At 34.1% G+C, this 72089-nt stretch overlaps 1 long non-coding RNA gene and 2 pseudogenes across 1 annotated transcript; all 3 read left to right on the top strand.

Moving 5' to 3' along the window:
- Positions 1 to 15508: 15508 nt before the first annotated feature.
- On the top strand, positions 15509 to 15584 carry LOC120146289 (annotated as a pseudogene).
- Positions 15585 to 44936: 29352 nt separating this feature from the next.
- LOC120146262 lies at positions 44937 to 58864 on the top strand (annotated as a pseudogene).
- A 116-nt stretch (positions 58865 to 58980) lies between these two features.
- LOC120146281 lies at positions 58981 to 70418 on the top strand. The gene is made up of 4 exons (XR_005518201.1): positions 58981 to 59009; positions 59129 to 59257; positions 67040 to 67044; positions 70407 to 70418. It is a non-coding gene; the product is annotated as an uncharacterized LOC120146281 (long non-coding RNA).
- The last annotated feature ends 1671 nt before the right edge of the window (positions 70419 to 72089 follow it).

Below are 72089 nucleotides of genomic sequence, written 5' to 3'. Positions count from 1 at the left end.
TTTAATTTTCTGAGAATCCACTCGAATCCCCTCTACAGAAACCACATGTCCAAGAATCACCTGCAGATAGGCGTCATGCTCCTCATTTGTCTTTGAATAAACCAAAATATCATAATTGAAAATGACCACAAACTGATCGAGATAGGGTTGAAACACTCTGTTCATGAGATCCATAAATACAGTTGATGCATTGGTTAAACCAAATGGCACAACTATAAATTCATAATGGCTATACTGAGTGTAACACCCATTTCCCGTATACGTTCCCGTACACAAGTGTCACATGGCTTTTAAAAACATTTTCTTTTTTATAACCCCATAAATTTTGTTTCGAAATTTAAAACAAAACATTTTTAATATAAGGTAAAACATTCGTTGTAAACTATTACAAAGTTATAACTTAAATACATTACAGAGCATCATTCTTAGTTTCATATACATGTCATCTAATTATCAAAAGAAGACATGATTGTCCTATAGTTAATGATTAGTTAACCTTGGATTGATGTTCCTTGTTGCACTCCATACTCTGCTAACTCTTTGCTTTTACCTACGCGTGAAATCAACACACGTTAAATATTTACTTAGTGAGGCATAATAATGTAAATGAACTGAAAATTCATACACAATAATTATAGTTATTGAAATAAAAACTAAATCTTATACTTCATAAAAATTAGTTAATCATCTCAATTAAACCCAAGTTTCTTTCATATAGTCATCAAAATCATTTTTAGTATGCCCAACTTACTTATTTTTCTGTATTTTGTTCCCAGTTATACTTTATTCTTCCCAATATATGTCAACTAATAATTTAAGGTACATACATTGCACCGAAGTGCCGAAATGGTCATTCACCTTTTATGAATACCATGAGTGGCACCTTTTTGCCAATAATGTACCGTTATGCATTTTCATTTATGTCACCTTTCTGCTAATAAAGCACCGTTATGCATTTTAATTTATTTTACAGCAGTTCATACTCTAAAACTTATTCATAATATCATTTCCATACATATTTATGAAAATATGATAAATACTGTAAAACTTACATTAAATCAAAACATTATAAGTTGACTCATTATGAATCTTCCTCATTTCATATAAATACAATAAATGTACTCATATAATAAGCCTCACTAATAAGCTGTAATGATGTCCAACTAAATTATTACTTATACTTTACCATTTATTCAATTTATTTCCCCAAATTTTCAAATTCTTTCAATATAGTACCTTCTGAGCATCAACACATGAAAGACATTATGGATCTTATCCATATCCGGAGGCAAAGCTAATTGATAAGCTACTGGTCTAACCCTTTTCAAAATCTCATAAGGTCCAATGAATCTCAGACTCAGCTTTTCTTTGCGTCCAAACTGTAATACTTTCTTCTAGGGCCACACTTTTAGAAATACCTTATCAACCACTTGAAATTAATTTTATTTTCTTTTCAAATCTGCATAAGACTTTTGTCAATTTGAGGCTATCTTTAGATTATCCTGGATAACTTTCACTTTCTCCTCTATTTCTTTCATCAAATCTGAGCCAACTAGGTCTCGATCTTTTAGTTCAAACCAATTTAATGGTGTTCTACACTTCCTTCCATAGAAAGCTTCATATGAGGCCATTTTAATACTCGATTGGTAACTATTATTATAAGCAAATTCCGCTAAAGGAAAATACATTTCCCATGATCCTTTAAACTCAATCACACATGCCCTTAGCATATCCTCTAATATCTGAATATTTTGTTCTGACTGCTCATCTATCTGCAGATGAAAAGCTGTGTTGAAATTGAATCGGGTACCCAATGCCTCATGCAAGGACTTCTAAAATCTTGAAGTAAACCTTGGGTCTCAATATGAAACTATCGATATAGGCACTCCATACAGCCAAACTATCTCCTTGGCATACAATTCTACATATTTATTCATCGAGTAATTTACCCAAACTGGGATAAAGTGAGTTGTCTTTGTCATTCTATCTATAATTATCCATATCAAGTCCTTTTTACTTGGTGACAAAGTAGCCCCGAAACAAAATCCATTGTAACTCATTCCCACTTCCACTCAGGAATAAATATCGATTGTAACAATCCAAATGGAACTTTTTTGTTCAGCTTTCACTTGTTGACATGTCAAGCATCTCGCAACAAACTCTGATACAACTCTTTTCATGCCAGGCCACCAATAACAACGCTTTAAATCCTGATACATTTTATTCTCTCCTAGATGAATCGTCAAAGGACTATAGTGTGCCTCAAAAAAAATATATTTCTTCAATTTATCATTATCGGGAATGTAAAGTCTTCCACGATAATATAAAACGTCCATTAACACTTATTTCGAAGCCTTTGATCTCTTCTTTTTCTACTTGCACTATTCTTGCCAAGCATTTCTCATATTGATCTTGCAGCTCTTTTACCTAATCCAAAAGCATCGACTTTAACTTAAGTTTAGAAATCAAGGCACCATCTTTCTTTAAATACATACGCGCATTTAAGGCCCGTAGAGTGGCAAAAATCTTTCGGCTAAGTGCATCCTCTACTACATTGGCCTTTCCGGGATAATAGTAAATGGTCAAATCATAATCTTTTAAAAGATCAATCCATCTTTTCTGTCTTAAGTTCAGTTCTTTTTGAGTCAGCAAGTACTTTAGGCTCTTGTGATCCGTATAAATATGGCAACGCTCACCGTATAGATAATGATGTTAAATTTTCAAAGCAAATACGACCGTTTCCAATTCCAAGTCATATATAGGGTAGTTTTGCTCATAATTCTTTAACTGTCTTGAGGCATAAGCCACAACTTTTCCATCTTATATAAGCACACATCCCAACCCATTGTGAGTTGCATCACTAAAGACTACAGAGTGTTTATCCGACTCAGGTTGTATAAGCTCTAGGGTCTCTGTTACGAATCTCTTTAACATTTCAAAACTTTCTTGGCATTTCTCCGACCAAACAAAAGGCATATCTTTCCGTAACAACTTAGTTAGCGGTGAAGCTAACATTGAGAAGTTCCTCACGAACTGTCTATAATAACCAGCAAGCCCTCAAGAAACTCCAAACATCTAGGACATTCTTTGGGGGTTCGCCAATCCACTATAGCTTGAATATTTTTGGGATCTACTCTTATGCCTTCTATGGAGACTATATGACCAAGGAAAATAATCTCAGCTAACCAATATTCATACTTGGACAATTTTACATACAACTTCTTTTCTTGAAGTGTCTGAAGAATTACTCGAAGATGAGCATCATGTTCCTCTCTTGACTTGGAATACACCAAAATATCATCTATAAATACCACCACGAATTGATCCAAGGTTGGAATATTCGGTTCATCAAGTCCATAAATGCTACAAGAGCATTAGTCAATCCAAATGACATCACCACAAACTCGTAGTGTCCATACCAAGTCTGAAAAGCTGCCTTTGAAATATCATCCTCTTTTATCTTTAATTGGTGGTATCCTGACCTCATATCTATCTTAGAGAACACTGTTACACCTTTTAATTGATCGAATAGATCATTAATCCTAGGAAGAGGATACTTATTCTTTATCGTTACTTTATTTAACTGACGGTAGTCGATGTATAATCGCATAGACCCATCATTCTTTTTCACAAACAACACAGGTGCTCCCCAAGGAGAAACACTATATCTCACAAATCCCTTAGCGAGTAACTCTTTCAATTGGGATTTTAATTCTCTTAACCCCATTGGAGCCATTCAATATGGAGCCATAGAAATAGGTTTGATACTCGGGTAAACTCAATCTTGAATTCTACCTCACGATCTGGAGGTAATCCCGGTAACTCCTAAGGAAAAACATCCGAAAACTCCCTAACCATGGGAATATAATCTACTCTTACTTCCAATACTCAAGTGTCTATCACATTAGCTAGGAAAGTTGTACACCCTTTTGACATCATTTTCCTTGTAGTCATGGACGATATCACATTGAATGGTGATTTCACTTTTTCACCGATCACTACGATTTCTGAGCCTTCCGAGTCCTTTAGAAATAATCGCTTCTTGCGAAAATCGACCCATCCATAATGTGGACACAACCAATCCATGCCCAAAATGATTTCAAACTCATCAAAAGGTAACTCTATTAGGGTTTTCAAAAATATAATCCCTTGAATCTTTATCGAGTATTTTCTACATACCCGAGTTACTCTCGTACTGTAACCCATAGGGTTTACCACTATATCTCAATAACAATTGGTTCAAAAGGAATTCCTCTAGCTCTAACCAAATTTGTACTAATGTACGAGTGTTTAGAACCATGGTCAACTAAAATAAGTACAGGCTCATCAAAAAGATGGAATGTACATGTTATGATCTTTAGGTCATCCCGATCCTCATTGGTCTTAATGTTATAAATTCTGGTGACTCCCTAAGTCTCTTGTCACTGCATTGATTAAGATTATCCCCTGGATCTACCCCTTCCTCTACTTCTATTAGAGGCTGCCACATATCATTCAAATTGTGTCGAATTGTCCCCAGATTTCGTAGGACAGTTTCGGGAAAAGTGACCAGTCTCGCCATATTAGAAACAAACTGCATTGAGAAGTCTGCATACTCGACGGTGCAATTTACCATATGTTTGACATGGAGTTCTTTCTCCAAATTCTCTGTTCGAGCTAACAACAAAAGACTAGGATTGTTTAGTTTTCTGCGAAGCTGCAACAGAACCATCTCTATCAGTATATCTGGAACTCGAGCCCTTACCTTTCTTAGTATGATGGGGAGTTGAAGGCATTCCAACTCTGTTCCCCATATGCATACTCTGTTCAGTTGCTAGAGTCTCCTCTTGAGCTCTTTCAATAGCCTTGGCTCAGTTTATGACTTCTTGCAAGCTAGGCAAGTTCAAAGCAACATCATCTCTTTCAACTTTGGCCTCAAACCTTCTATAAAACAATCACGTCGAGCCTTGTCATTGGGAACACTTTGGTAACAAAATAGCTCAACTTATTATACTCAACCTCAAACTCATGTACGACTCGATCACTTTTTTCAAACTAAGGAACGTTAGCAGCATCGCCCGTCTAAATTGCTCACCGATATACTTGTTCTTGAATTCCTCCAAGAAGAACTTCCAAGTCACTTATTCTGGTGGTGCATACATCATAGTATTTGACCACCATACTCGAGCTGATCCCCTAAGTAAAGATACAACTCCACTCAACTTTTTCAAATCCAAGCAGTAAAGACTTTCAAGCATTACCTTTACATCATTTAGCCATAAGTCAGCCTCCATAGGACCCTCATCCTCTTATCCCCGTAACTCAGGAGCTCCTAAACTCTTCAGCTCTTTTGGGATCAATATCCTCGGTGCTGGAGTGGTAGGGGGAGGTGGAGGAGGTTGAAATCGGGTCAATATGGCATTGAGAGCTTGCATAAAAGCTCTAAACTTTGGCACTGTCATCCCCTGATGTGCTGACACACTAGCATTTTCAGATGGAATTAACTTTCACTACCAGTTCATTCTCTAATTTCTTGTTCCTATACTCTTCGCGAGTTTGAAGATTCCAACATCTAATAGGACATATATAATAATAACATTAAAGTTAGTAAGGAGTTTCATCAATCACACTCTAATAACTCCATATCAGTAACCTTGACAATCTTAATGACACGTAATCCATTTTTCAAATTTCAAATAAAACTGGTTTTAGTCGAGAATCGGCTAAACCTGTAGCTCTGATACCAATAAATGTAACACCCATTTCCTGTATATGTTCCCGTACACAAGTCACAAGTGTCACATGACTTTTAAAAATATTTTATTTTTTATAACCCCGTAAAATTTTGTTTCGAAATTTAAAGCAAAATATTTTTAATATAAGGTAAAACATTCGTTGTAAACTATTACAAAGTTATAACTTAAATACATTATAAAGCATCTTTCTTAGTTTCATATACATGCCATCTAATTATCAAAAGAAGACTTGATTGTCCTATAGTTACTGATTTGTCAACCTTGGATTGATGTTCTTTTCTGCACATCTTACTATGCTAAGTCTTTTCTTTTACCTACGTGTGAAATCAACACACGTTAAGTATTTACTTAGTGAGGTATATAATTGTAAATGAACTGAAAATTCATACACAATTAAATTACAACTATTGAAATACGAAGTAAATTGTATAATTCATAAAAATCAGTTAATAATCTCAAATATACCCATGTTTATTTCATATAGTCATCAAAATCATTCTTATTATGCCCAACATACTTATTTTTCTGTATTTTGTTCCCAATTATACTTTATTATGCCCAATATATGTTAAATAAGAATTTAAGGTACATACATTACACCGAAGTGCCGAAATGGTCATTCACCTTTTATGAATATCATGAGTTGCACCTTTTTGCCACTAATGTACAATTATGCATTTTCATTTATGTCACCTTTCTGCCAATAATGCACCGTTATGCATTTTCATTTATGGCACCTTTCTGCCAATAATGCACCGTTATGCATTTTCATTTATGGCACATTTCTGCCAATAACACTTTTCATTTATGGCACATATTCTGTCAATAATGTACCGTTACGCATTTTCATTTATAGCATATTTCTGCCAATAATGCACAGTTATGTATTTTCATTTATTTTAGAGTAATTTATACTCTAAAACTTATTCATAATATCATTTTCATACACATTATGAAAGTATATTAAATACTATAAAACATACATTAAATCAAAATATTCTAAGTTGACTCATTGCGAGTCTTCCTCATCTCATATAAATATAATAAATGCACTCACCTGATAAGCCTTGCTAATAAGCTGTAATGATGTTCGACTATTTGGTAACTTTATATTTTCCCTTTTTTCTTGCTTGACTCAGGAACTTGGTTATAATCTACACAAGCATCCATTAAAGACACATACCATACCAATCTTAGTATATTCCATAACATTTATACTTTAATAATACTTAAAAGTACTATTATTTTCAATTTCTATTACAATTTCAACTTATCTTACAATTCCATGCTCAATAGTATTGGTACCCCTACCATGGTATCAATAATCCCTTTTAGTATCGATACCGTTTCTGTATTCTAGAATCCATTGTATTGATACCTTTCTCTTAGTATCGATACCCACATCAGTATCAATACTAATTGCATTAGTATCAATATTATTCATCGTAATTCTTGAAATTTAAACCTATAGTATCGATACTGTTCTTCCAGTATTGATATCATTACCTATATTTTCCATTTTTTCAGCCCGATTTTTGCCTAATTTTCGTCTAAATTTCTTACTTTTACCTCCAACATGGCCCTTAAACTTAATATCACTTAACCCAACTAACTTTCCTCCGTTTAGTTTCTTATAAAACCTAAATTCTTGAAAGAACACTCCAACCCAAGAATCATACCACTTTTTCTAACATGTTTTTAATCACCTCCAATTCTTTTAATCTCTTATTTACTTATTTGACAAGTCAAATATACTTGTAAACCGCAATAAAAACTCATATTTCAACATATCATTCAAAACCCATTTTCTTCATTCTCAAATAAATCATATATCTCTTAGTTAATCCTCTCTAACTCTTCCTTAAGCTTCCACATCACTTAAGGTTTCAAGACCAAACCAAAAACTAAAGGAAAAACTAGCTAAATGAAGTCTTACCTTTGGCTATGGGGAGAGCACGTTCACGGGGAAGAATGAGAAGAGAATAACTTAGTTTATTTCTCACCTTTCCCCTTTTCCTATTCTTAAATACCCTAATTAAAAATAAATTTTAAATTTATTTCCTTTTAAATGACCAAAATACCCCTTTCATTCTTCCAATCTTACTAATTTGTCTTACACAGAATTTTTAAATCATTACTTATACTTTACCATTTATTCAATTTATTTCCCCAAATTTTCAAATTCATTCAATATAGTCACTATATGATATTTGGGGTATTACAATGAGTTCTAAAAGTCGTGTTTGAAATCTCATTCTCTTAAGTCTTCAACTGGTGATAACTATAGCACAAATGAATCTTGAAAAATATCGAAGCTCCTTTAAGTTGATCAAATAAATCGTCGATTCTTGGGAGAGGATACTTATTCTTTATGGTCACCATATTAAGTTGCCGATAATCAATGTAGATACGTATCAAACCATCTTTCTTCTTTACAGATAATATTGGTGCATCCCACGGAGATAAACTAGTTCTGATAAATCATTTATCCAATAGCTCTTACAATTGAGTCTTTAGTTCACTCAGTTCTTTCGGGACCATTCAGTAAGGATCCATCGAAATTGGTGTTGTTCCCGGTATAATCTCAATTTGAAACTCAACCTCCTGTTTGGAGGTAATCCTGGTAATTCCTCAGAAAATACTTATGGGAACTCTCGGACAGTAAGAATGTCTTCCAATATTCTCTCCTTGGTTCGAGTATCGATCACATTGGCAATGAAAGTTTGACACACTTGTAACATTAGCTTTTTAGCTGACATTACCGATATCAGATTATCTAAAAGATTGAGTCTCTCGCTGACCACGCTTACTTCCGATCCATCAAAACTTTTCAACACTACTAGCTTTAATCGACAATCAACATTGTCATGGTAACGATACAACCAATCCATTCCCAAAATAACCTCAAACTCATCAAAGGGTAATTCCATTAGATTAGCAGGGAATTCAATTTCCTGAATCCTTATAGGACACCCTCGACAAATTTGATTTACCCGAGCACTATGCCTTAGTGGATTAGTCACAATTACCTCACTGCTAATAGATTCTAACAAAATTCTTAAATCTTTCACCAATTTGTTACTAACATAAGAATAAGTTGATCTCGGCTCAATTAAACCAAAATAGATTTATCAAATAACTGGAAAGTACCTACAATGATCTCTGGATCATCGCGATCTATATTTGTATTAAGGTTGTAGACTCGAGCAATTGAGCATACTTCAGGTTGAGTGGTTGACTCAGACTGATTCATTCCTCATCTTCATCCTCGTCCTCTACCTCTCCGAGGTATAGTAGCATATCTCTTTTTTGTGCAGGCTCTCTAGCCATCAATGGACAATCTTGGATAAGATGTCCTATCTCCCCACATTTAAAACATGCTCCGGAAACTCTTCGATATATGTCACTATGTTGTTTGCCACAATGCTGACATTGAGTTGACTTTTCCACTCCGGATTCAACTGATTGATTCTGCCTAGCTCTCACAGGATTGGATCCTCTACCTGAGGATGAAGCTGACTTTGATCTAGTATGAGGTCACAAATTCAAACCTCGACTTTTCTTCGATTGCATTACACTCGTCGAGGAACCCACTCTCTTGTTCCACTAGGTCTTCTGCTCCCCAAACCTTTCATTTTGAGCTTGATCTAAGGCTTTAGCTCAATTCACCACTTCTTGAAATATGGAAAGATTTAGTGCTAGCAATAACTCCTTCAATCTGGGGCATAAGTAAGGATGAGCATAAGACTTGAACCCGATCAGGTCAAGTTTTTCAAAAAAAAATTAGGTTAGGTCGGGTTTTTTTTTGAATGTGATGTTCGGGTCAGGTCGGGTTTGGGTTTATGGTGAAAAATACCCGACCTGACCCGACCCAAAAAATATAATTTTACCTTATATATTTAGGAATAATTACAATAATACTCCTCTATATATTTTTCAATTAAGTCACTGTTTTTAGGTCAGGTCAGGTCTCGGGTGTAGGACTCCTTGTTCTCGAGTTGGGTCGGGTGGACTAAAAACTTGACCCATGCTCATCCCTAGGCGTAAACCCTCTACGAACCAATCACAAGAATTCTTTTCTATAGGGACCAACTCCGCTACAAATATGCTCAGCTTGTTGAATTTTCACTTGTACTCATACACAGTGCGATTCCCTTGTTTTAAACTCATAAATTCTTGTTTAATTTGACGAATAAACTGGTCACCTATATACTTGTTCTTGAATTCTTCCAAAAATAACGTCTACGTCACTTGATCTCGAGATGATCTCATCTTTACATTGGTCCACCATATTCATGCTTATCCTCACAACAATGAGATTGTACCATCTAATATCTCTATTTTAGAACAATAAAGACCCTCAAGCATAATCTTAATGTCGTTTAACCATAAATTCGTATTAATGAAACCTTCCTCAGCTTCTCCTATAAATTCTGGTGCTTCTAAACTTCTTAGCTCCTTAGCCACATTCATATTAGGAGCTAAGGCACCAGATGGTTGGAAACGCGTCAGAATCGATTACAATTTCTGGAAAAAGGTTAATTGATCTTGTACAAGCATTCCCTGAAGCACTTGTTCTTCACCTTGCCTACTTGGGGCAGGTGAATATCTAGTACTCTCATTTCTATCTCCCGCTTCACTTCGGGAGCCCTCATAGTTCGGTATCTATTAAGATCAAATCATTATTCTATTAATAAGGACAACATACTAATTACCTTATCAGATCATAGAGATTTAACTTTTAGTTAGCATGTACACTTTTTAAACAAAAACTGCTTCATTTCGAACTTAAAATCAATTAAACCATAGCTCTGATACCAATAAATGTAATACCCCAACCTGTACTCGACCTGGATACGAATTTGAGGTGTCACATCAACTTTTCAAAACTTTTACTCTTGAGAAATACATATAAAATTTAAAGTCGAAATTATATTTTAGTGGTGAAACCCTTATAATAAAATTTCTATTGAAAATTCAAAATGAAAATAAGTCATTCGATATTTTACATAAATATAAAAGTGTATGATTACAAAACGGATCAGAACATTACAATTTAAAACTTAATAATACATGCCAACAAAATCACCAAATAAGGAACCTACATTTAAATTATTCTAATATGATCCTCTTCGGGAGTATGTTGTCCTCTCCTAGCTTTAACACTATGCTTTCTTCGAACCTAAATGTGAAACAATCACACGCTAAGTCTTTGACTTAGCGAGGGCAAGTACAAGTAAAATAAAACATTATAAAATATTTCCTTATTCATCTAAGATAAAACATTTCTTAAGGGATTCAATTTACATTTTATGACAAGAATGTATACCTTTACTCGTTGTTCTGTTTATATAACTTTCTTTTTAATAGACCAATTCATACTACTGAGAATTATAGGTATTTTAGTACATTGAGGTTGTGCACTAATGCAATCACCACTGCTGACATAATTTGCACCGATTTGTCATATATTTGTCCTGAAGGACTAGATAGGTTTGTCCCGAAGGACCACATAGGTTTGTCCCGAAGAACCACATAGGTTTGTTCCGAAGGACCACATACAACCCTCGACTCTTGGCATGCCAACTATACCTCTAATTCTCATACATATTCTATAGGCTTTAAATATATATTTATTTCTCACTTCACTATTTAAAATGTCTTATTCACATGAAGTACATTCACATAAAATACTCTCACATAGAAAATTTTTGTATAAGCATATTCACATATCACATGTTTACAATCATGTACATATAACAATCAAAACATAGCTTTAGAAACATAACTTTAGAAACATAACTTGAATAAAGAATTATAAAAATAGTGCATATAAGAAATAAAACATTTTTCGATCAAAAACTCTAAGGTTGGCTTATCGCAAGCCGCCCTCGAATCTAATATAAAACAAATGAGTTGCACTCACCTTTGCCTCACATAAGTCTTAAGTGAAAATCCTTTTTCTTTTGATTAATCTTATACTATATCAATTCTTTCGATAATCTTTCGATCCAAATATACATATCAATATGTCCAAGATCAATAAGGAATTTCCATTAATGATTAATCAATTAACAATTACGTAAATGGAATAACAACTCTTAGCTTAAATTTCAGACTGAATAGTATCAGTACCCCCTATAATACCGATACTTCTCTTCTATGGTATCGATACTCACTTCAGTATCAATGCCATTTAGGCATCCTGGAATTTCATTTCAATTACAGTATCGATACCTTCCTCTTGGCATCAATACCTCCACATCAGTGTCAATACTTCTTCAATCAGTATTGATATTGTTCATCAGATTCATACATTTTTCCTTCAATTTACCTTTATAGTATCGGTACTATTCTTCGAGTACCGATACCCTTACCCAAAGTTCTCTTATTTTACTTCGAATTTTACCCACATTTCACCTAAATCTCATGCTTTTAACTCTATTCATACTCTCAAACTCATTATCACTTATCCTAACTAATTTACCTTCATTAATCCCTTTATAACATCTAATTTCTCCATAGAACACATAAAACTAAAAATCATACCTATTTTTCAAACATGTTCTTAATCATATCTAATATTTCAAACACCTTAATTTGACCCTTGACAAGTCAAATATGCATTTAGAATCCAATTACTAACCATATTTCATAACTTCACTTAAAAACACATTTTACTATTTCACCATTAATTCCTCAATCACTTAGTTTCTTTTCAACTTTTAACTTCCTTAATCTTATATACTCCCCAATCTTCACAACTAACCCGAAAATTAAAGAAATATCCAACTAGAAGCATATCTCACCTTAGCAATAGAGGTTACAGCGGAAGAGAAAAAAAAGAGAGAAGATAACCCAAAAATTCCAGTTTTTTCCTTTCCTTCTCTCTTTCCCACATGTTAAATATCTCTTAAAAATGAATTTTAAATTCATTTCTAGCTAAAATACCTCTTTGCCCTTCCATTCTTCCATCTTTTCTAATACGTCATAAAAACACATTTCCAAAAATTATTCCTTGAACTTTTTAACTTATTCTAATTAAACCACTAAATTTTAAATTCTTACATTTTAGTCATTCGCCCGATGTTTGTGGTATTACATAGAGACTATCTTGGGTTACCTTTTTTGGTGGGAAAATCGAGGGTGAGAACGTTTAACTTTGTTAAAGACCGTACTTCCAAGAGAATCTAAGGCTGGACGAGATATCATTATCCTTTGGAGGTATAAAAGTTTTTATTAATGCCATTACGTAAGCTCTCCCAGCTTATGCCATGTTTTGTTATTTACTCCTTGATGGGGTTATTGATGAAATCATGTCACAAATTAGGGTATATTGGCGGTCGAGTAAAAAGGATGCATGAGGATGGCCGATGATTGCATGGGAGAAAGTGTGTCGGGCGAAGAATGATGAGGGTCTGGGATTCAAGGATTTGCACTTGTTTAATTTTGGTTTGCTTGGTTATCTGGTATAGAGGTTTATTAAATGATGAATCGTCCTTGGAGTTCCAAGTTTTGAAGACTAAGTAGTTTCCCCGATCATCTTTCCTCGAAGACAAATAGAGAGATAACTCCTCCTATGTAAGGAAGAACCTCTTTAAGACAAATGAAACTTTCAAACCTTGTGTCTTTTGGAGGGTGGGAATGAATAGTAGACGAGAATGTTTCGGGACCCATGGGGTGATTCTTCTCCTGTTCAATGGACGTCTATCTATGTCGAAAGCTATCATTGCCCTCTCATATGTGCTGAGTTTATGCTCCCAAGATGCCTTAGATGGTACTAGAGGAAGATCAGAGCTATGCTCCACCCGGATGACGGGGAGAAGGTCCTCAACAAACTTATTGCTCCTATGCCTAATTATTGACTCTTATGGTGTCATCATAACTCAGGCTCTTATTCAATACGATCATGGTATAACTAGTTGCTCTTCAGGGATTCTATTCCTCTTGATTCGAGCCCTATTTGGAGAATAGTAGAAAAACTCCCAGTCCTCCCTAAGATTAGAATTTTTGCATGGAGAGTATGTCATGATGCTTTACCCTATTTGGAACATATGAAGAAGACACGCATATCGGAAGGTATTGTAAGCTTTGTGGCATAGAGCTGGAGACAACCACCCACACACTTAAGGATTGTCCCTCGGTATGTACTATTCTTCAACAGTCTAACACCCCCCTCCACATCGTTGATTGGAAAGGTTCATGTTGCAAAGAGTGGATTGAATGGTGTGCCAAGAGGATGGAAAATGAGGGGTCCACTAAGTTGATAACCCTTCTTTGGAACATTTGGAATAGACGAAATTAGTGGATTCATGATAACGAGCTTCAACCTGAGCAGAGCATATCAAAGCAACTTGGACTTTCTTGTCAGATGATTCGACTGCCTAGAGACTGATAAAGATAGTCCCCCAGGGAGGCACCATTGCTTCGAGTGCAAAATGGATTAAGCCGCAACCTAATACGATCAAGATAAATGTCGATGGAGCCTTTATTTCCCAGTTCCGGAAGGTGACTATTGGAGTGGTTGCAAGAGAATGTCAGGGAATGGTGTTAGGGGGTTGTCCGCCCGCTTGATTCTCCCCAAACCCCTAAGTCGGCCAAAGCTTTTGCATTTACGCAAGGGTTAGAGCTAGCAGTGGAAAACAACTAGGATAATGTTGTTATTAAAGGCGACACCATCAATATTTTTAATAGGTTAACAAACATAAAGTATGAATTATCCACAATCAAATTGTAGCTCAACGAGGCTGCTTCGATTTTGAGTGACCATAGGAACTTCAAGGTGCATTATGTTAGTAGGGAAGCTAATAAGGTTGCTTATAATCTTGCCCTTTAGGCCTTGTCGAACAATAATCCAAGCTGGTTCTATTTGGATGAGCCTGGTTATATTAAGAACGATGTAACCTTGGGTGCAATTGGTTGAATTTTATTATCTTTCAAATAAATAAATAATAATAATGTGATAATCAACTACTACAAAATACTAGATGACTCTTCAATTCCACGCTTGACTCCTTTTTGTGAATTAGTCCCTTTCTTTGTCTTCCATAGTTGGTCGATAAGGTTTTATTGATTATAAAGAGAAATGATTTATTTTTATTTTTATATCAAAACAAGTGTATAAATTCTGCACATGAAAACAACAACGCAGAGAAGATACGCAATTGTTGGTGAGTCTGTACGATCACAAGACAGCAGAGACTAGGTCGTGCATGCAACAATTTTAAAACTTTTTCCTACATTGTTGGCTGATTGGGGAAAAAAATTAGTCTAAGCTAAAGGAAGGCAGCACGTCGAAGCTCTCACACCCTTCCACCACTTTATATTTGGCTCCTACACGGAATGACCACCGATTCTTGGCACGGTTGAGGATAGCTCGAAATCTATCTACGTATGGCTATGTATGCCTCGCTGTGCCAGCAATCTAGCTAATTATATCGACAGAATAGCTCAGTTTGGTGACTAGTAGTATAGTTTACCATTTATAATACTAGTAAGAAGTCCGCTAGGGTTTCTCTCAGTGCCTATAAATACTCTTTTAATTCATTTTCCTCCTTCATAAGCTATTCTGTCGATTTTATTTATACTGAAGAATAATTATTTTTCTCTTAGTTTCTGTAGGGTGACGAACATAATTTCGTCTACCGGAGGAATTATCTATGACGGTAACACAATCCCTATAAGAGGTTATGATTTCACCATTCTTCTTTGAAAACAAAAAAGCAAAAACAAAAATGGATTTCTTTTTCTTTTTGAAGAAAAGGGGGATAAAAGCCATGTGATAATAGAAATTCAACGGCCTGGTCTAAAAACTTGATGTACATTGAAGTTCCGACAGGTTCTGATCGCTTTTTATTATTCTTTTTTCCTGGTTTTCTTAAATATTTTTTATGTTTTGAACTTGTTTTACTGTAATTTTTCTGAGTGTCAGTATACCTGATGAATCTCAAATTGTTAGGATTTCTTTGATTCTACAGCTCCTAGGAGACTTGAAGCCTGCTCTTTCATTGCATTTGATAACATTCGTAGGAATTAATTTAAGATCTCAAGCTTAGCTTATAGGACTCTTTATCACTTAAGTTATAATGGTTATATATGTATTAACCATAGTATAGTTGTTGAGATTTTGATTTGATTTCGTTTCCAAAATAATGTATGATTAAATTGAATTGCATTAGCCATTGATAAAACTTTGTTCTCCTTTTGTATCATGTCATTATTTTTGGGCTGTTGGCTAATGTCCACACTTTATGGTTACTTAGCTTTTAATAATTTTGCAGTTGCTTGATGTTCCATTTGATAATTATATGCTTTGGGTTTTTTCCAGTTGAATTCCTTTTCAGATTGCTCATTAGGTTGTCTTCTTTAGTTCACATTCTGAATTTTCTTTTTAAGGTTAGTGATTAAATTTTAAGTTAACATTGTGGGTGTGTTATACTTTTTAAATTAGGAAGAATTAAAAATTTTATACCAAACTTTTGGTGAACTCTCTTTAGATGAACATAATGTAGCCTTTTTAAGTAGGAAAAACAAACATGATGTCGCAGAGGTAGATGTATACGGTGGACATTGCTTTAAATGTATTGTTTTGATTTACAGTTGGTTTAATAATTGGTTGTAAGCATTAATAGATGGTTATAAGTGTTTTGTTTAAAATTTAGCATGCTCAAAGTATATTAGGTTATGCTAAATTTTGAATGAAAGTCCTATCAATTAGTTATTATTAGTCTTATGCTATGTTCTAAATGATTTGAGCTTGTAACTCATAAACATGATGGTTACATCATTAACGAAAAGGATTACAATGTCTTTAAATCATTGAGGGCATGAAAATAACTATCTAATTAAAAAATTGTTCTTTATAGTTTATAAAATGCGTTGAATACAATAGGTTGGAGAGTTGGACCTGAAAGGCTCTGAATTAAGATTAGGAGAGTTTTACATTATTTAGTGAAGTAGCTCAAATTGACTGAAGAGTAATAATCATTTTTATCTTAAGGGAAAACATCATCTATGGTTGTATTTTTGGCCTCTTGTCAATTTGATTTGTTTGGTTAAGTAATTTACAAGTTATTTAGTAAAGTTATGCTATCATTACTTGATGCTTCTTAGCAACTTATCTCACTTGTTATGAGCACTACATCAATTTATTTTTTGCTTCTCTTTGTACCAATTTTATCATATAGTTTCATAAAAAAGTTGTTTACATAATATTTTTATCTTATCATGTATTGGAACAAGGAGGTAATTGCAAGCCTAATCTAATGGAAGAATTTAGTTAATGCCGAAAACCTAATGCGTTCAAGTTTATTTTAGCGTTCCTCATTTCTTTGTCGGGAGTTTCCCCCTTCCATTTCCTTATTATCATTCAGAAAATAATTAAAGGAAAATTTATGTCAACATTTTAATTAGGGTTGAGCAAAATTCGACTCAAAAAATTGAAATTTTTAACTCGATTTGACTTGAAAAAACTCAACTCGAATTGACTTCGAGTTGCAATTTCGTAAACTTGACTCTACTCGGAAAAATTTTCAAATTTAAATCTAGGTGAAAAACGCAACTTGAATAACTTGAATTTTTTTAGTAATTCGTGTATTTATTTTCAAGTTTGAGTTGATTTCTTGGATTTTATATGTATATCATGTATGAAAAAAATGTGAAGAAATATATTTGGATTGTATATATGTTCATAGAAAGTCACTTAAATTGAAATCAAATAATATTATAATATTATAAATATTTATAATTAAATTTAAATAGAAACTCTAAAAATTGACTCGACTCAAATTTTATAAATTCGACTCGATTAAAAAAATTTCAAATCAAGTTCGAATAGAACCAAAACTTAACATTAAGTGTGACTTTTATTAAAAAAATAGTTAAATGACTTAAATAAAGCTACATGAATATGTGGATGATTAAATAATAGTTAGATTCTCAACGGAAGCAAAATAAGAGAATTAGCACAAAAACAAGACAAGAGAACTTTGAGAGAATGCTTTATGATTTCTCAAAATGAAGAAGTGAGTACAAATGAGGAGAGACTTCTATTTATAGTTGAAGCTCCCCTCAATGGACGACTAAGATCTAAGTACATCAACGTCCTAGATTGAATACACTTTTCTAAATCCCATAAATCAAGGGATTATGTCTACAAAGTTAAATCCCACAAATCAAGGGATTATGTTTACAAAATTAAATCTCACAAACCAAGGGATTGTGATTATAAATTTTTCATAGGTCCAAAAAGGTCCAAAACACCACTTAAATAATATTGGGCTACTTCTTGTGTGCTGACCTCGGTTGTGGCTCGTGGTTCGTGACATTCTCCCCACTGGTTCTGGTGGCGCCCTTGTCACTCGTCTGGCATGGAAATGGTCTATCTTGGTCTTGAATTGCCAAAGTCCCTCGGCATGCTCCCAACTCCCTTCACACTCGGGTTTTTCCTTCTACAGAACAAAGTACTCATGCCTTGGACGGTGTACTGGTCGTCGAATAACTATTTCCGCTTGTATATTTTGAATTTCCTTGTCATAGGAGATCGCTATTCTGACTGGCGCTCGGTGTGACTTGTCTCGATCCAAATCTTCTACATTTACGGCTAAGCCTGCTAGGAAACAACCCAAGAAAATATGCTTAGATTCTCAACGGAAGCAAAATAAGAGAACTAGCATAAAAGCAAGACAAGAGAACTTTGAGAGAATGCTTTATGATTTCTCAAAATGAAGAAGTGAGTACAAATGAGGAGAATAGACCTTTATTTATAGTTAAAGCTCCCCTCAATGGACGACTAAGATCTAAGTACAACGACGACCTAGATTGAATACGCTTTCCTAAATCCCATAAATCAAATGATTGTGTCTTCAAAGTTAAATCCCATAAATCAAGGGATTATGTCTACAAAATTAAATCCCACAAATCAAGGGATTGAGATTATAAATTCTTCGTGGGTATAGGAATGTCAAAAATACCACTTAAGTAATTTTGGGCTATTTCTTGTGTGCTGACCTCGGTTGTGGCTCATGGTCTGTGACATTCTCCCCCACTGGTTCTGGCGACGCCCTCTTCACTCGTCTGGCATGGAACTGGTCTATTTTGGTCTTGAATTGCCAAATCCCTTGACATGCTCCCAACTCCCTTCACACTCGGGTTGTCCCTTCCACAGAACAAAGTACTCATGCCTCGGGCGGTTTCCTGGTCGTCGAATGACTCTCTCTGTCTGTATATCCTGAATATCCTTGTCATAGGAGATCGCTACTCTGACTAGCGCTCGGTGTGACTTGCCTCGATTCAAATATTTTACATCCTGATAGTACGGCTTGAGTAGACCAACATGGATCACGGGATGTGCTCAGATGGTTGGAGGCAACTCCAACTTGTAGACCATGGTGCCTACCTGATTCGCAACTCAGAACAGACCCTCGTACCTTCTTATAAACCCCTTGTGCACATTCGCATGGCGTAAAACATTTGCCAATTTTGGAAGGAAAAGATCGCCAACTTCAAAGTTGACTTTCCTACGTTTTGGTCGGCCCACTTGGTTCGCTTTCTTGCCTTATACGGCTGAGTCATGTTTCTCATGCCACTCATTCGCAACATTGTGTACTGATGGATTTGGTCCCTCATACTTGGTAACAAACATGTTGGGTGTCAACGGTTGCTGCCCGGTCACGATCTCGAACAGACTCTGCTTTGTTGCCTTGCTCCATTACAAGTTGTAGGAAAACTGGGCCATATCCAACAACTTCGGCCAGTCACGTTGGTTGACACTCATATAGTGCCTCAGATAAATTTCCAACAAAGCATTAACTCACTCAGTTTGCCCATCGATTTGTGGATGAATTGCAGTGGAAAAGTTCAAGCTCGATCCCATCAACTTGAACAACTTAGTCTAGAACCTTCCCGTGAACCGTGTGTCTCAGTCACTAATGATGGTTTTTGACATCCCCCAATACTTCACCACATGCTTGAGGAACAGTCAATTTGCCTCCACGGTTGGACACACCATGGACGCTTGAATGAATGTCCAGGAATGGGCAAACCAATGATAAAATCCATGGAAATACTCTCCCATGTGTGCTCAAGAATGGGCAAAGGTTGTCGTAGTTGTGCCAGTTTATTTTCCTCGATTTTGTCTTGTTGGCACAAAAGACAAGTCTTCACATAGACTTGCACATCTTCAGTCATGTGTGGCCAATAGTACTGTTCTAAAAGTAGTGTCAAAGTCTGATCAACTACAAGATATGACGTGCACTTGGAATCATGACATTCCTTCATGAGCTACTTGCGTAACTTTCCATATCGAGGCACAAAAAGATGATGTCCTCGATAATAAAGAACTCCCCCTCAAGCTAAATCTCCCTGGTTTAGACATCCTTAGCTCCATCAATGATTCTCTCGGTCACTCGGTCATGGGGTAACCCCTCTTTGATCCTCGCAAGAAAAGTACTTTCCACAGTCTCTATGGCATACCTCCAGCTTAAGCTATCTGCAACATAGTTCACATTCCCTGGCTTGTACTTCATGGAAAAATTAAACTCGGCAAGAAACTCTTACCAATGAGCTACTTGGGAGAAAGCTTCTTTTAGGTGAGAAAATAACTATTTGGAACGTGTTGGTAAAAACCATAAACCTAAAACCTAGCAAATAGTGACACTAAGTACGCAAACAGTGCAACACTGCAGTCATCTCCTTGTCATGAACAGAGTACCTCCTCTCGGTCTCATTGAGCTTCATACTCTCATATGCAACCGGATGTCCCTCTTGCATAAGGACTCCCCCAATGGCAATATCGAATGCATCGGTGAAAACAACAATTGGCTTGGTGTAATCTGGCAACACCAACCCGGGCTAACTCACCATGGCTTCCATGATCTTTTTAAAATCCTCTTGGAAGTTCTTGCTCCACTCCCACACTTTGTCCTTCTTGAGCAACTCGGTCAAAGGTGCACTAATCTTGGAATAGACCTTCACGAACCGTCGATAGTAGTTGGCTAATCCCAAGAATGCTTGTAACTCGATCACCTTAGTGGCTGGCTTCCATTCATTAATCGCTAGAATCTTGTCCCTATCTATCTGGAACTTACCTCTTCCAGCGACATGGCCTAGGAACGTCACCTCCTTCTATACAAACGAGAACTTTTTCTCTTTTACACAGACTTCGTTCTCCCGTAAGACTTAGAAAACCCTTCTCAAGTGCTTAACGTGTTCTTCCAAGTTCTTATTATACACCACAATGTCATTAAGGTAAACTACAATGAAATGATCAAGAAAGGGTTATAGTACCTTATTCATCAACGTGTAGAAGGTATCAGAGGCATTTGTGAGGCCAAATGGCATCACAAGAAACTCATACGAACTGTAGTGCGTCACACAAGTAGTTTTCGATTCATCTCCTTCAGCTATCCTGACTTGGTAATATCTGAACTACAAATCCAACTTGGCAAACCACCTCGCACCACCAAGTTGATCAAACAAGTCGGCAATCAGCGGGATTGGGTACTTGTTCTTCACAGTTAGATTGTTCAAAGTTCGATAGTCGATGCACATTCTAAGGGAGCCATCATGCTTATTCTGGAATAGTATCGATGCACCAAAGGGTGCCTTCAACGGTCGAATATATCCCACATCTAGGAGCTCTTTCAACTGTCTGCGAAGCTTTCTAACTCTGGTAGGGCCATACGGTATGGTACCCTGGCGGGTGGCTCTGTATTTGGCACGAGCTCGATCTTGTGGTCCATCTCTCTCTTTGGTGGTAAACACTTCAGCAACTCAGTTGACATTGTATCCCTAAACTCTACCAACACTTATCCCACTTCATTCGGGACTTTCTCGGTCATTGTGGGCTTACATCCACCAATGAAGCCACAAAGGTGGGTTTCTCCTTGCGCACCCCTTTGAGATCTAGATTGCAGATAACATCTTGAGATCGACTCCGGACTCGACTCATCGGAATAATGCATTGGTGTTTCGGATAACAAAATACTTGACAATCAGCAAATGGCAACGGAATGCATGAATCCGATGAAGGAAACTAATCCCAATAACAAAGTCAAAATCATCAAGTGGGATTACCTTTATGGTCTCTTTCCCGGTCCATCCTCTAATGCTGAGCTTGATTCTTATTACTTCTCCAATAATTGAAACCTCATTGGAATTGACGATTTTCATGAACCCGCTTGTCTTCTCCACACAAAGATCAAGTTACTTGACAGCTTGTTCGGACAAGAACTCTGAGGCACCTGTGTCCACTAGTGCACTTATCTTTTGGCCCTCCACGTTGATGTCTATATACATCAGTCCCTTCTTCTTGCGACCCTTATTGATTTCTATGGAACTAGTGATGGAACCAAGTTTCAAGGTCTCATTCTCTTCCCCATCGGTCTTCTTGATGGTCGAAACTTTCACGAGGTAAGGACAATATCTCTTCATGTGATTTCCTCCACAACTGAAACATGATAATTCACCCTTCTTTTCCCAAGGATTGGAGAGCTTTTTGGGTCGATTATTCTGCTTCCCATTACCCCTATTAGCTTATGGAAGCCTTCTTTTGACTTCTCTCCCCCACCATTATCTTTGGGTTTTGGCTTAGATTTGAAAGAGTCGGTCTTTTTCACTTCAAATGGAGCAATGGCCTCGACTACATCCAATGCCTTGGAGAGTTCAGTCACTCTCCTCCTCTAGATCTCCAAGTTGGTTCAACGTTGTAGTCCATCCATGAATGCAAAGAACCCTTCTAACTCACCCAAGTCGAGAATTTGCATCTTGATTTCAGTGAAATTTCTTGACATACTCCAAGATGATACGATCATGCTTCAACGATTCAATTTTGCTCGAGCCTCGAGCAGAGTATTCTTTGGATAGAAATGCTCTTTGAGTTCACCCATGTACTCCTCCCATATCCCGACTGGATCAACCCTCTTGAAACATCTACGTCGCCACCAAAACATAGCAACATCAGTAAGATAATTTGAAGCAACATTTACCTTGGTGGCATTATCCCCGATACCCACACCTCAAAAAAATTGATCCATGCCCCAGATGAAATTATCCACATTCTTAGCAATTCGACTCTTATTGAACTCCTTCGGCCCAGGGACGTCGATCCTGGGTCTAGGTGCTTGCGCTTCTTGAGCTCCTTTACCTCCCGTATCATTTCCCCTCATGTCCAAGTACATGCTCTCGAGGCCACTGGTACGCTCATCCACCTTCTCTGCCATCTCGTTGATGAGTGTTTGAGTTTTCTGGCCAAGTCCTTCCTCCATAGACTCTAGCTTCTTTAAGCGAGATTCAATTGAATCCCGAGTCTCATTGACTTCTTTATACCGTTCTTCAAGTTTACCAACCATTTGCTCAAATTATGCCATGACATCCTTCGAGCTTCCTCACTTCTTCGCCGCAACAGCACGAGTCTCGATCACTTCGCTAGCTGTTGGAACTTCGTCATAGTTTTATTGTGTCATTTCTCACAAAACTGGCTCTGATACCACTTCTCACGCCCTTGGAACTTGAATACCTCAAACGTGCTACCTTAGTCGCATTCTATGTGATTGCGACTAAGTCAGCTTGAAAACAACCCAAGAAATGATGCTCCAAACGGAAGCAAAAATAAGATAATTAGCTCAAAAGTAAGACAAGAGAACTTTTAGAGAATGCTTTATGATTTCTCAAAATGAAGAAGTGAGTACAAATGATGAGGATAAGCCTCTATTTATAGTTGAAGCTCCCCTCAATAGATGACTAAGATCTAAGTACATCGACAACCTAGATTGAATACACTTTCCTAAATCCCATAAATAAAGGGATCGTCTCTACAAAGTTAAATCCAACAAATCAAGGAATTATGTCTACAAAATTAAATCCCACAAATCAAGGGATTGTGATTATAAATTCTCCGTGGGTATAAGAAGGTCCAAAACACCACTTAAGTAATCTTGGGCTATTTCTTGTGTGCTGACCTCGAGACTTCCTCGATCATTATGGGCTAGAATATCATGAACCACGAGCCACAACCGAGGTCAGCACACAAGAAGTATCCCAAGATTACTTAAGTAGTTTTTGGACCTTTCTGGAGCCATGAAGAATTTATAATCATAATCTCTTAATTTGTAGGATTTAATTTTGTAGACATAATCCCTTGATTTGTGGGATTTAACTTTGTAGACACAATCCCTTCCTTTATGAGATTTAGGAAAGTGCATTCAATCTAGGTTGTCGATTTACTTAAATCTTAGTCGTCTATTGGGGGGAACTTTAACTATAAATAGAGGCATCTCCTCCTCATTTTGAGAAATCATAGAGCATTCTCTTAAAGTTCTCTTGTCTTGCTTTTGTGCTAGTTCTCTTATTTTTCTTCTGTTGGGAATCTAATCATCTTTTCTTGAATTGTTTTCAGGCTGACTTAGTCACACATTCGAGGTGTTCAAGTTCTAAGGGCGTGACAAGTGGTATCAGAGCAATTTTATGAGAAACGACATAATAAAACTATGACGAGGTCCCAACAGCTAGCGAAGTGATGGAAACTCGTGCTATTACAGCGAAGAAGCTCGAAGGATGCCGTGGCATCATTTGAGCAAAGAGTTAGTAAACTTGAAGATCAATATAATAAAGTCAAGGAGACTCAGGATTCAATTGAATCTTGCTTGGAGAAGCTAGTCTGTGGAGAAAAGACTTGGTCAGAAAACTCAAACACTCATTGATGAGATGGAAGAGAAGGTGGATGAGCGTACCAAAGGCATCGAGAGCATGTATTTGGCCATTAGGGGAAATGATACGAGAGGTAAAGGAGCTCAAGAGGCTCAAGCACCTAGACCCAGGATCGACGTCCATGGGCCGAAGGAATTCAATAGGAGTCGAACTGCCCAGGATGTGGAGAATTTTATTTGGGGCATGATGTAATTCTTTTGAGGCGTGGGTATCGGGTATTATGCCACCAAGCTAAATGTTGCTTCCAATTATTTTACTGATGTTGCGATGTTTTAGTGGCGACATAGGTATTCTGAGAGGGTAAATCCAGTCGGGACATGGGAGGAGTTCGTGGGTGAACTCAAAGAGCATTTTTATCCAAGGAATGCTCCGCTCGAGGCTCGAGCAAAACGGAAGCATGACCGTACCATCTTGGAGTATGTCAAGAACTTTACTGAAATCAAGATGCAAATTCCCGACTTGGGTGAGTCAGAAGGGTTCTTTGCATTCATGAATGAACTACAATGTTGGGCCAACTTGGAGATCCAGAGGAGAGTGACTGAACTCTCTAAGGCATTTGATACAGTTGAGGCCATTGCCCCCGTTTGAAGTGAAAAAGACTGACTCTCTCAAATCTAAGCCAAAACCCAAAGGTAATAATGGGGGAGAAAAGGCCAAAGAAGATTTCCACAAGCTAATAGGGGTAATGGAAAGCATAATAATAGACCCAAAAAGCTCTCCAATCCTTGGGAGAAGAAGGGTGAATTATCATGTTTCAGTTGTGGAGGAAATCACTTGAAGAGAGATTGTCCTCAGCTCGTGAATGTTTCGGCCATCAAGGAGACTGATGGAGAATGATACCTTGAAACTTGGTTCCATCACTAGTTCCATGGAATCAATTAGGGTCGCAAGAAGAAGGGACTCATGTATATAGACATCAACGTGGAGGGCCAAAAGATGAGTGCACTAGTGGACACAGGTGCCTCTGAGTTCTTATCTGATCAAGCTCTCAAGTAACTTGATCTTCGTGTGGAGAAGATAAGAGGGATCATTAAAATAGTCAATTCCAAGGAGGTTCCGATTGTTAGAGAATCAAGCTCATCATTAGAGGATGGACCCGGGAAAGAGACCATAAAGGTAATCCTACTCGATGATTTCGACTTTGTTATTGGGATTAGTTTCCTTGATCGGATTAATGCGTTCCGTTATCATTTGCTGATTACCTAGTAATTTGTTATTCGAAACACTAATGCATTATTTCGAAGAGCCTAGAGTCCGGAGTCGATGCCAAGATGTTATCCGCTATCTAGCTCTCAAAGGGGGTGCGTAAGGAGGAACCCACCTTTGTGGCTTCATTGGTGGAAGCTAAGCCCACAATGATCGAGGAAGTCCCGAATGAAGTGGGATAAATGTTGGCATAGTTTAGGGATGTAATGTCAACTGAGTTGTTAAAGTGTTTGCAATCGAAGAGAGAGGTAGACCATAAAATCGAGCTCGTGCCAAATACGGAGCCACCCGTCAGGGTACCATATCGTATGGCCCTACCATAGTTAGAGGAGCTTCGTGTACAGTTGAAAGAGCTCCTAGATGTGGGATATATCCGACCGTCGAAGGCAACCTTTGGTGCACTGGTGCTTTCCAGAAGAAGCATGATGGCTCCATTCAAATGTGCATCGACTATATAGCTTTGAACAAGCTCACTGTGAAGAAAAAGTACTTAATCCCGCTGATTGCCTACTTATTTGATCAAGTTGGTAGTGTGAGGTGGTTCACCAAGTTAAATTTGCAGTCTAGATATTACTAAGTCAAGATAACCGAATGAGATGAACAGAAGACTACTTGTGTGACGCACTATGGTTCGTATGAGTTTCTTGGGATGCCCTTTGGCCTCACAAATGCCTCTTCTACCTTCTGCACATTGATGATTAAGGTACTACAAAATTTTTTGATCATTTCATTGTATTTTACCTTGATGACATTGTGCTATATATTAAGATCTTGGAGGAACACGTTGAGCACTTGAGAAAGATGTTCCAAGTCTTATGGGAGAACGAGCTCTATTTCAAAGAGGGAAAGTGCTCATTTGCGCAGAAGGATGTGTCATTCTTATGCCATGTCGTTGGAGGAGGAAAGCTCCAGATGGATAGGGAAAAGATTCGAGCGATTGATGAGTGGAAGCCACTCACCAAGGTGACCAAGTTGCTAGCATTCTTGGGATTTGCGCATGATTTTCTTGTCAAGTTTGATTTTTCAATGGAGTACAAGCCATAATAACATAGTAACATAAATAAGGCATTTAAAAAAACATGAGTAAACCATTATAAGATCAAAATACAATTATTGTATAAAATACATAAACGCATAAAAACAGACTTGATAAGCCAAGTTTTCGTCAAATAACCTGTGAAACAATATTTAGTATGCCATGCATACCTATCAATAGATATATATTCAAAAGTACTCATTTATTGCCAAATGTATGTCAAATGAGAATCCAAGGTACATTAGTTCCACATAAGTGCTAAACGAAAGCTTAGGTCCTGTAGTAATGACACTATACTAACATATTGAAATGGTAATTCACAAACTCGCTATAAATTCCATGCATGAATACATAGTGCCAAAAGAACACAATGGAATACCCCAAATACTAGGTCAGTGACTTTATTGGAAATATTTAAAATTTGAGGATTTATTTGAATAAATGGTAAAAGATAAGAAATGACTGAGAATAGTGTTTAAGACTAATTAGTAACAATGGGTGAATAAAGAAGGCATTTTGGTCCTTTAAGGGGAAAAAGGGGAAAATTAAAGCCAACCAAGTTATTACTTTTTCTTCTTCCCCATCTAAGGGCTCTCCTCTATATCCAAAGATAAGGTTTCATTTAGCTAGATTTTTCTTTCGTTTTTTGTTGGTTCTTGAAACATTGAGTATTATAGAGGTTTAAGGAAGGGTTAAGTAAGATTAAAACTAAGAGATGGATGGATTATTCGAGATTAAAGAAAATGAGTTTTTGAATAAGATGTTGGAATATGAGTTTTTATTGATATTTATTATTATTTTAACTTGTCAAAGAAGTAATTAAGAAATTAGAAGCCTTGGATGTGATTAAAAAAATGTTAGAAAATTGGTATAATTATTGGTTGGAGATGCTCTTTGGAGATTTTAGATGATATAATAAGCTCAAATTTGTGTAAGAATCAAGGAAGGGGTAAATAAGATTAAAACTAAGAGATGGATGGATTATTTGAGATTGAAGAAAATGGGTTTTTGAATAAGATTAGAAGACTTGGATATGATTAAAAACATGTTAGAAAATTGGTATAATTATTGGTTTAAGATGTTCTTTAGAGATTTTAGATGTTATAAGAAGCTAAAGGAAAGAAAATTAGTTGGGATAAGTAAAGAAGAGTTTAATAGTATTTTTCGAGGTAAACATAAGGGAGTTAGACCAAATTTGTGTAAGAATCGGGCTAAAAGATGAAAAATATTGGTAAGTGTATCGATACTTGAAGAACATCACCGATACTACAGGCTTAAATTGGAAGAAATCAGTTGAGCAGTACCGATACTGATGCAATTAGTATCGATACTGAGGTGGGTATCGATACTATAAGGAAAGTATCGATACCATCGATTCTAGAATGCAAAATGATATCGATACTGTAATAGAGTATCGGTACCATAGTATAGAAGTATCGATACTAAGAGAAAGGTATCGATACCAAGGATCCATAATGTAGAAATGGTATCGATAATGAAAGGGAGTATCGATACCACATTATAAAGTATCGATATCATGGTAGGGGTACCGATGCTATTGAGCCCAAAATTTTAAGATAGGCTGAGATTGCTATAGAAAATTTAATAATAGTACTTTTGAGTTATTTAAGTATAAATGTTAGGGAATTTACTAACATTTGGTATGGTATGTGTCTTTAATGGATGTTTGAGTAGATCAAAATCAAGCACCCGGGTCAAGCAAAACGAAAGGCAAAGACAAATTCGTTGAGTAGTCACATTTGTGTTTTGAATATAATAGCATGGCAGGCCAGGTGAGTACATATATGGTAATTATATTGGTTGAGGGAGAATCACAATAAATTCACCTCAAATGTTTAAATTAATATATTTTTACCTTATATGATGATATATGTTTATAATGTGTGTGAAATTGATACTATGATTAAACTTTAGGGCATAAACTGTTTTAAAATAAAAGAATAAATGCCTAGTTGTGCATTTGACAGAAAGGTGTCAATCATGCCAGTTTGATGAAAGGATAAATACCTTTGAGTAAAAGATTAAATACCTAGTTGTGCATTTGACAGAAAGGTGTCAATCATTCTAGTTAGATGAAATACCTTTGAGTAAAAGATTAAATGTCTAGTTGTGCATTTGACAGAAAGGTGTCAATCTTTCTAGTTAGATGAAAGGTAAAAAACCTTTGAGTAAAAGATTAAATGTCTAGTTGTGCATTTGACAGAAATGTGCCAATCATGCTAGTTAGATAAAAGGTTAAATACCTTGAATAAAAGATTAAATGTCTAGTTGTGCATTTGACAGAAAGGTGTCAATCATACTAGCTAGATGAAACGTTAAATACATTTGAGTAAAAGATTAAATGCCTAGTTGTGCATTTTATAGAAATGTTTCAATCATGCCAGTTAGATGAAAGGTTAAATACCTTGAGTAAAATATTAAATGCCTAGTTGTGCATTTGACAGAAATGTGTCAATCATGCAAGTTAGATTAAATGTTAAATGCCTTTGAGTAAAAGATTATGTGTCTATTTGTGCATTTGACAGAAATGTTTTAATCATGCCAGTTAGATGAAAGGTTAAATACCTTTGAGTAAAAGATTAAATGCAAAGCTGTACATTTGATAGAAATGTGTCAATCATGCCAGTTAGATGAAAGGTTAAATACCTTTGAGTGAAAGATTAAATGCTTAGCTGTGCATTTGACAGAAATGTGTCAATCATGCCAGTTAGATGAAAGGTTAAATACCTTTGAGTAAAAGATTAAATGCCTAGCTGTGCTTTTGACAAAAAGGTGTCAATTATGCTAGTTAGATGAAAGGTTAAATACCTTTGAGTAAAAGATTAAATGCCTAATAGTGCATGTGAAAAAATGTGTCATTAATGTAAGATAGATGTCTAACGGTGCATTTCTAGCAGAAATGTGCCACTAATGCAAGTTAAATGAAGAACAGTGCATAATTGGCATGAAAGGATGCCAAAAATGATATTACATAATTGTGTATTAACAATATATTAGGTGCAACTCATGATAATTATAAAAGATAAAGGACCATTTGGTATTTTGGTGCAATACATGTACATTATTTTCTCATTTAATGTATGACAAATAAAGAAAAATTTAGAAATTTTACTGAATGATAAGTATGATGGGCCTACTAATAATTATTTAGATGATTGTATGAAAGAAATCTTGTTTAACTGAGAAGGATTTATCTGATCCTTATGGAGTATGCGATTTAATTCATCTTTAAATAGTCATGAGATACTTATGTATAAATTTCAGATTCTTTACAATATTATGTCACACTAAGTAAATACCTAACGAGTGTTGATTTCATGCGTAGGTAAAAGCAAGGACTAATCGGGTACGGGGTGCAATTACAGCTATCATCAATCTAAGGTTAAATTTCATCATGTTCATTTTGAAAATTTATTGGCATGTAATTGAAACTAAGAAAAAATGTTTTGTAATGTATTAAAGCTATAACTTTGGTAATATGTTTCAACGACTGTTTTATTGTTGTACTAAAATGTTTTGGTTTTAAATTTCGAAACAAAATCTTATGGGTTTTACAAATTGGTGATTGTATTTAAAAGTTATATGACACCTATGACTTGTATATGGAAAAGTATACTGGAAATGGGTGTTACATTTATTGGTATAAGAGTTACAGGTTTAGCCGATTCTAGGCTGAAACCAGGTTTAAGTTGAATTGAGAAAAAGGATTACATGCCATTGATATTGTCAAAGTTACTGATATGATGTCAATTAGAGGATGATTGATGACAATCCTTATTAATTTGAGCGTTATTATTATGTATGTCTTAATAGATGTTGGAAACTAAGGGCAAAAGTAAGAAAGTAGATACTATTGAAAAGAAGGTCGAGATCAAAATTGACCTATGAGAAGTTGAATCGGATGAGGATCCAGAGGAGATTTTTGAATTTAGTTATTATTCCAAGGCTTCTTCAGGTAAGTTTAAATAATTGAGATATATAAGTGAAGCATTAAATTGTTTAAAGTAGTGTTAATTTGAATAATAAGAAATGAGTAAGTGGTAAATGCATTGACCACTAAAAGCTTATAGAAAAATGATTTATTAGTAGATCAACTGATTATGAGTTTATTTAATAATAAATGTTATGTTTTATAGACCTAATAGAGTTACCTTTAGAAGGTAAATTGTGAAAATGGATTTTCTACCTATTTCAAACTTTAATAAATTATTATTCAAAATTGATATTAATTCTCGAGAACTTGGAAAGTGTCAAGTTCGCAATGATATGAAAAAGAGTAAAATTTGGTTACTAGTGTAATTTTAGCATTAACTCCTATGAGGTTATTACTACAAAGTTGTCAAGTCTTCTTATTAAATGATTTGGATAATTAGACTTTCATAGATGAGATAGAAAATGTTTCAATTGCTCAAGAATATTTTAAATGGATCCAGAAAAGTTACATGGATTACCTCAAGAAGGAAATGAAAGAATTAAAAATATAAGTATTATATTCAACTTAATCTAGAGTGATATGATAACGATAAAACCTAGTGGGTCATGGTACAAGTGTGAGTTGGGCAGGTAATAAAAATTTAATAAAGATTCCAAGGGCTATGTTCCCGGTGAATCTGATGGAATTATCATTTGATGAGTTAAGATCAAATTGGGTATAGGTTGTTTGTCTACACAATTAGTTCAAAAAAATGCAAATAGTTTGGAAATTATAGTTTTTTGAAAGTAAAATCATTGCTCAAGGTAACATCGATAATGATTGTTAAGAAAATGATGCCAAAATACTCAAATAATAAAAGTAGAATTGTCTGATAATTTAACAAAATTTGAAATTTATAGTGTCTTTTCAGATAAATTTATTGGGTTACCTCCAGATCGAGAGGTGGAATTCAAGGTTGATGTTTATTAGGGTATTGAAAATGTTTCTCTAATTTCGTATCAAATGACTTAAGTGAGCCAAGAGAATTAGGGGCTCAATTATAAGACTTAATTGATCAAAGTTTTATCAGCCCGATTATTTCATGTTAGGAAGTATTTGTATTATTAGCGAAAAGAAAGATAAATCTATGTGGTTATACATAGATTTTGACAGTTAAATTAGACTCTTCAAGAGAAGAACTTGTATGGAAAACCATACCAATGTGAAATTCGGATTAGCAAAGATGGCTTCTTTTGGCCAGGTTGTTTTGTCATAAGGTATAAGAGTAGATCCTAAGAGAAACTCATGTTGTAGTAAATTGGAAACTCCCAAAGAATGATCCTGAAGTTTGGATTTCTTTGGGGGACTTGCTGGTTACTATTGAAGAATAAAGAAGGGTCAATAGAGTTTTGAATTGCTAAAGATTCTCAAGGGGAATTACCCTACTTGAGTTGGGTAAGGATTATGTAGTTTTTAATAATGCATATCCCAACGGCTTAGGAAGTGTTCTTATGTAAAAAGTCTGCCTCGATTAAGTTAAAGACTCTCAAGGGGAATTACCCTATGCATGATTTAGAGTCGACAACAATTGAGTTTTCTTTAGAAGATTTGGCACCATTATATGGATGGTGAGTGGTGCTATAGTTGTCCTAATTGAAAAAGCCTAAAGTACTTGTGGAAGTAAAGAGAGTCAAACTTGATACGGATAAGATGGACATAACATTTAAAGGATTATAAAATGATCGCTGATTATCTTCCAGGAAAAGCCAATGTTATTGCAGAGATACTTGGTCAGAAACCTTTTGCAGTCTTGAGAGCTATGGACGTACATTTAGTGTTGAATGAAAATGGCACTGTGGGTTGAATTAAAAATGAAGCCGATGTTTTATTAGATCTGATAAGAGAATTATAAAGAAAAGACGAAAATTTATTGATAAGAATTTTATAAGTAGAAAATGATTATCTTAAGGACTTTTGAGGTTAGGTTCAACGGATGTTCATATTATCGTTTAAGACTTTGTATTACTGATGATTAAGAATTTAGAAGATATTCTTTTTGAGGCATTAAGTCCATTGACTATGCATTTAGGTGGAAACAAGAGGTGTCAAGATTTAAAAAGTTGGTTTGGTGGCCTGATTTGAAAAGAGCTATCACGAAAATTTTAGAAAAATGTCTGACGTACTATTAGAGGAAAAGTTGAACATCAAGATGGTTGTATACAAAGCTTTATATGGGAGAAAAGGGGTGAATGCCATTAAATTGGTTTGAGGCAAAAGATTGAAATCTAGTTGGACCTGAATTAATGAAAGAAATATAATATAAAATGAAAGTTACTCAAGATAAATTTTAAGATCGATTCCGATTGACAAAAGTCTTATGATGATCTAAAGAGAAAAGAGATTGGATAGCAAGAAGATGATTAAGTTTTCGAAAAGTATCGCCTGGGAAAGAAGTATTGTAGTTTGGACTAAGTCCGAGAATTTTAGAACCTTTTGAGATTTTATTAGTTAGCTTTGCCTTATGAAATGGACAAAACCTATAATGTTTCATGTGTTGTTTCTTATTAATTTCCAATTAGATCCATCGCATGTTCTTACATCGAGGAAAATAGAGATTCGATCAAATTTGAATTATGAAAAAGAACAAATAAGGATATGGACTCGAGAAATCAAGGAATCGCGTAACAAAACAATTTCTCTCGTTAAAATGTTGTGATAAAATCATAAAGTCTTTAAATTCGACGACGAATTTTCTTAAGGGGAAGAATTGTAATACCCCAAATACCAGGTCAATGACTTTATTAGAAAGATTTAAAATTTGAGGATTTATTTGAATAAATGATAAAAGATAAGAAATGATTGGGAATAGTGTTTTAGACTAATTAGTAACAATGGGTGAATAAAGAGGGTATTTTAGTCCTTTAAGAGGAAATGAATTTTAAAATTAATTTTCCTTATTAGGGATTGAAAAGGGGAAGAGGGGAAAATTAAAGCCAACAAGGTTATCTCTTCTTCTTCTTATTCCCCGTGTAAGAGTCTCCTCCATAGCCAAAGGTAAGGTTTCATTTAGCTAGATTTTCCTTTTGTTTTTTGTTGGTTATTGAAACATTGAGTATTATAGAGGCTTATGGAAGGGTTAAATAAGATTAAAACTAAGAGATGGATGAATTATTTGAGATGAAAGAAAATGGGTTTTTGAATGACATGTTGGAGTATGAGTTTTTATTGCACTATAGGCTTAAATTGGAAGAAATCAGCTGAGCAGTATCGATACTATGAGGAAAGTATTGATACCGTTGATTCCAAAATGCAAAAATGGTATCGATATTGTAATAGAGTATCGGTACCATAATATAGAAGTATCAGTACTAAGAGAAAGGTATCGATACCAAGGATCCAGAATGTAGAAATGGTATCGATATTGAAAGGGAGTATCGATACCACATTATAGAAGTCTCGATATCATGGTACTTTTGAGTATTGTTTAAGTATAAATGTTAGGGGAATATACTAACATTTGGTATGAAACGTGTCTTTAATGGATTCTTAAGTAGATCGAAATCAAGCTCCCGAGTCAAGCAAAACAAAAGACAAAGGCAAAGTCGTTGAGTAGTCAGATTTGCGTTTTGGATATAATAGCGAAGCAGGCCAGGTGAGTACATATATGGTAATTATATTGGTTGAGGGAGAAGCACAATAAATTGACCTCAAATGTTTAAATTAATATATGCTTTACCTTATATGATATATGTTTATAATGTGAGTCGAATTGATATTATGAGTAAATCTTTAGGGTATGAACTGTTTTAAAATAAAAGATTAAATGCCTAGTTGTGCATTTGACAGAAAGGTGTCAATCATGCCAGTTTGATGAAAGGATAAATACCTTTGAGTGAATGATTAAATGCCTATTTGTGTTTTTAACAGAAATATGTCAATCATGCCAGTTAGATGAAATGTTAAATACCTTTGAGTAAAACAATAAATGCCTAACTGTGCATTTGACAGAAATGTGTCAATCATGCCAGTTAGATGAAAGGTTAAATACCTTTGAGTAAAAGGTTAAATGCCTAGATGTGAATTAGACAGAAAGGTGTCATTCATGCCAGTTAGATGAAAGGTTAAATACCTTTGAGTAAAAGATTAAATGTCTAGCTGTGCATTTGACAGAAATGTGTCAATCATGGGAGTTAGATGAAAGGTTAAATACCTTTGAGTAAAAGATTAAATTCCTAGTTGGGCATTTGACAGAAAGGTGTCAATCATTCCAGTTAGATGAATGGTTAAATACCTTAGAGTAAAAGATTAAGTGCCTAGCTGTGCATTTGACAGAAAGGTGTCAATCATGCTAGTTAGATGAAAGGTTAAATACCTTTGGGTAAAAGATTAAATGCCTAGTTGTGCATTTAATAGAAAGGTTTTAATCATGATAGTTAGATGAAAGGTTAAATACCATTGAGTAAAAGATTAAATGCCTAGCTGTGTATTTGGCAGAATAGTTTTAATCATGCCAGTTAGATGAAAGGTTAAATACCATTAAGTAAATGTTTAAATGCCTAGCTGTGAATTTGACAGAAAGTTGTCAATCATGCCAGCTAGATGAAAGGTTGATTACCTTTGAGTAAAAGATTAAATGCTTAGAGGTGCATTTGACAGAAAGGTGTCAATCATGCCAGCTAGATGAAAGGTTGAATACCTTTGAGTAAAAGATTAAATGCCTAACTGTGCATTTGACAGAAAGGTGTCATTAATGCAAGATAGATGCCTAACGGTACGTTTCTAGCAGAAAGGTACCACTAATGCAAGTTAGATGAAGAACAATGCATAATTGGCTTGAAAGATGCCACAAATGAAAATGTATATCAGTGCATAATTAACATGAAAGGATGCCAAAAATGAAATTATATAATTGTGTATTAAAAGTATATAAGGTGCAACTCATGATAATTATAAAATATAAAGGACCATTTGGTACTTTGGTACAATACATGTACATTACTTTCTCATTTAATGTACATAAGGAAAATAATGAAAAATAGGGAAAATTTACAAAAGGATAGGTATGAATTGCCTACTAAGAATAATTTGAATGATTGGACGAAAAAATCTAGTTTAACTGAGAAGGATTTATCTAATCCTTATGGAGTATGCGATTTAATTCATCTTTAAATAGTCATGAGATACTTATGTATAAATTTCAGATTCTTTACAATATTATGTCTCACTAAGCAAATACTTAACATGTGTTGATTTCACGCGTAGGTAAAAGCAAGGACTAATCGGGTACGGGGTGCAGTAGCGGCTATCATCAATCTAAGGTTGACTCTCATCAGTAATAGTATGGCAATCATGTTTATTTTGAAAATTTGCTGGCATGTAATCGAAACTAAGAAAAAAATGTTTTGTAATGTATTAAAGCTATAACTTTGGTAATATGTTTAACGACTATTTTATTATTGTACTAAAATGTTTTGGTTGTAAATTACGAAACAGAATCTTATAGGTTTTACAAATGGGTGAATGTTTTTAAAAGTCATGTGACACCTATGACTTGTGTACGGAAAAGTATACTGGAAATGGGTGTTACACACAAAGGTAATGATACGGAAAATGCAACATATGAATTAAACAAAATCGATCGATAACCATCATACTCCAAGTCTGTCGGAATGCATCTATGACTCTCAATACACATAAAATAGGCCTTTAAATCAAATTCGCATATTAAAGATTTATTATGAAACATCGATAACTGTTAAAATAATATAAAAGTTTATCCATTTATTTTAGGGCAGTTCATACCCTAAAATCACCATAAACCATTTTTATAAAATTTATGAAAATATTTCAAAATACGGTAAACTGTGCTTTTTTAAAAACATTCGAGGTTGACTCATCGTAAGTCGTTCTCATATTATATAAGTATATAATAAATGCACTCACCTGATATGTCTCACTATTATGCCTTAATATCGAAATCTGATTGTTCTTGAACTTTTTCCTTGCCTTTTGGTTTGCTCGTATCACGAGTTCGATCATGATCTACACGAGCATCCATACATAGTATATACAAATATAGAATACATGTTAGTCTTCTTATTAACATTTCATACTTAATAATACTCCAAAGTACTATTATTTTCGAATTCTTCTAAAATTCATCTTAACTTTTCATTTTTATTCATATTGGATTCTTGTCATTAATTCTTTAATTCAAGCCCAAATAAGCCCAATAATTTCCAGCATTAAACTTTCAGACTGAATACCTCAACAGTGCCATATTTACCATTTAATTCACTTTCTCAATGTTTACCATTTAGCACTCAAACTTTGTAAGCTTTTCAAAATGTCTAAACTTCACATTCTAATTTCAATTTCAGTCAATAACCCATAACTTTTTCATAATTGTCGATTTGGTCCCCTAATTTTCATAAAATTACAAATTGGCCCAAAATTTTGGCTTGTAAAACCTTTCTAATATTATTTCTAAGCCACATGAAAATTTTCACAAAGTTTCCACATTATCTTCCTCAAGGCCGAATGGTTTATATACACAAGAGTAGGGTTTTATGATTTTACTCGATTTTGATTCAATTCAAGCATGAAATCAACATCGATTCAACCTTGTACAATCTCTACAATCAAATTCCTAATCAAATTTCATCATAACATAAACTTCCTCCAAGATTAGGGTTAGGCCGAAATTACCCATAGCTTATATAGGCATGTATAGTTGATTTAAATCTTAAATCATGCTTGGAATTGATTCTACAACCTCAAAACATCAAATCCTTCATCAATTCCATAAACCCTAATGTGAACATAAACCCTAAAATTTGAGATCTTTTAACACAAATCGAATTAGCAAGCAATAATGGAACCAAGTGATTGTTTTTTCTGAATAGAATAATTTTCTATTTCACGGCATGATCCAAAATCCAAGGAAAATTGCTGAAAAATGAAAACTAAAATTTCTCTTACCTAGGTCATGGGGAGCACGAAATGGAGTTGAAAAATGGCCTAATTTTCATGAAATTTTCATGTAATTTCATTTTAATTTAACCTTTATTTAAGCTTAAATGAATAAAGTACTCATTTAATGATAAATGTCCATTTTTCTATTGATGAAACTTGATATTTACAATAATACCAAGCCACATAACCTTATCATCTTTCCAAAGTTAACGATGAACAAAATATTTTACCCTTTTCTAATTTTACCAAGCAACTTTCCAAAAATTGCAATCTTGGCACTTTAATCCAACAATCCAAATTGAACATTGAAATAAGTTCTCAAATCCAATTGTCCATATTTATTTCCATCATTTTAACATGTGGAAATAATATTTTCAATCTTAATTTATCATCCTTCAATTTTTACGGAAATTTCTATTCAATTTGATTTACCAATTTCTTACCAGACTTTAACATTCTTTTTCGTTTTCAACAAAATTCCAGATCAAAAAATTGATTTCAATAAAATCCAACTCTCAAAATTAAACCATCTATTTATGGAATAAAAATTATACTTATGAAAATTACCACTTAAGTCCCTAAACGTTTCCTAATTTATAGTTTGGCCACTAAACTTTCAAAACTTATATTTTGGTTTGTAACACCCTCAACCCGTATCCAACCCGGATACGAATCTGAGGTGTCACATTACCTTTTCAAAACATTTACTATTTTAAAGTTTGTAGAAAATTCAAACTCTTACTTGTATTTAAGTGGTGAAACCCCTATAACAAATTTTCTATTGAAATTCATAATTCATAATGAAAATAAACATTCAATAATTTACATAAAAGTATATTTGTATGATTACAAAACATATCAGAGCATTACAATTTAAAACTTGTAATGCATGTTAACAATTTACAGAATAACAAGAAAACTACAGTTTTAATTGTTCTGATATGATATTGTCCAATCGTATGTTGTCCATTCCTAGCCTTAGTCCTCGGATTTCTTTGAACCTACATGTGAAACAATCACACGCTATGTCTTTGACTTAGTGAGACAAATACGAGTGTAACAAAGCATTGAAAACTAATTGCTTATTCCTATTGTAGAAAACATTTCATAATGAATTCAATTTACATTTCATGAAAAGAAGATATACATTTATACATTTGAAACATGCTCTGGAGACCATCCGACATACTCCATTATGATTTTGCCACAGTACGGACATCGAGCTAACGTTCCTGCTCCTGATTCAACTAATTGAGTCTGTTTAGGTAACATAGGATTGGGTCCTCTACCTGAGGATGCAGCTAATTTTGATCTAATCTAAGATAAAAAAACCCAAACCTCTACTTTTCTTTGATTATGATGCACTTGAAGAGACACCGGCTCTCTTATTTCACTCGGTCTTTTGCTTCCCAAATTTCTCATTTTGAGCTCGCTCCAAATCTTTAGCTCGATTCACCACCTCTTGAAATGTAGAAAGGTTCAGTGCTAACAATAACTGCTTCAATCTGGGACGCAAACAATCTACGAATCAATCACACGAGTCTTTTTCAGCAGGAACCAATTCACTGCAAATCTACTCAATTTTTTGAACTCGCACTCGTACTCATACACACTGTGATTCCCTTGTTTCAAACTCATAAATTCTTGTTTCATTTGATGGATGAACTGATCGCCTATATACTTGTTGTTGAACTCTTCCAAAAAGAACGACCACGTTACTTGATCTCTAGATGCTCTCATCATCATATTGGTCCACCATGTTCGTGATTGTCCTCATAGCAATGAGACTACTCCATCCAAGTTCTCCATTTCAGAACAATTGAGACTGTCTAGCATTATCTTCACATCGTTTAACCAAAGGTCTATAGAAACAAGACCTTCCTCAACTTCTCCCTTAAATTCAGGTGCTCCTAAACTTCTTAACTCCTTAGCCACATTCATTCTAGGAGTTGAGCGAGAAGACAATTGAAAATACGTCATAATCGCTTCCAACGTCTAAAAAAAGGTCCATTGATCTTGTACAGGCACTCCCTAAGGTGCTTGTTCTTGACCTTGCCTACTTGGGGCAAGTGAATTACTTCTACCCACATTTCCATCTCCCGTTTCATTTCGGGAGCCCTCCTAGTCCGACATCTATTAATATAAGATTACTATTCTATCAGTAAGGACAACATACTAATTACCTTACCAGATCAGAGATTTTTAACTTTTAATTGACATGTACACTTTTTAAAATAAAAACTACTTTATTTCGAACATAAAATTAGTTAAACCATAGCTCTGATACTAATAAATATAACACCCCCAACTTGTACCCAACCCGGATACGAATATGAGGTGTCACATTACTTTTTCAAAACTTTTTCTATTTAATTTTTTTTTGAAAATTCAAACTCTTACTTGTATTTAAGTGATGAAACACTTATAACAAAATTTCGATTGAAAATCATAATTCATAATGAAAATAAATATTCGATAATTTACATAAATGTAAATTTGTATGATTATGAAACAAATCAGAGCATTACAATTTAAAACTTCTAATACATGCCAACAATTTACAAAATAACAAGAAACCTACAGTTTAAATTATTCTGATATGATATTCTTCAACCGTATGATGTCCCTTCCTAGCCTTAGTCCTCAGCTTTCTTTGAACCTACGTGTTAAACAATCACACGCTAAGTTTTTGACTTAGTGATGCAAATAGGAGTGTAACAAAGCATTGAAAACTAATTTCTTATTCCTATTGTATAAAATATTTCATAATGAATTCAATTTACATTTCATTAAAAGAAGGTATACTTTTACACAATGTTCAATTTATATCACTTTGTTTTAATAGCCCAATGCATACTATTGAGAACTCTAGGTAGTTGAGTACATTGAGGTTATGGACTAATGTATTCACCACTGCTTATATAACTTGCACTGAAGTGCCACATAGAATTTGTCTCGAAGGACCACATAGAACCCTCGTATCTTGGCATGTCAACTATACCTCTAATTCTTATACATATACCTTGGGCTTTAACCCCATAGTTATTTCTCCTTTCATTATTTTGTGTATTATTCACATATAGTACATTCACCTAGGGCACTTTCATGTAGATCATTTTCGCTAAGAACATTTTAACATATGACCTTTTCATATAAAACGTAATCATATACATATAAAATCAAACAATACTTTGAAAATGCACTTTATATAAAACATAACAAAAAACTTGCATAAAATAAATAAACCGTTTTCGATCAAAAACTTCGGGGTTGGCTTATCGCAAGCCATATTCATATCTAATATAAAAATATAATTTGCACTCACATTTGCCTCACGTAAGCCCTAAACGAAATCCTTTTAGCGTTCGATAAATCTATTTGCTATATCGCTTTGCACGGTACATTACCGATCCAAATCTACACATATATATGTCTAATATAAATAACAAATTTCCATTAATGGTTCATCAGTTAGAAATTACATAAATGGAATAACAACTCTTACTTTAAATTTCAAACTGAATAGTATGGGTACCCCTCCTCCAGTACCGATACTTCTCTTCTATGGTACCGATACCCATTTCAGTATCGATACCATTTTAGCATTCTGGAATTCCATTTTTGATTATGGTATCGATACCTTCCTCTTGGTATTGATACCTCCACATCAGTATCAATACTTTTTCAATCAGTATTGATACTTCTTCAATCAGTATCGATATTGTTTATCCGACTCATAAATTATCCTATAATTTTAACCTTATTGTATCGGTACTATTCTTTCAGTACCGATACCCTTACCTAGATTTTACCTCTTTCACTTCGAATTTTACACACACCTCAACTATATCTTAAACTTTTAGCTCCATTCATGCCCTCAAACATAATATCACATATCCAAGCTAACTTACCTCCATAAATCCCCTTATAACATCCAAATTTATTCAAAGAACACTTAAATTAAGAATCATACCCAATCATCAATGTTCTCAATCATTTTTAAGACTTCAAATACCTTAATTTAACTCTTGACAAGTTAAATTTTCCTTTAGAATCTAATTACTAACGAAATTTCACCCATTCACATAAAAACCCATTTTACTAATCCATTAATAATTCACTAATCTCTTAGTTTTATTCAACCTTTATCTTTCCTTAATCTTCTATATCACTCAATATCTCAAAACCAATCCAAAAATGAAAAGAATGACTAACTTGAAACATAACTCATCTTATTAATGGAGTCACAAGAAGAGAATAAAAAGAAAATTGAGCCAAGCTTCCAGATACTTCCCCTTTTCTAATCTTTACATGCTTAAAATATAATTTAAAATGAACTTTAAATTCATATCGTGCTTAAAGACTATAATGCCCTTCAACTTTTCCATCTTTTCTAATAAGTCCTAAACACAAATTTACAAAATTAGTCCTTGAAATTTTAAATTGATCAAATTTATCCCTTAAATTTTAAATCCTCACATTTCAATCGATGACTCGATATTTGGGGTATTATAATTCTCCCCCTTAAGAAAATTTGTCCTCGAATTTTCACTTTAAAAAGAGATGAGGAAACTATCATCTCATATCTTCTTCACGTTCCCATGTCGCCTCTTCTACTTTGTGATTTCTCAAGAGAACTTTAACTAATGGAGTCGTCTTGTTCCTTAGTTGTTTTACTACATATACCAAAATTTGCACTGGTTCTTCCTCGTAGTTCAGGTCAGGTTGAACTTCTATTTCTTTCGGTGCTATGATGTGCGAATGATCTAATCGATATCTCCTGAGCATAGACACGTGAAAGACATTATGGATCGTTTCCATTTCTGGTGGCAATGCTAACTGATATGCCATTGGTCCAACTCTTTTTAATATCTCATAGTGTCTAATGAACCTAGGTTTGAGCTTTCATTTTAGACCAAAACGAAGTATCTTCTTCCAAGAAGAGACTTTTAAAAATACTTTATCTCGTCGGAATTCAATTTCCATTCGTTTTTAAATCAGCGTAGGACTTTTGTATGTCTGTTACCACTTTAAGGTTATGTAGGATCACCTGAACTTTTTCTTATACTTCTTTAATCAAATCAGGACCATGAACGTCCCGATCTTTTAATTCATATCAATTAAGCGGCGTTCTGCATTACCTTATATACAACACTTAATACGGTGCCATTTTAATGCCCGATTGATAATTGTTATTGTACGTAAATTCTGCAAGGGGCATATACTTCTCCCATGATCCATGGAAATCAATCACACATGCTCTTAACATATCTTCCAGAACCTGAATCTTCCTTTTCGATTGACCATCAGTCTATAAAGAATTCTAAAACCTCAAAGTGAACCTTGGATCTCTGTCAAAAGCTATTGAAATTCGCACTCCATGTAATCGAAATATCTCTTTGATGTATAATTTCACATACTTATCCATTGAAAAAAATCAGTTCAAACAGGAATGAAATGTGTGGTCTCTGTCTATCGATCCACAATAACCGAAACGGAATCATTTTTGTTTGGTGTAAAAGGTAACCCAGCTATGAAATCTATCGTAACTCTTCCCCATTTCATTGAGGAATAGAGATCGATTGCAATAGTCCTGAAGGCACTTGATGTTCAGATTTCACTTGTTGGCAGGTTAAACACTTTGTAAGAAATTATGTAAAAGCTTTTTTTTTCCAGGCCACCACTATCTTCCTTTCAAGTCTTGGTACATCTTGCTCCCTCCTGGATGCATAGTCAGTGGACTACAATACACTTCAGAAAGAATATCTCTCTTCAACTCTTCATCATTTGGAATACAAACCTTGTCTTTGTAATATAAGCATCCATTTGATTTTACTTCAAAGTCCATAATTTCACATTTTTCCACTTATTCTATATTTATTAAACACTTATCATTTTTCCTTTGAATTTCCTTTATTCAATCTAAGAGTAAAGGCTTTAGCTTCAATTCAGTCATTAGAGCACCATTGTCCTTTAACACAAGTCGGGCATCTAACATACGTAGAGCTGGAAAATTCTTTCGGCTAAGAGCATCAACTACCATGTTAGCCTTCTCAAGGTAATAGCCTATAATTACATCGTAGTCTTTATGCAGCTCGATCCTTCTCCTTTGTATTAGGTTTAGCTCCTTTTGACTCAGCAAATATTTTAAACTTTTATTATCTGTATAAATATAACAACGCTCACCATATAAATAGTGGAGCCATATCTTTAGTGCAAACACCACTGCTGCTAACTAAAGATCGTGTGTGGGATAGTTCTTCTCATGTGACTTAAGCTGTCTCAAAGCATAAGCTACTACTTTTCCATCTTGCAACAGGATGCATCCCAGACCATTATGGGAAGCTTCACTATAAATTGTATAATTTTTCCCGATTCTGGTTGTACTAGCACTAGATCTTCTGTTAGAACTTTCTTCAAGGATTCAAAACTCTCTTGACATTTATTAGTCAATATAAAAGGAACATATTTCTTTAACATCTTGGTCGAAGGGGGAAAGTATCAAAAAGCCCTTTACGAACCTTCAATAATATCCAACCAAACCCAAAAAAATTTTGTACTTCAAAAAACATTTCTTGGAACTTCCCAATCTAATATAGCTTTTATCTTCTGAGGATCTACCTGAATCCCCTTTGCATAAACCATATGTCCAAGAAATGCCACTTCGAATAACCAAAACTCGCACTTAGACAACTTAGCATAAAACTTCTTGTCTCGTAGTGTTTGAAGAATCACCAGCTGATGGGCGTCATGCTCCTCATTTGTCTTTGAATAAACCAAAATATCGTCAATGAAGATAACCATAAATTGATCGAGATAGGGTTGAAACACACTATTCATGAGTTCTATAAACACAGCTGGTGCATTGGTTAATCCAAATGGCATAACTACGAATTCATAATGGCCATACCGAGTCCTAAAAGCCATTTTTGGAACGTCAATTTCTTAAATATTCAACTGGTGAAAGCCAAAATGTAAATCAATCTTGGAAAACACCGAAGCTCCCTTAAGTTGATAAAAAAAATCATTGATTCTTGGAAGAGGATACTTATTCTTTATGGTCACCTTATTCAATAATACTGGTGCACCCCAAAGTGTTACACTGGGTCTGATAAATCCCTTATTCAATAGTTCTTGCAACTGAATTTTTAACTCATTAAATTCCTTCGAAGCCATTCAGTAAGGATCCATCGAAATTAGTGCTATTCTCGGCATAACTTCAATTTGAAACTTGACCTCCCTATCTAGAGGTAATCCAGGCAACTTAGCTGGAAATATGTCTAAAAATTCTCCGACCGTCAGAATCTCCTCTAGTCCTCTCTTTTTAACTCAAGTATTGATCACAATGGCAATGAAAGCTGGACATCCTTGTAACATTAGTTTCTTGGTCGACATTACCGTTATCGCATTAACTGATGGATTAAATCTTCCACTAACCATAATTACTTATGATCCATCAGAACTTTGTTCGCGTGTTGTGAGTACTATAAAATATACGCAAATAATGTGCAAGTATACACAATCGCTCAAGTAATATAATGATGAGTGAGTATCATCTCCACAGGGATTGGGTGAAATCACAAAAGTCTAACCAAAGTAATGCAGTATTCTATCTAAGTATAGTTAGTCTTGATATATACAAATGTCACGGCAATGGATATGTGTATGCTGGTGGATGTGGATTGATGGTGTGATGGTGTAGCAAATAGAAATGCAGTGGCAATGATGGATGTTTAATATTGAGTATGGTGAAATGTCAAGGCAATGAAAAATGGTAAAAACAGTAAATAAAAAGATAAATAAAATAAGAAGAAAATAATCCTCACGTGACAAGCTTCCAATGAAATGAATGGTAAGGATTGGCCTAAGGTTGCTAAACTTATTTCTCAAGTATATTTAAGCTAACTGGTCTTTACTTACTCGACAGGGCTTTCCTAAAGTGTTCAAAAGAACCTAACAGAATAGGATGCCAAGGCATCTGCTCTCACTCAATGATGTTGGACAGCCTATCCTATTGATAAAGACACCCTTTTTAGTCGTTGAAATCCTATCCTAGTCTCTTCCGAGATCTAAGGGATTAAGTTATAATATTCCTAGGCCGGTTCAAAGCCCCTTGAAAATACCATAACCCATTGCTTATGAGGATCTTATCTTGCGTTTCTTCTGAATACTTACAAGTATTTTTAGATTAGGATTCTTCCGAATACCTAACCTTCATCTAAGAGATGGACATTTCCATGCCTCTTACAAGCCTAGATGGTGAAGCATTCATAAGCAAAGCAAATAAAGAACCAAAATAAACATAAATATACTATTGAAAATAAAGTTCAAATAACCATTCAACCAACTACCACCAAATAGGTTAGTTCATGGTGGGGTTCGAAATATCCAAACACAAAGTCATGAAAATATTCGTTCCAATAACCCACAAAATAATATAAAAATAGCAGCAAAAAGGGAAGTGAGAAGAAGCCTTCGACGCGCCACCGGAGGTCTCTTCTCGGCCACCATGAACCACCTAACTCGCTAGCTCCTTCCGGCGCCTAGCTTGCCACTCCTTGGAGCTTTATCAATGGAGGAATATCCCAAGGAAGAAGAAAGGAAAAGAGAAAATAAAAAAATGTGATTTTTCTGCTCTATGCGTGTGCTCTCTGTCCGTCTATCTCTCTCTCCCATGATGTGTCATATATAATAAATAAAATATCTAGGGGTAATGATGAGTTTGTTGGGTGCAAAATACCCCTCATACCCATAGAATCACATGTTGTGTATGAACCTTATCCTCCAAGTGGCAGTGGTCCATTGGCAGCTTTGGCAAGCGGTTACAGCAGTCCTCCACGTGCAGAGACAGCTGTCCAGTGCCAGCTGTCCTTATGTAGAAATATCTTTTTGTCTTTTTCTGCGCCAGAAATGCCAAGGCATTTCAATCTGCTTTAGCAACGTGTGATGTCGCGGTATTACTTCCCGAAGAATCCTTTTTCTTTCTATTCCCTGCACACCATAGATAAACTGCACCTTTCCCTCAAACAACACCATTAAGAAATAAAATAGCACAACCACCACCACAAATGCAACTATATGCAACTACATGATCCTAAAATGACTAAAATGAGCTTTTAAACAAAACAATAACTTAAGTGAAAAAGGCTTTAAAAGTAGCCTTTTTATGAAGTTAACAAACTTCTCAAAACCACTCGTTTCAATCGACAATCAACATTACCATGATAGCGATATAACCAATCCATTCTTATAATAACTTCGAACTCATCAAAGGGTAATTCCATCAGATTAGCAGGGAATTCAATTCCCTAAATCCTTATAGGACACTCTCGACAAATATGTTTCACCTGAGTGCTATGCTCTAATAGGTTAGTCACAATCACTTTACTACTAATAGATTATACCAGAATTCTAAAATCTTTCACGAGTTTTCTACTAAAATAAGAATAAGTTGATCTCGGGTCAATCAAAACCAAAACATATTTATCAAACAACTGAAAAATACCTGCAATGATCTTTGGATCATCACTATCTTCATTAGTCTTAAGGTTGTACACTCGAGTAGTTGAACAGATTTCAGGTTGAGTGGTCGACTCAGACTGATTCCTTCTTCGGTCTCGTTCTCTACCTCTCTTAGGTACAATATCATATCTCTCTATTTGTGCAAGCTCTTCGGTCATCAATGGGCAATTCCGGATAAAATGTCCGATGTCCCCGCATTTGAAACATGCTCCGGAGACCATCTGACATACTCCACTATGATTTTTTCCACAATGCTGCATCGAGTTGACTTTCTCGCTACTGGTTCAACTGATTGAGTCTGTTTAGCTAACATAGGATTGGGTCCTCTACCTGAGGATACAGCTGACTCTGATCTAGTCTGAGGTTAAAAACCTAAACCTTAAATTTTCTTTGATTGTAATGTACTGGACGAGGCACCCTCTTATTCTACTGGGTCTTTTACTCCATAAATCTCTCATTTTGAGCTCTCTCCAAAGATTTAGCTCGATTCACCACCTCTTGAAATGTGGAAAGGTTATTGCTAACAATAGCTCATTCTATCTGGGGTGCAAACCCTCTACGAACCAATCACATGAGTCTTTTTCAGTAGGAACCAATTCCGCTGAAAATATACTCAATTTGTTGAACTCACACTCGTACTCATACACACTACGATTCCCTTGTTTCAAACTCATAAATTCTTGTTTCATTTGATGGATGAACTGATCGTTTATATACTTGTTCTTGAACTCTTCCAAAAAAAATGACCACATCACTTGATCTTTAGATGCTCTCATCGTTACATTAGTCCACCATATTCGTGCTTATTCTCGGAGAAATGAGACTACTCCATCCAACTTCTCTGTTTCAGAACAATTGAGACCGTCTAGTATTATCTTCATATCGTTTAACCAAAGGTCTGTATAAAAAAGATCTTCCTCAGCTTCTCCCTTAAATTCAGGTGCTTCTAAACTTCTTAGTTCCTAAGCCACATTCATCATAGGAGCTGAGGGAGAGGACGTTTGGAACTTTGTCAGAATCGCATACGTCTGGAAAAAGGTCCCTTGATCTTGCACAGGCACTCTCTGAATTGCATGTTCTTCACCTTGACTACTTGGGGCAGGTGAATTACTGCTACCCTTATTTTTATCTCTCACTTCACGTCAGGAGCCCTCGTAGTCTGACATCTATTAAGATAAGATCTCTATTCTATCAGTAAGGACAACATACAATTACCTTATCAGATTAGAGATTTTAACTTTTAGTTGGCATGTACACTTTTTAAAATAAAAACTACTTCATTTTGAACTTAAAATCAGTTAAATCATAGTTCTAATACCAAAAATGTTACACCCCAACATGTACCTGACCCGGATACGAATATGAGGTCTCACATTACCTTTTCAAAACTTTTAATATTTAAAAGTTTGTAGAAAATTCAAACTCTTACTTGTATTTAAGTAGTGAAACCCTTATAACAAATTTTCTATTGAAATTCATAATTAATAATAAAAATAAATATTCGATAATTTACATAAATGTAAATTTGTATGATTACAAAAAGATCAGAGCATTACAATTTAAAACTTGTAATAAATGCCAACAATTTACAAAATAACAAGAAACCTACAGTTTAAATTGTTCTGACCTGATCTTCTTCAACTGTATGGTGTCCCTTCCAAGCCTTAGTCCTCGGATTTATTTGAACTTATGTGTGAAACAATTACCCACTAAGTCTTTGACTTAGTGAGGAAAATAGGAGTGTAACAAAGCATTGAAAACTAATTGCTTATTCCTATTGTAGAAAACATTTCATATAGAATTAAATTTACATTTCATAATGAATTAAATTTATATTTCATTAAAAGAAGGTATACTTTTACACATTGTTCAATTTATATCACTTTGTTTTAATAGCCCAATGCATACTACTGAGAACTCTAGATACTTGAGTACATTGAGGTTGTGCACTAATGCAGTCACCACTGCTCATATAACTTGCACCGAAGTGCTACATAGAATTTGTCCCGGCGGACCACATAGATTTGTCCTGAATAACCACATAAATTTGTCTTGAAGTACCACATAAATTTGTCCCGAAGAACCACATAGAACCCTCGACTCTTGGCATGCCAACTATACCTCTAAATCTCATACATATACCTTGGGCTTTAACCATATACTTATTTCTCCTTTTATTATTTAAAGTGTGTATTTTTCACATAGAGTACATTCACCTAGGGCACTTTCACGTAGATCATTTTCGCTTAGCAGATTTTAACATAGGACCTTTTCATATAAAACGTAATCATATACATATAAAATCAAACAATACTTTGAAAATACACTTTATATAAATCATAACAAAAATAATTGCATAAAATAAATAAACCGTTTTCGATCAAGAACATCCAGGTTGGCTTATCGCAAGCCGTACTCGTATCTGATATAAAAAATATAATTTGCACTCACCTTTGCGCGCGTAAGCCCTAGACAAAATCCTTTTAGCTTTCGATAAGTCTCTTTGCTCGGTACGTTTCCGATCCAAATCTACACATAGATATGTCCAATATCAATAACGAATTTGCATTAATGGTTCATCGTTTAGCAATTACATAAACGAAACAAAAACTCGTACTTTAAATTTTAAACTGAATAGTATCGATACCCCTCCTCCAGTACCGATACTTCTCTTTTATGATACTGATACCATTTTAGCATTATGGAATTACATTTTCGATTACGGTATCGATACCTTCCTCTTGTTATCGATATGTCCACATAAGTATTGATACTTCTTCAATCATTATCGATATTATTCATCCAACTCATATATTATCCTTCCATTTTAACCTTATAGTATCGGTATTGTTCTTTCAGTACCGATACCCTTACCCATATTTTACCTCTTTCACTTCGAATTTTACACACACCTCATCTAAATCTTAAACTTTCAGCTCCATTCATGCCTTCAAATATAATATCACTTATTCTAGCTAACTTACCTCCATAAATCCCCTTATAACATCCAAATTTCTTCAAAGAACACTTAAACTAAGGATCATACCCAATCTTCAAACATGTTCTCAATCATTTCTAATACTTCAAATGCCTTAATTTAACTCTTGACAAGTCAAATTTGCCTTTAGAATCTAATTATTAACCAAATTTAATGCATTAACATAAAAACTCATTTTGCTAATCCTTTAATAATTCACTAATCTGTTAGTTTTATTCAACCTTAAGCTTTCCTTAAGCTTCTATATTACTCAGTACCTCAAAACCCACCCAAAAATGAAAAGAATGGCCAACTTGAAACATAACTTACCTTATCAATGGAGTCACAAGAAGAGAAGAAGAAGAAGAAGAAGAGAAGTGAGTTAAGCTTCCATATACTTCCCCTTTTCTAATCTACATATGCTTAAAATATCATTTAAAATGAATTTTAAATTCATATAGTGCTAAAAGACCATAATGCCCTTCCACTCTTCCATCTTTGCTAATAAGTCCTAAACACAAATTTACAAAATTAGTTCTCAAACTTTTCATTCTATCAAATTTAACCACTAAATTTTGAATCCTTACATTTCAGTCACTGACCGTATGTTTGGGGTATTTCATGGTCACTAAACAATATTTGAGGTATACATATATGCAATCAAATAATCAATTTATTGAACCTAATTAGACTAAGTTAGTTAATTAAGGCTTCCCTCTAACTTAAAGTGTCAAATTATCAAATTTAAAGGACCTAGTCACTAAACCTAAAAATTATAGGCTCTAATATTATTCCTAATCATTTTAAAAAAATTATGGAATCGAATAATTAAAATGGAACCTCGAGCACTAATGCGAGAACTAAATTATAATACTCACCTAAATTAAAATTTTTTGAGACTAAATTAAAAGAAATGTAAATCTAGAGGTTCAATCCAAGTCAAGTTAACTAAACATGAGACTGAATTAAACAAACATAAACATAAACATATACCGACATTAAAAAGGAATTAAACAAATTCGAAACATGAACTTTCAAAAAGATTATGCAACACATAAATAAACAAAATAAACGAATAGATAAATACTTATAAAAAAAGGAATGAATGCACAGATAATAAAATTAATGATAGGAAATAAGAAATGGAACAAAGGACAAAGGCATGAAATATATTAGAAAAGGAAACTAAGGGAAAATGAATAGTGGAGACAAAAAGTAAAATCAATGGAAATAAATAATTAAAAAGACGCTAACTTTACGTCTATCATAATAGGTTTGGAAAAAGAAATAAGATAACGATTGACTAAAGTTAAGCAAAGAAAGAAAATAAATAATAATAAAAATGAGTTCAAGAACAAAAATAATTATTTTATTACAGAGGCTACTTTGGTTCATGCTATCAATTAAGATTAAATAAGTAGAAAAGGGACGTAAAAGTAACTGATGAAATTAAAAATACTAAAACATAAATAAATAACACAAAGGTGTTTAATCGTAATAAAATAAATTAAAGTGCTCGGACTAAAATTGTGTAAAGTAAAGGTACTAAAATGTAAAGTGTACAAAAATAGATACTGAAATATAAATAAAATAAAATAAAGGGCACAAAAATGAAATAAAAAATAACACATATAACCATAAATAGGGACTAAAATAAATAAAAATGAAGTTAAGAGGTTGGTTTAAAAAATGACCAAAAAAGAAAGGACGTGAATAAAGACCAACAAACTTAGGGGACCACTCGTGAAATTAACCCCTAAAGCTAATTCAAGTGAACAATAGGTATAAAACTTTTGTTTTGCCGTTTTTAGCCACCCTTTAAACTTAGCCTAAAAAACATTACCATTTTTTTTTATCTCAACTAGAGTTGGATATACGGGCTACCCGCTCATTTAGCCCACGGGTTTTGATGGTGCGGGCTTAAACGAAGCGGTTTAAAAAACTCGCAATCATAAATGATTTTGAATTCTAATGCCCGCGGCCCGTCCATTTAACCTGCGGGTTAAACGGGCTTACCTGCTGCCCGTTAAATAACAATAATTTTAAATGTTTTAAATGAAATAAAAAATAATGTTCTAACTTACTATACCTTTAAAAATGATCCAGTAACTTGAAAAGGTATTTAGCACCGCCTAAATAATAAATAATATTTAAATTTTATTTTAAATAGCCAGAAATAATTATAAAATAATATATTTTTTAATTTTTTTAACCATTAATATATATATATATATATATATAACGATATAATTACTTAAACTCAAATTAAAAAACAATATTCACTTATATCATCAAATTGAAAAACAAATAAAACAATAACCACTTTATACTTTTATAAAACACGATTATTCAATGCTATAATATGAAGACACAGAAGTATCTGCAAGCAGAAATTCAAACAGAAAAATTCAAAAAAATCAAACATTATACAAATCTAACAAGAAAGTTGTCAAGTGGTCCTAATAATTGTATTTTATGGATACTTTAGAGAAAGACTAAAACATTATATGAAAATAAAATACTTACAGTATAAGAGTAAATTTGAAAGATACAGTTATATCAAAATTGATAAAATATAAGTCATTAATTTGTTAAAATATATTTATTTTATTTTACATATAAAATAGAACATTCTGAAACGATATAAAATGTATGAATCATGGGGGTTTGATTAATTAAGAAGTGGTTAATACTGCAGATCCAAGATTCTGAAACAACTGAGCAGACCGTCCAATTTGACATTCTCTTGCCAAGTTTCAATTTTGCTGCCTTTTTGTTTGGTTCTTGAATTTTCTTTACATAAAATATATTAATATATTTTTTATTCCAAAAAATATTATGTGACATATTAGAAATATGACATCTAGAATATCACATTGAATATAATATATGTTAAACTCAAATTTTATTTTGTAAAAGCCTTTAAAAGTTGAAAAATATGTTTTTAATTTTTTCTTTTATTTTTCTTTCTTATTTATAATCCAAATATTGCGTGTCATGTGATATATTATTAGAATATCACGTGACTTTTTATAATTAAAGAACGAAATAGATAGCATACTTCATGAAAAAAATAAAGGTCAAAATTAAATAAAAAAATCTTTAAATACCAAAGTGATAATGATGTAAATTTTATAATACTAAAATATTATATAAATCTTTCAATTTTTATTTTTTAAAATGAAGAATAATTTGATACATTGTAAATGAGAAAAAAATATCAATCAGCGGTAGAATTATGACAAACGCCCTAATAAATTTAAGAACTACAATGGTTATAAGTAACATCATATTTATAGGTAATTTTTTTCTATAAAATTCTTTAAGTTTATTTTCTCTAAAATTTTATAAATTTTAAATTAAGCGAGCTATTGCGGGCTACCCGCGATTATACCTATTAAACCTACGAATTTAACGATCTGGCTAAAAAATAACCCGCGGACTTTATCTTATATAACTAGTTATCATCTCAACTCTTCCCATCTTACATTCAGTCGCCACTCTGATTAGAAGGCAAAAGGCAAGCCCGACCACCGTACATTAGTGGCCACTTTAACTCTGACCGCCCCTAACTGATATCAGGGAATATCAAATGACCCCTAAATGAACCAAAAACTCCATTTATGTTTTTAATCTCATATAAACGCCATTGATCGAGCCTTAGAATGCCCAAGCAGCGTAAATCGACACTCGTTCACTATTCCCACACCACTAATGGCGGTGGAGCTACCCAACTCACAAAATGAACCGATACAAACCCCATAAACATTATCTTTTATTCTAAATCTAAAATCTAAACCTAGAAAACTGAGACTGTCTCCCCTCAAAACGGTCAAACAACCTTCAGTCTTCCAAACTTCAGCGAAGACTTTGACTCCCGGGGACGAATCCCGATGATCAAGAGACTCCCCAACGGACTAGAACCAATCAGGTAACAAACCAAACCCCTTTCCCTTTTTATTTCGGTTTAAATTCTAAAATTAAAAATTTGATTCTGGAAACGAAATTGAAGAAAAGAACCTTGAAATGTTTTTTCCCTTCTATTGATTGCTCTGTTTCAAATAGGGAAAGACCGACCCTTTTACATATTTTCGGTGCGGGTTTTATAGAACTCCTCAAGATTACAAAAAACTGAAAATGGAAAAGCTTTTTTTTTTCTACCGACTTTCTTCCTTTTTGTTCTGTTTTTTCTTGGTTTGCTTGTTGGCAACTGATCTAGTAGGGAGAGGCTCGGTTCGTGGAAATAGTGATGGCCAGTGAGGTAGAGATAGTAGGAATAACCGGGGAATGGGTACCAACATGGGATGCACCAGTTGGGAATTGAATACCCTATATTTTATGGGATTTATGTCCCTACTCTGGTTATATATATATATATATATGTATGGGGGCAAAATTGTTGAGATAATATAAGTGTGATTTTTTAATTCTCAATATAATCCAACCTGTGGATTAATTCCCCATCTAAGGTGAATTGTACAGTACCAACTTAAAGACGTTAGGTGTTCCACGTGCCTTTAAGTTAAATATGAATACTCGACGATTGCATGGCGTCTTCAGGCAAATGAAGAAGACCCCACGACTGCATGGCATCTTCAGGAAAATGGAGAATACCCCAGGAGTGCACGGCGTCTTCAAACCAATAAGAAGTCCTACTTTAGGAAATAATATGATGGATGCCTTATATGAGAAATAATATGGTGGATGCCTTATATGAGAAATTTATTTTTCCCACAACCCTATATAGGCAAGGAAGCCATATGAAGAGGCTCGGTTGGTGGAAACAATGATGGTAGTAAGTTAGAGATGGTAGGAACAATTAGGGCATGGGTACTAACATGGGATACACCTGTTGGGGCATTGAATGCCCCAGATTTTATGGAATTTATGTCTTTACTTTGGTTCTTTCTTTATATATATATATACACACACAAACGGGTGAAAAAATGATGATTACAATAGTCACTTCCATGATCAGCAATGCATCCAAATTTATCTTCAAATCCCCAAGAAAGGGTTTCAGTGGCCATGGTCATGTCAAGAGGAAACCATAAAACTTAGGAAGAATATGTTGGAAAAAGGGTGAATTTAATTGATGGATTTAATATTTATAAAATTTATATTCTTTTTTATTATTGTAAATTAAAAGATAATTTTAATTTGAATATTAGTAGGATAATTATTCTTTGAATATGTCAATTTAAAAAGCTATATATTATCTTTTTTTTTAATATTAAAGACAATTATATACTTTTGTATTTTTTAAATTGAAGTAATATCTATTTATGTTTGAATGGTAAAAGAAGTTTATATTTTGAATATTTCAAATTAAACTATATTATTATATGTTTAAAGTTTAATGTTAAAGATATCTGGTTGGATTAAAACTTTCTTGAAAATCTAATATAAATAGTGAGTTAATTTGTTAGGTTAAAAAAGTTAAACAAAATTCAATAAGTTTTTGATAAGTTCAAAAAGAAGAAATTTTTTTCTCTTTCACTAATTTTTCGGTGATAGTCGAACGTAAGGATAGTTCGTGATCTCAACTGTTTTGCTACTGTAGCTGATCATCTAGTTGTTATATCATATGAGACAGATTACCAACGAATTTGACCACCAAAGGAGTGAACAAAAATCTATCTTAAGGAAATTGTGTAGCGATATGCCTCAGTTGTTTCTGATCACAATATCAAAATAAAAAAATATATTTTTCTTTCTATTTAATTTTGATTTATTTTAAGAAGTTTAACTTCTTTGTTTGATTTTCTCAAGTTTGATTTTGTCTCAGATTGTTATTTCGACTAATAATTTCAAGACAGAGTAAACTCATTTAGTCCCTTTGATTTTATAATGATATTTAATTATTATTTTTCCTATATTATTATCAGATTAATGTAATTCTTCTAAAAAAGAAGATCAAGGTATGATGCTCTCCAAAAATCTTTCTTTTCATCATTTTATAACTCCTCTACCCAAGTGCCCGATAATACCATTAGCGTAAATAATTGTACAAAACAATTAGAATTAAAAGCCAGCTCATTGTCTATCATTAGCTCCAAGAAACTCTATGACAACTTGTAAATGCAACGATATTCCTAGATGTAGTCCTAAAATACTTTTGCAATGACATGAAATGTTAAAGAATAATGAGTTGCAATTATTCTATGAAGCAATGACATGAAATGTTACACATTGACGCTAAAATGAATGAAATTAGAACAAAATAATCAATAAGAAGGGGTTAAACACATGTTCATTTAAATACTGTCCGACAATCACTACAAGAAAATATACCTTTAATGACACACGCTAATTTATGACTTGCAAAACATGTGTGTCATAAAAAAATGTCATGTTTTTTAAAATCTGAATGATTTATGACTTACAATAATGTGTGTCATATTTAATAGTCATAATCCAAAAAATTTACAAAAACACATAGTACAATTTTAATTGTAAAAGTCGTCTTTTAATTCCCCCCTTATTTTCATCCTTTCCCGCTTCTTCCCCGACATACATGTTTGTCCAAATCTCTCATCTCAAAAAATAAAAAAATATACCAAGAAAAATCAGATGTTCATCGAATCTCTTATGAATCATTTGTTTTCTCAATGGCAGAGGAGGCCGACGGATGTTCATCGTCGGATAGAGGAGGAGAGATCAAAAGAGCAGTCAGGCTCGATGGATTCGTTGGAATCTCGTTGGGTGTTTCCAGGCGAAGACGAATCTGAGATCGAGGAAGATAATACAGTTATGTCGTATGGAGTTGGAGTAGATTCCGAAGACAAGGATAGTCCGGTGTAGCGTTTGATTCGTACCAAACCGCGCGTTGATTCTTTCGACGTTGAAGCTCTCGAAGTCCATAGCGCGCATAGAAGTGACTACGAGGTATATTTTTCTTGTTTCATGATGCTAATGTAATAAATCAATCCTTTGTTTGTAATCTTGAAAAATCGAATATGTTTGGAATCTAACTTTATCGCGTTGAGGCATACCTTTTTTAATGTGCTTTAATTTTGCAGCTTACTTTTATGTGTATACTTGACTTTTGATCTCAGGACTTTGGTATAGGAAGGATAATAATACATGCGTTTCAGATTCTTGGTGTTGTATTTGGTGATGTTGGAACAAGTCCTTTATATACATTTAGTTTGATGTTTAGCAAGGCACCTATCAACGAAGATGAAGATGTTATTGGAGAACTATCACTGGTTCTATACACTCTACTTGTGATTCCGCTTGTCAAATATGTCCTTATCGTTCTTTGGGCTAATGATGGCGGTGAAGGTATGCCAGATGTTCCTCAATCCCAATCAAGTCCTTGTTTATGATCTTTTATGCAAGCCTTAAACAAATATGTTAAATATTAATTCCATGTCAACTGTTTGACATCTTTTGTTGTTGTATTTTATGATATTTCATTCTTTTATGTAGGCATTAAACAAATATGTTAAGTATATATTCCTTGTCAACTGTTTTACATCATTTATTGCTGCTTTTTTCTTGAAGGTGGTACTTTTGCATTTGTACTCATTGATTTCTCAGCATGCTAAGGTCAGTCTTCTCCTGAATCTGGTTCCATCAGATACCCCAATATCTGTCTTCATGCTAAAGGTGCTGTCTCCTGAGCTCGAGAGATCACTTAAAATAAAGGAGAGACTTGAGACTCGATTGACTCTGAACAAACTTCTTCTGATGTTAGTGCTTGCTGGCACTTCTATGGTAATAGCTTATGAGGTTGTTACTCCAGCAATGTCAAGTTTTTATGTGTTACTATTCTTTCATCTCTTTTGTTTACGGAATCATGCTATGGTAGAATACAACATAACTGTTTTATTAAATCTATTTTCATTTTTAATTTTAGATGATAACTTTTGCATTTTTATTTGTAGTTATATCTTCTGTTGGTGGTCTGAAGGTTGGAGATGGTGCAATTGAATAAAGTAAGCTGTTATTCCATGTTGTTATCAACTCTATAAAACATTATTGCTTTGTTGACTCACATTTCACTGTTTGTTAGTAAATACTGTTAGAGAGGACATTCCTGTTTCTAATTGACCTTTTTGGCTAGGAATCTTTTGCATAATTTAACTTGTATGTTATTGAAAATTATTTGTTATTTTGAATATATCATGCGATGGTTATTAACCTGTAGATCTCATAGTTTGATCATGAGTCTACAGTTCTTCATTGTTTTTCTGCAGCTGCCATTTTCGCGATCATGTGTTGTTTGTAATGATAGTTTAACTTTAGTCAGACTAGAGTTTCCAGTCTAGCTAAATGTTAAATTTTTTTGTATTAGAAGCAATATGGCCTTTTTTCTTTTTCCTTCCCTCATTTACATGCTATGGTTTATGTTCCTTTATGATTTTCTATATTATTACAGGTAAATAGTCATTAACTATTGTGTTTCCTTATTTGTTTTCTTTATTTGCAGATGAAGTGGTGATGATATCGATTGCCTTTCTTGTAATTTTGTTCAGTGTACAGAAGTTTGGAACAATTCAAGTAGGACTTGTTGTAGGCCCTGCTTTGTTCATATGGTTTTGTTCTTTAGCAGGCATTGGAATTTACAATCTTGTTAAGCATGATGCAAGTGTCTTGAGGGCATTTAATCCTGTTCACGTCTATTTATACTTCAAGAGAAACTCAGCTATGCGCTTGGAGGTTGTCTTGTATGTGCAACAGGTAAACACATTGATAAAGATATCATGTGCTTCAAAACTTGCACTTCAGTTGCAAGTGTGGAGAGAGCTAGTAAAAGAATATCTTGATGTTGTAATCTAATTTTTACACTAATTTTCGGTTAAACTTTGTCAGGTAACCATCTTCTAGTAAAAGATCACTGAACTATTGACTTGATTCTAATTTTTACACTAATTTTTCTCTAGGGGCTCGTAGCTTGCAAAATCTAATCAGGTAACCATCTTCTTGTTTTCTTTTATTATTTCATGTGAATTTAGTGTTTCACCCCTTTGGACTTAAGTTTAGATATGGATTGAATAATTTCCAGACTTACATGCATATTGCTTGTTCAGGATGCAATGAGAAACATATTAATCGTATTTTCCAAGTTAAATCCGGGCATAAGATATGTTCAAGGAATGAATGAAATCTTGGCACCTCTATTTTATGTATTTAAGAATGACCCTGATGTGGAAATGGCGGTAAGATCTCATTATTGTCCCCACCCAGTTCTTTTTTATTAAATCTCTAACTTGCAATTGTTTTGATTTTCATGTATTGAATATGAAAGGAGGTTTCCATGATTTTCTTGTTTCTGTTTGCAACTCCATTGCATCAAATCCATCTCTTTTCTTACCCCAAGATACCCAAAAAGTTTAAACAAAAACAATAACTTTCAAATAGATTACAGCTTTTAAAAATAGTACGGTAATGTTCATTTATCATTATTGTTATCAACTTGGCGGACATATATATATATATATATCATATGCACCAAATATGGAGTATCTATGCCAACATATAGCCATAGACCAATTACAATTTTAGTAAGAATAACATGAAGCTGACACATTATTTTGTTTTGTTGAGTTATTGAGTGGATTCCGTGATCATTTCTGCCAGCAACTTGACAACAACAATGTGAGAATTCGTTCCACAATTTCTAGGTTGTCACAACTTCTAAAGGAACATGATGAAGAGCTTTGGCGTCATCTAGAGATCACAAATAAAGTAAGATATTGTTGCAAAATTTAAACATCTTTTATATATTGACTCATGCTTGCCTCTTACCTGCAAAAGTTTGAACACTTTCACCTTTGTCGTTTTCTGCAACTTGTCAAGGTAATTAGTTGGGCTTGAATGCTAACTGATATGTTTAAATATCACAAAGGTCAACCCCCAGTTTTACGCATTCAGGTGGATTACTTTTCTCTTGACATATGAATTCAACTTTGCGGACAGTCTCCACATATGAGACACGCTTCTTAGTGACCCTGAAGGCCCTTTGGTATGATTGCAATTTTTATCTCACTCAAAAGTTAGGAGTTTTCACCCAACCCTGATATCAATAGATTTTAATCCAATCCATCACTCAACAACCCCAAAATTCTAAATAAAAAGCCCAACCCTCCCTGTCCCAACCCCAAACAAATCAATACAAACTTTAAATTGTTGTATAAAATTAATTATAAAAGAAAAAATATGTATTCTTTTTTTTCAATCAAATAGTGGCGTTGAGCGATTCAAACGACAATTTGCACATTTGGAGGAGCATTATGGTAAAGGTGAAAGAAGTACTCCACTTCTAAGACATCATGCTTCTTTGCCTAGGTATGCTTCATAAAATTTTAAGAATCATGTTAGTTCCATAATTTCTCCCCCAAACTTAGTTTTTCTAGTTCATGTGTCATATTTCAATTTGCATGAATATCATCTTTACAGAGAGCGAGTTCTTGCTCCCAAGGATGAGAATGATCAAGTTGCTGAAATACAAGTTGCAAAAGCACTCGAAGCTAGGATATGGTATATGGCTACTGTTTGATCATTATCACACTCCATTGGATCAGATATGCAGAAGGTATGAATTGAAACTTGGGAGAATTGTATTGCACTTAGTAGTTCTCTAACTTATCAAAGTTCTGCAGAATCTTAACTAGTTAACAGACTTAATAGTATGCAATGAATCTTCCAAGTTGTGTTCTTTTTGCTAGGTAGACAAGGTGTGAATTTGTCTATTGTCGGCTTTACACCACATAAGATGTACAAGTATGGAGCAAATAGTGAAACTGATGATATGTTGGAATACCATGCTACTTTTGATTTTTCACAAGACTCCCCTTTAGTAGAACTTGATGATGATTTCTTGTGTAAACGCCCGGATGGTGATGGCATATTTGTAGAACTTTATTATGCCGTGATATTTTGTATCGACATATGATTACAATATTTTTTATAACTTAATGTGAATATATTGTATGCAAATGGATTGCTTATATATAATATGATATATATATTTAGTATTATGAGGCATTAAATGTGATTTAGTTTAATTATTTGTCAATCTAATATATATATATATATATATAATTTACGAAATACAATCACGACCCATGAATGGGTGTCATCTTTTTTAATGACGGGGGCTTCAATGACGCGCAATGTAAGTCATACATGCATGTCATAAATTTATGACGCACAAATGTGTGTCATCTTAATTTATGACGGGGGCTTCAATGACACTCAATGAACATCATTAATGAGCGTCATAAATGTGTGTCATAAATGCGCGTCATAGATTTATGACAGTTTCACGTCATCTGAAATTCATGTCGGTGGCTTCAACGACAGGCAAATGTGTGTCATCCGCACTCATAGATGACGCGCATTGCGCGTCATTAAAGGGTTTTTTCTACTAGTGAATAAACAGAAAGCCAACTTCATTGTTCTGAGTTTATAGTTGGCGTTATTAGAAGCATAACAATTCTAAACGATAAAAATAAAAATAAAAATATTTTATTATATAATAGAAAAGAATAGTATAGAAATAAATACACAATTTTTATGGAACAATCGATTGGAAATTAATTGAGGCATGAACAATGCAGTTTCCTTAAGACAAATTTTCGGTCACTCCTTGGTGCTTGAGATATTTGGTCATCTATCTCCCAGGTTACAATAACGAGATGATCAGTGCATAGAAGCACAACTATCGAGATCACAAACTACTCCTTGCCTTCGTCTATCACCGAAAAAACTAAAGGAAATAAAATTTTTTGAATAGATTTTTAGATGCTTGGATGTGTTTAACCTAGTAGGTTTACACGGTAATTATAGGGATTTCACATTGTGAACAATTGGAAAATTTTGACCTAATGAAGCATTAATGAGAATCAAGCAATTAAGCAGTTTTCAAAATTATTGTTTTGATTAAAGGAACCTTTTAATCGATTGGAAAATTATGTCCTTAAAGCCATGAACATAGTCTAGTTCTCCAAGAATTTGAAAGAACTACACCCAATAGTCTCCTTGAAGTGACACCACTTCACTCTCGTATAGGTGACTTATGTTGCACGGTTCACCAAAACACACAACGTTCATTAAAAGCTTTCCTTAGCCTATACCAATTTGATCACTATTTACATCATAGGAACATAGTTGGGATAAAAACCCCACAGTGGCTGCACACGGTTTATGCAATTAGGTTACCCCTTTGAACCTAAATATTGAGATCTCCAGTCAATTAGGTAGGTTTTCCTTCACATAACACCTTTAATTTTCCATGGCCTTTGGTCCCATTCCTTTAGATGTTTCCTCAACTTGATCTCAATTTAACCCTTTGATTAGTGGATTATTATCATTTGATCTTACAAAATCAATAGAGATAACTCCCTTTGAGATCAATTCTCTAATGTAATTGTGCCGATGATGCATATATTTCTACTTATCATTATACATAAAGTTATGTTCTCTATCAATTTCGTTTATTTTCAGTATATGAATATTGTGGGCACACACTTTGGTCTTTTAAGAATATCCTCCAATAAATTCTAAAGTTATTTAGCTTATTCTCTAGACTTGTCTAGAGCTACAATTATAGATTTCACTGTGGATCTAGTTATAACAATTTTCTTGAAAATTTTCATGACACGACTCATCTTTCCAATTTGAAACATATTCACTTGTGTCTTTGATATCTTAAATATAAGATATTCTACTAGCATAGTAGTGTCCTTATGGAATAATGCAATTCACGATCTTGAGCATATCTAAAATATCTCAATTCTCTTACAACTGTTTTTAAAAGATTAACCTTGAATAGCATGTGAGTCTGCTTAAGGAAAGCAATATCCAGTCTAAGACAATTTATTTAGACATTTTACAACCATTGCATATTCCATTTGGTAAATTTTTTTAACCTTTGTTTTTGGAAAAATGTTGGCTCATATTCATTTAAGTTCTAGCTATGTCATAAACATCCTCGTCAAAGATATCTTGTCCATGTATTGTGAATTCATCAATATGAGACTGTAACACCCCCAACTCGTACCCGACCCGAATAAGAATCCAAGGTGTCACATTGCCTTGTACAAACTTTTATTCTTTGAAAACTCAAGGAAAATTAAAACTTTTACTTGTATTTAAATGGTGAAACCATTATAACAAAGTTAATATTGAAAATTCATAATTCACAATGAAAATAAATATTTGATAATTTACATAAATGTAAAATAGTTTGTTTACAAAACTGATCAGAGCATTACAATTTAAAAATCTTATGATACATGCCAAAAAAATTACAAAATGATAAGAAACCTACTGTTCAAATTATTCTTATATGATCTTCTTTAAGTGTATGCTATCCTTTCCTAGCATTGCTCCTTCCATCTCTTAGAACCTACGTGTGAAACAATCACACGCTAAGTCGTAGACTTAGTGAGGCAATAATAAGTATACTAAAACATATAAAAAATACTTGCTTATTCAATCCATATAAAACATTTCATACTAAAACCAACATACTTTTTTATGAAAATAACATCAACTGTTACTCATTATTCAATTTATATCACTTTATTATTTTAGCCCAACACATATTACTGAGAACTCAAGGTATCTGAGTATATTGAGGTTTTGCATTAAATACAATCACCACTGCTCATATAATTTGCACCGAAGTGCCACATAGATTTGTCCCGAAGGACCACGTAGAATTTGTCCTGAATGACCACGTAGAATTATCCCGAAGGAGCATAGAACCCTTGACTCTTGGCATGCCTACTATACCTCTAATTCTCATACATATACTTTGGGCTTTAACCATGTAATTATTTTTCAGGTCATTATTCAAAGTGTGTTTTATCCATGTAGAGCACATTCACATAGGGTATTTTCACGTAGAATATTTTCACTTAGTACATTTCACATAGAACATTTTCATATAAAACATATTCATATCTCTCATCACATACTAGTAAAAATCATAACCATGCATTCATAAATATAATTTATGTAAAACATTAAAAAATATTGCATAAATAAATAAAATATTTTTGATCAAAAACTTCGAGGTTGGCTTATTGCAAGTCGTCCTTATATCTACTATAAAATAAATAACTTGCAGTCACCTTTGGCTCACATAAGTCGAAAATAAAATCCTTTTTCTTTCGTTCAATCTCGTACTATGTCGATTCTTTCGATACGCTTATGATCCAAATCTACACATAGAAATGTCCAATATCAATACCACATTTCCATTAATGGGTAACCAATTATCACTTACATAAACGAAACAAAAACTTCCTAATTTAATTTTCAGACTGAATATTACCGGTACCCTCCTACAGTACCAATACTTCTCTTCTAAGGTACCGATACCCACTTCAGTATTGATACCATTTTGGCATTCTGGAATTCCATTTTCAATTGTAGTATCGATACCTTACTCCTTGTATTGATACCTCCACATCAGTATTGATACTACTTCAATTAGTATCAATATTGTTCAACTGATTCATACTATTTCTTTCAATTTAACCCTATTGTATCGATACTGTTCTTCTAGTACTGATACCCTTATCCAGATTTTACCTCTTTCACAATTTTATCCACACTTCACCTAAATCTTAATCTTTTAGCTCCAATCAAACACTTAAACTTACTAATATTTGCCTCACACAACTTATATCCATTAATCCTCTTTTAATATCCCAAATTCTCTATAGAATACTTAAGCTAAAATTATACTCATCAATCAAACATGTTCTTAATCCTTTCTAACACTTCAAAAATCTTAATTAAACCCTTGACAAGTCAAATATATAATTAGAACTCCAAATACTAATCAATCTTATCAAATCTCTTAAAAAGTCATTTTCCTAATTTATCCTTAATTCACAAAATCTCTTAGTTTCTATTCATCTTAAAGCTTCTTTAAGTTTCTATACCACCCATGAACCAAAAAACAACTCAAAATGAAAGAAATAATCAACTTGAAACATATCTCACCTTACCAATGGAGTCACGGTGGAAGAGAAGAAGAAGAAGAGAAGAAAACCAAGCTTCCATAAATATATTCCCTTTACTTATCCTCACATGTTAAATAACTTTAAAAAATGAGTTTTAAATTTATTTCTTGATAAAAGACCACAATGTCCTTCCACTCTTCAATCTTTGCTAATAAGTCATAGACACAAATTTCCAAAATTAGTCATTAAACTTTTCAATTTATCAAATTTAACCACTAAATTTTAAATCCTTAAATTTCAGTCACTGACCCGATGTTTTGGGTATTACAATTCTCCCCTTAAGAAAATTCATCCTTGAATTTTCACTATACAAAGAGATGAGGAAATTGTCTTCTCATGTTATCTTCACGCTCTCATGTTGTATTTTGTACTTTGTGATTTCTCCAGAGAATTTTAACTAACAGAATCGTTTTGTTCTTTAATTATTTGACTTCATATACTAAAATATGCATTGCTTCCTACTTATAGGTCATGTCAGATTGAACTTCTATTTATTCTAGTGATATAATGTGCGAAGGGACTGATCGATATCTCCTGAGCATCGAAAAATGAAAGATATTACGGATCTTTTTCATTTCTGATGGCAATGCTAACTGATATGCCACTGGTCCAACTATTTTTAAGATCTCATAAGGTCCAATGAATCTCGGACTGAGTTTTCCTTTGAGTCCAAAATGATGAATCTTTTTCCAAGGCGATACTTTTAGAAACACTTTATCACCTAGTTGGAATTCAATTTCCTTTCTCTTCAAATATGCATAAGACATCTGTTGATCAACAACTATCTTAAGATTATCTTGAATAATCTTCACTTTTTCTTCGACTTCTTTAATCAAATCTGACTGCACTAAATCTCGATCTTTTAATTCAAACCAATTTAATGGTGTTTGACATTTTTTCCAAATAAAGCTTCGTAGGGCGCCATCTTGATACTCGATTGATAACTATTGTTATAGAAAAATTCTACGAGCGGCAAATACTTCTCCCACGATCCATGGAATTCAATTACACATGCCCTTAACACGTCTTCTAGAACTTGAATCATCCGTTCAAATTGACCATCGGTCTGTGGGTGAAAAGCCTTGCTAAAGTTCAATCGGGTACCCAATGCTCCATGTAAAGACTTTTAAAACCTTGAAGTGAACCTTAGATCCCTATCAGATACTATTGAAACTGGGACTCCATGAAGTCAAACTATCTCCTTGATGTATAATTTCACATACTTATCCGTTAAAAATCAGCTCAAACAGGAATAAAATGCGTGTTCTTTTTTAATCTGTCGACAATTACCCAGATTGAATATATTTTTGTTTGGTGACAACGGTAAACCCATTACGAAATCCATTATAATTATAGGTTATGCGATAGATAAGGATAATTAGTTAGTATTTTAATATAATACTAACTCTTTGAAATAAGTCGTTTAGTTTAAATTAAATACTTGTTCTCACCTACTGTATATATTTATTAAACTTGTAACCTGTTTTAAAAGAATATACGACAGTGAAGTTTTTCACTTTTCCTTACCTTTGTCATTTAATTTATTCTCCACTTAATTCCTTTTACTTCACTTTACATTAGCCCTATTTTCAATATGGTATCAGTTAGGCGACTGATCCTTCACCTAAATCTAGCCGATTCATCAGGTAACCTGACAGGTTCTCACGTCTCCCTGTGCCAATCTCCATTAATGTCCAGTGTTGCTGCCATGCTTATTCCTAAATCGTAACAGTGAAAGCAACATCTGTTACTCTTAGATCCGACCGTTGCAGCAGGTTGGCGTGCACTCCTTTTGTCGCCATCTTGGCCATCTAATGCACAGGATCTCCAGACTCCCTGGTCGTAAACAGCCCATCCACGTTTCACACCTAATTTTATAGGATTTCCCCAACACCCTTGGTCTTCATCCGGAAACCAATTCTTCGGTAATCAAGGAGCTTTGCAATATGACTTGAGAAGGCTAGGTTTTCCATGTATGGATAATAACAACAGTCACGTGATCCAGAACCTGATCCTGCAGCAAAAGCATCAGGAACAAAAGCTCCTCTTTTTTTCTTTGCCTAGTGATATTAAAATGCTGCAAAAGCCTATTGATAGTAAGTCTTCAAAACAGTATCAACAACGTGATACTGAAGGAAATTGTGTTGTGAATACTGATTTACAAGGAAGTTCGTTTACTAAAAAATAAATGGAAGAGTTGCAGCAGTTTTTTAGTCAGTTAAACACTCATTCCCAATCAGTACCTACAGGTAGAATTCCTTCTGCTACTTTGGCTAATACATCTACCACTCCTACTTGAATTGTGGATTCTGGTGAAAGTGATCATATGACATGTGATATTAAGCTCTTTCACACTTTTCATGCCAACTTGTCTATCTCTCATATTCGAACAGCTGATGGTTCTCTATATGGTGTTGCCAGTCATGGGTCTATTCAAATAATTCAAGACATTTTGTTATCTCATGTTCTTTATGTTCCCAATCTCACTTGCAATCTTATCTCCATTAGCAAGTTGTCTGTCGATTTATGTTGTACCATGAAATTTAAATTTGATTTTTATGAATTTCAGGATTCCAGCTCGGGGAAAGTGATTGGCAGTGCTAGGCTTTGTGGGGGTATTTACCTACTTCCAGAAACTTTATTTTCCCACCCATCTACTTCCTTCAATGTTATACACCAATCTCCTTTACTTGAACCTTCAACCGATGTTATGCTATTGCATTTTCGGCTAGGACATCCCAATTTCTTTTATCTTGCAAAATTGTTTCAACATTTGTTTGTTAATAAAAGTCCAAAATCTTTTTCTTGTGATATTTGTCCACTTACTAAACAAACTAAGAGTGTTTATCTACCTTCTCTATATAAACCTTCCAAACCATTTACCATGATCCATAGTGATATTTCTTGGGTCACATCTTTATATGGGTTTCGGTGGTTTATTTCATTTATTGATGATCACACTCGTACTACCTGGACCTTTCTCATGAAAACTAAATCTGAAGCTTGTGAAATATTTAAACGGTTCCATAAGATGGTTGAAACCCAAATTCAATGTTCAATCCAAATGTTTCATTCTGACAATGGTAGTGAGTATTTTGCCAATGTTTTGGGTTTTTTCTTCCAGGAAACGGGGATGTTCATCTTACCTCGTGTTTCAATTCTCCTCAACAAAATGAGATTGTTGAGCGGAAAAACAAGCATATTCTTGAGGTTACTTGGTCTCTACTTTTTTACACAAATGTTCCTAACTATTTTTTTGGGGGAAGCCCTTTTAACTACCACTTATTTGATTAACCGTCTCCCTAGTAAACCATTACAATTTAAGTGTTTGAGAGATGTTTTTCTTTAGTTTTTCCCAATTTTAAACCGATGACTTCATTGTACCCCTTAGAGATTTTGGTTGTACTATGTTCGTTCATAACAATGTTCCTTTCAGGTCTAAATTAGATCCTCGAGCATTTTAGTGTGTGTTTCTAGGTTATTCATCGACTCAAAAGGGCTTTCAGTGTTATTATCCTCGTACTAAGAAATTCTTTATTACTATGGATGTTACTTTCATTGAAAAAACACCTTTCTTCCTTAAAACTGTTATTCAGGGGGAGTCATATAACGAATATCAGTTTGTTGACATACAACAATTGTCACTTGATTTGCAGCCAACTCTTTTTGATCAACCTGTATCGTCAAACCAGTTAAACCAGTCAAATAAGCCTACAAAATCGCTACAGCCAGACCAAACAACACTACCGAATCCAGAAAACGTATCCTTCCCAAACTAGTCCGCCGAAACACATTTACCTAGGCATGATCAACATATCACTTCACGTCAAATACCTCAATCTGAGTTGTAGATTTACAAGAGATGACAAAAACGTATTTCTAAATCAATCCCTGACCCTAATCCTGATTCTCCCACACAGCATGGACACTGTCATGAACCAGAACCGAACAAGAATGCTTTGGAGAATGAAGAAGGTAATAAGAGTTCTTCCACTGAATTAAATGATTTAATTGATGATAATGACTTACCGATTGCTCAAAGAAAAGGAGTAAGAAAATGCAGAAATTATCCAATTGAGAGATTTATTGCATACGGAAAGCTAACATCTTGTTTTAAGAACTTTACAGCAAGTGGAGATAGCATTACTGTTCTAGATACGGTTGAAGAAGCATTGAAAGATCCCAAGTGGAAAAAGGCAGTAGAAGAGGAATTAAAAGCACTGAAAAACAATAATACTTGGATTATAGTTGATCTTCCGAAAGATAAAAAACCAGTCGGCTGCAAATGGGTATTCATGGAAAAATACAAAGCTGATGGTAGCATTGAAAGATATAAGGTGAAAGGATTCATTCAATCTTTTGGAGTTGATTATCATGAAACGTTTACTCCGGTAGAAAAACTAAACACTGTGAGAGTGTTATTATCATTAGTAGTTAATGAGAATTTGGTGCTTCATCATTTAAACATCAAAAACGCATTTCTAAACAGAAAATTAGAGGAGGAAGTATATATGCGAATTCCATCGGGTGTGAAGAGTAATACAAGGAAAGCATGTAGATTAATAAATTCCTTGTATGGACTTAAACAATCTCCAAGCTACTGGTTTGACATAATTACAAATGTGATTATTCAGGATAGTTACAAGCAATGTCAGTCGGATCACACTTTATTAGTCAAAACAGCTTCAAACAACAAAAAAGACAATTTTGATTGTCTATGTGGATGATATCATTCTAACAGGTGATGATTGTATGGAGATAGAAAGATTAAAAAGCTACTGGCGAAGGAGGTCGAAACTAAAGACTTGGGAACTTTGCGGTATTTTTAGGCATGGAGGTTGCAAGGTCAAAAGAAGGAATAATGATCAACCAAAAGAAATATATCCTTGATCTACTATCAGAAACTGGAATGAAGGGATGTAAGCTAGTAGAAACACCCATGGAGGCAAATATTTAGCTAAAGAGAAAAGAATTGAGAAGTCCTGTGAACAAAGAACATTATCAAAAGTTAGTAGGTAAACTAATTTATTTATCACTTACTATACCTGATATTGTGTTCCCTGTCAGTATTGTGAGTCAATATATGAATGATCCAAGAGAAGAACATTTAGAGGATGTGAATAGAATTCTAAGATACTTGAAAATGACACCAGGACATGGGTTAATTTTTAGAAAGAGTGATTATAGAACAATAAGAATTTTTTTCGGATTTAAGTTGGGTAGGTGAATTAATGGATAAAAGATCTATAACTGGTTATTGTTCATTCGTTTGGGGAAATCTGGTTGCTTGGAGAAGTAAAAAACAGATGGTGGTGTCTCGAAGTAGTGCAGAAGCAGAATTTAGAGCAATGTCACTTGGAATTTGCGAAGGAATTTGGCTTCAAAGAATGTTAATTGAGATGTGGTTATGTTCCAATAAGTGGTTTGAACTTCAAAGTGACAATAAATCTGCAATAAGTATAGCAAAGAATCCAGTTCATCATGACCGAACGAAGCATGTGGAAATTAACAAACATTTCATCTTTGAAAAGGTGAATGGTGGAACGGTGAAAATTATGTTTCAACGAAGAATTAGTTAGCAGATATTCTCACCAAAGCATTTCCAAGAATTACCTTTGATGAGATTATATCCAAGTTGGGTCTTTTCAACATTTACTCCCCAACTTGAGGGGAAGTGTAGGTTATGCGATAGATAAGGATAATTAGTTAGTATTTTAATATAACACTAACTCTTTGAACGTTAGATAAATAAGGATAACTACTAAGTAGTTTAGTTTAAATTAAATACTTGTTCTCACCTACTGTATATATTTATTAAACTTGTAACTTGTTTTAGAAGAATATACGACAGTGAAGTTTTTCACTTTTCCTTACCTTTGTCATTTAATTTATTCACCACTTAATTCCTTTTACTTCACTTTACAAGAGCCCTATTTTCAACAATAACTCTTTCCAATTTCCATTGAGTAATAGAGATTGGTTACAATAGTCCTAAATTCACTTGATGTTCAGCTTTCACTTGTTGGCAGGTTAAACACTTTGCAACAAACTCTGTAGTAGCTCTTTTCATGCCTAGACACAAATATCTCCATTTTAAGTCTTGAAACATATTATTCCCTCCTGGATGCTTAGTCAACAGACTACAATGAGCTTTAGCAAATATATCTCTTTTCAATTCTTCATCATTAGGAATATAAACTCGGTCTATGTAATATAAGCATCCACTTGACTTTATTTCAAAATCCTTGATTCCACCTTTCTCCAATTGTCTCAATCTTGTTAAAAATTTATCATCTCTCCTTTGTGACTTTTTTATTCACTCTAACAATAGAGGTCTTAGCTTTAATTCAGCCATAATAGCACCATTGTACTTTAACATAAGTCGGGAGTCTAATATACTTAAATCTGTAATAGTCTTTCGGCTAAGTGCATCAGTTACATCGTTAGCTTTCTCAGGGAAATAATTATGATTGCATCACATTCTTTAAGTAGCTCGATCCATCTCCTATGTCTCAAATAAATCTCCTTTTGAGTCAACAAGTACTTCAAACTTTTGTGATTCGTGTAAATGTAACAACGCTCACCATATAAATAGTGGCGCCAAATATTTGGGGCAAACACCACCATTGTTAACTCAAGATCATGCGTCGGATAATTCTTCTCATATTACTTAAGTTGTCTCGAGGCATAGGTGACTACTTTTCTATCTTGTATTAAAACACATCCCAGACCATTATGAGAAGTGTCGTTATAGATAGTATAATCCTTGGTCGATTCTGGTTGCACTAGCACCGGAGCTTCCGTTAGTACCTTCTTTAAGGATTCAAAACTCTATTGGCATTTATCCGCCCAATTGAATGGCACATATTTCCTTAATAGCTTTGTCAAAGGGGAAGAAATCATTGAAAATTCCTTAACAAACCTTCGATAATATCCAGCCAATCCTAAGAAACTCCTTACTTAAGAAACATATCTTGGAACTTCCCAATCCATTATAGCCTTAATATTA

This window comes from Hibiscus syriacus, unplaced genomic scaffold, assembly GCF_006381635.1.
Source record: "Hibiscus syriacus cultivar Baekdansim isolate YM2019G1 unplaced genomic scaffold, ASM638163v2 tig00110904_pilon, whole genome shotgun sequence".
Taxonomy (NCBI): domain Eukaryota; kingdom Viridiplantae; phylum Streptophyta; class Magnoliopsida; order Malvales; family Malvaceae; genus Hibiscus; species Hibiscus syriacus.
Note: the sequence above shows the minus strand (reverse complement) of the source record. Positions and strands in the feature narration are given on the sequence as shown.